The 72,089-nt window shown below is 41.3% G+C and overlaps 1 protein-coding gene across 1 annotated transcript; it reads right to left on the reverse strand.

Moving 5' to 3' along the window:
* Window positions 1-3,224: 3,224 nt before the first annotated feature.
* LHFPL1 (LHFPL tetraspan subfamily member 1) lies at window positions 3,225-33,734 on the reverse strand. The gene is made up of 4 exons (XM_089652494.1): window positions 33,676-33,734; window positions 19,429-20,149; window positions 8,106-8,204; window positions 3,225-5,205 (listed from the first exon to the last, which is right to left on the reverse strand). The coding sequence occupies exons 2-4, from the start codon at window positions 19,808-19,810 to the stop codon at window positions 5,087-5,089; spliced, it is 600 nt and encodes a 199-aa protein (XP_089508620.1). The 5' UTR covers window positions 19,811-20,149; window positions 33,676-33,734; the 3' UTR covers window positions 3,225-5,086.
* Between the last annotated feature and the right edge of the window lie 38,355 nt (window positions 33,735-72,089).

The raw sequence follows: 72,089 nt of genomic DNA on the forward strand, positions 1-72,089 counted from the left end.
GTACATATTTTTATTGCACCCTTTTGACCTTTTAGTAATAAATCTTTCCTTCTGAAAATGTTGAACTGTTTCTATAGCTCCTTATTGCAATTTACTGATTCCTGCCTCTAAAAGAGAGCTACTGTGTTTGTTTAACCCTCTGTATAACCGGCCTGCGGTGACCGTGTTATACAGACGATTACCTCAACCATTATTGTGCTATAGCTGATATCGATGAGTTTCCTCTTTCTCTGTACAAAAAGGAGGTGGTGGCAGTGTGAAGGGTTAATTGCGTAATTAACCTGACCCAGTAACAATTTCTCCCAGGCTGCCGGTACATAGATTGTGGTCCAATTAGCTGGAAAATCTTTGTGCAGGGTGCAGCTGGGCGTGGCATTGTTACACGCGTGACAGCTCGGTTTTAGATTGGCTAGTCCTTCGGTCACGAGTTTGGTGAGAAGGTCAGGGGTCTGACGCCGCGATCGTCACAACATGCACACCATTTTTTCTCTTTTTATTTTGGTGTGGGGTTCCCTAGAAGTGTGATCCACTTCCGGTGAGTGACGAAGGCTTTGGACAATGCGTGATAGATGCAGTGATCCAGCGTGCATGTGCAGTGTCTAGAGGATGCCATGACAGCTAGCCCGTTTTTATCATGTATTGCCCCTACTATCGCTCGGTGACAGTGTAAGTCTACAGATCACAGTGATCCTATCCTTGTCCATTATGGATGCATAGTTTCATTATTTCTGCACTGCTGCATGTGTTTTTTACTTATGGGGATTTGATCAGTCTATCTAGTTTGCATTTTTGGATTGTTACATTACAGTTACCAATTTGTTTTACCACAAGTCAATCAAATATTTTGACAGATCCCTTTTGGGGCATCACTTGCAGGACTCCACCCCTTCCGTTTGCACAGAGAGGGGGAGTGGTTGGGTTTTCATTATCACTTGGTCTCATATATAAGGATCATCAATATGCATTTTATCCATTGCTCTGAGGAAGGAAGTTCAACTCCCAAAACGTGTTAGCACTTGTCACCCAAGGACCTCCGCTGTCCACCATTTTCATTTTTGGCTCCTTGTCTCTGTGTTTATGACCTGTTTTGGTTTGTGAGTTCACAATAAATGTATTTTATATCATGGTAATGCACGAGGAGAGTGCACCCTGTTTTATTCTTTTTAGCTTAGTAAATGAGGTAAAGCTTCATTTTTCAAAAAATACGCAATCACGAGCAAAGAAACATTTTTAAAAAAGCATTTTTGCTTGCACATGATTGGAAGTCAGCAGAGCTTCTGCTCATTTACTAAGCTCTGGAGAAATGCTCTTGCAAAGTGCACAGTCTATTTGCCTTTAGTAAATCAACCCCATTGCCAAAAGGGTGCTTTTAGAACAGAACTGAGAGTCATTGGTGGATCGTGTACTCTGGAGGACAGCTTTGCAGAGAGGATGTACTGTCCCACCCAGCGTAGCAAGGCATTGGTGCTGAATTCAGTACAGGTGTATTTTTCACAGCCATCCATACATTCTAAGAAAGTAGTGGTGAAATTAAGGACGGGGGAAGGCTTGCCGTAATTCATTATCTACCAGGCTTAGGAAAGCCTTAGAGTATATTTCCTTTTAAATACTAAGAACAAACAGTACCGTAATCACTAACAGGTATATTGGATGACAGGAAAGTTGGGTTTGAAGGCATTAGCTCATTATTTTATCTGTGCTTCTAGATCTCACATGTATATATTTGTAATTTTCTATGTATAATAAATGTCACCAAATACAGTACCTCCTTATTCACTCACAGTGAAGGATATAAGAACTGTCCATTCTATTAATGACAACCAAGGAACAGCTTCTTGCTGTTGATCCTTATTTGAATGTCATACAAATATTGGCTCTATTGCTGGCAAATTCTCTTCAACTCACCTTCACCTATGGTATTGCTCTCTTGCTGCCTACACCAACAGTACATTGCTCCATACCATCTCCTTCACTAGCAATTGAGTTTCTGTATCTTTCAGTCAGTGAGGGAGCAGCAACCATAGAAAAGGTGGCAGTTGTATTTTGTTGATTTAGCTCCAGGTGGGATACCTGTGAGATGGGGAAACAGCTCTTATTGTTTAAACACTGTTTGTGTGCAGTAAATTATTGTGTGGAGTAAATTAAATGTTCGGGACTGACATTCTGTGGTTTAGCCACAAGATGTCACTGTTTTCCTAACAAAGCCTCAGACTGCATAGATATTTCTATATTCATGAAGAGGTGGGGTTTTCACACAGGGTTTAGAGGACAGGAAGGAGAGGGACAGCAGCCATGTTTAGAGGATGGTGAATGCAGGAGCCGTGTGAGCAGAGAATCTGATGGCATCCAGATGTGAGAGCATCCCCCAGTAACCAGGGCTGCAGCTGGGTGAAGCTGATCCGTGTCCAAGACCCTGATCCTGTTCAGAGAAAGGAAGATTGTTGCCAGGAATGCTGATGAAGAGCAGAGGAACAAAGCAACAAACACTGCGATACCGCATGCTTGTTGGAGGGACATTTGTTCTGTTCAGAGTCACCAGCGGATGCAAAGCAGACCCGGGTCGGTAAGATCGTGCACACACCTCATTTCAGTGTTGGCGCCTAGAGACTGAGTCGAGGCCTATACTTAGTTAGTTAGGGTCTCTGTTTGTGTCAGGTCACAAGTGTTATTACTGATCATTGGAAGGACTCCGTAACTTAAAGTGACATTTCACATTGGAGAGCTGATAACATCCCACAAACTCAAGCCAGACTGGCGTTTTGCTCAGAAGGAATACTCAGGCATGTGCTACAGGACCAGTTATGGGAGGGGGAATACTGTAGATTTGTGTAAGATTGTAAGCTGTTGTGCTGCACCGCAGGCTATCCCATACCGTACACTTATACACTGATTCCTGCTCTTTTAGGGTAATAACGGGTAAGGTGTGGCAGCTTAGTTGTGCCTGCCAGTAGGTAAATTACTAAACCTTCTACCTTCATCCATCAGGAGGCGCCGTGCTGTGCAGCACAAGGGTCTCAACCTTTGGGCTGAGTGTATGTAAATTTATTGTATGTTTCCAGCATTTGTGGTTGTGTTTATTTGCCACATCTAAGTAAAATTCTGTTGTGGAAAAAGCTGGTGTTGGGGTTGCTTTCCTCGTTCGTGACTTCACTGTATCTTGGAGAGCCCACCCCGGTACACGGCTTACATACCATCAGCAGCATAATCACCACTCGTGAAAAAGGTTACTTCGGAATATCTTTTAAGCTCCTATTTTACTGAATAAGTGGTACAAAGAATTTACAGTATGTTGGAAATTGTTATGATTTTATCAAAATTGTGTGATTTTTAGCTTAACTTCTGCCAGACAATCTCGAGTTGTGCCCAGATCTCAAGATTAGATCACATAATGCCAGAAGTGTATGAAATAGAACTGTTAGTATACTGCTGGAGCAATACATTGGGATAAATCCTAAGCTGCAATAAAATATCTGGAACCACTGGTGTATTTAGGTTTTGTGCCACCCTAGGCAACACAAAAATCGTCTGCCACCACAGACACTGACCAATACCAACCCCCTCCCATTTTCCCCCTCCCGTGGAGAGAGCCTGACATTGACCAATAACACCCCTGACCCCCACCTGGGAGAGCTTTCCGCTACTACCCCTGGTGATAAAGAGAAGGTCACTCATGTTCATCTCCAGACATCCCCGGGAATGAGAGTCAGGCTCTACATACACCCAGGGGTGTATTTACCACAAGGCAAACAAGGTGTTAGCCTAAGGCTGCATTTTTCAGGGGGGCAGCGCTGTCCTCCAAAAGAAGGAAAGGAAGACGGGACACACACAGCAAGGGGACTAGGTGGGATCTGAGAGAGGCTGTGTGCTGCTTGATGGTGTATGCAGAGCCTGACTCTTGTTTCCAGTGATGTCTGGAGCTGTGAAGGTGAGTGGGGCGGTGGTAGTGGAAGGTTCTCTCGGGTAGGGGTGGGGCATGCTGGGGTGCTGTTGGTCAATGGGGGGAGCCAATTTTTGTGTTGCCTAGGGCAGTAAGAAACCTAAATACACCACTGCATACACCATTAAGCAGCCCGCAGCCTCTCTTGGATCCCACGTGGTTCTCATGGAACACGTCTCTTCTTTCCTCCCTTCTTCTGGGGGCAGGTGCTGCCCCCCTAAAAAATGCTGCCCTAGGCAAGTGCCTTGTTTGCCTTGCGGTAAATACACCCCTGTCTGGAGCCAGTGAAGTAAAGGAGGAGCTGGTTTGCTTGCCACAAGGCAACAAGGAATTTAAGGTATATATAAAGACAAAACCTCATTTCTAGATTTGGATAGAGAAAGAAAGGTTAGAACCTCTAAAATTGTATCGCTGTTTGTGTCCCACTGGGGAGATTCAACCACATCAAGAAAAGATGGGAAGTACACAAATTTAAATTTCCCAGAATAGAGGATAGAGAAATAATCTTTCAATGGGGATAACTTTGTAGAGCTGGTCATACATGCTTCAGTTTTTTTTTCTTTCAGCCAGCAGACTGAATGAAAAAACTGAACCAATTCCCCCATCCACACATTCAAAGTAGATGAGGGGATCCTCCTTGCTGCACTATAGCAATCTGACAGCGGGGAGACTCCTCTGCTATCAGAACACACAGATCAGTGCTGCAGCCACTATTGAAGAGGCTTCTATCTGACATGGTGGTTAAATAGAAGTCAGTCAGTAGATCAACTTCTGTTAAACTGCTGTAGCCACTCATGGATTGAAATTGACCTGGTCCCTGCGGAACCAGCCAAGATATTCTCCATGTATGGCAATTTTAAGAGGGGAATTTCTCTTACATTTTAGATATTTTCTATCTCAGATTCTAGATACTTTCTGGCTCATCTTCATGACAGGATGTGAAGGTAAATCTCCAAAACAGGGGCCAGATAGCAAAATATACACTGAGAGGGATTTTTTTTTTAAAGTTGTGGGTATACATACACTTCAGTTGGAATACTATCATAAGTTAACTTAAATATCTAATGAATTTAGCTGGTAGGGGTAGAGATTAACAAGTAATTAAGTAATGTAAGTAATGACCAGCAATCCTCCAATCTCTGTATGTTGTCAGTATAGGGACGGCTTTTTCTTCTTTCCAGCAAAACATGACAGCCATGTGCAGATGAGCATAGCAACTGCTGCTCCACCTCCTGTACAATAATATGCCCAGCCAAGTTTGCAGGTACCTGGTACATAAGACAAAATAAATGTGTTACTATTTATATTAAAGCTATTTGCTCACTAATCAGTTATAGGTAGACAGACTTGACAGAATGCATGGGAAATGTAAGCTCATTGTCTCGGTTTTCACTTTGGTTTAAACCTGATATGTACAAAATTCAATAGCTCAAGCTAAAAATATACTAGTGCTTTCTGAATAAAAGTCACAAAGGGTCATACTCGTTGAAAAGTTTTGTCTGTGATTTGGTTTATCTCTATAGATAAATCTGAGATTGATTCTTGGCGTCTGAATGAGTTAATATTTCTAGATTTGTTTACCAGCTAACCTAAGGACTTTTGTATGGCCAAGGACAGTTTGAGCCTGGAATCACATTAATGTACCAGCCCTAAGGGAACCATTGACAGTGTCCAGGGTGTTCCAGACTCTTTGGTAATTATGCAGATGAAGTTTAATGTCTTACAGAGGACAGGAATAATGTACCCGGGTGGTAAATGCTAGAATTAATTTTTAATGTTGTGTAATAGCCTTCTGCTTTACCTAAGCTTCCCTGCTATTCCATTGCTTGCATATATTATAATATTTATGCACTCTACTCTGCATCATTTTTCTGTTGAATCGCCTATTCTTTTTTACTTTTTTTAAATAGGCAAAGGCAATGTACTATATATTCAGCCGAACAATTTTCATTTCATACATAATTTACATAGCAAATATTCTGTGATTTAAAATTCTACTCATAATGTACATAATTGGGGTTGATTTACCAAAGGCAAATAGGCTACTCACTTTTCAAGGAAGTTACACTTTGCAAAGGAAACTTTTCCCAGACTTTAGTTATCGTGGTCAATATTCACTATGCAAAGAATACCCAATACCCGCGTGCTTGAAAATAAAAAAGACAGCATTTTTGCTTGCACATGATCACTTGCAAATGATCGGATGATGGAAGCCAACAGAGCTTCACCTCATTCACCAACCTCTTGGAAAAGTTCCCCTGCAAAGCGCTACTTCCCTTCCAAAGTGAAAAACATATTTGCCTTTAGTCAATCAACCCCAATGTTTTTTATAATAGCATCACAAAACCAAGGCTAATTTTACTAATATGCAAAAGATAGACATCATGATATCACAAGTCTCTAGAGGATTTTTTCATTGAAATGTATAGGGCGGGCAATCTGGGAAAGGAGCTAAGTTCAAGTCACAACAAGCACTTCTCAAGGCAATTGTAGAAGATTTCCCAGCTACAGGCAACAAAAGAGACTTGGTGGTAGGTTGAACTCAGCATCTTTTCATCCAAAGTTTGAAATAAAAAATATCAAATTTCCCTTCATAATAATATAGAACTACATAATACAACAGATTTTCCAGGTACAGCTACTGAGAAGCTGTAGAAAATGTGCTAAGAGTCATATCAAAGCTAGATTGTGGTAGGCAATATTTTCCTCTCAACTACTTAGAAACTACAATTTCAAAGATGTAAAAGGACCATGTTGCATAGCGTGGGGACAATATTAGAATGGTCAAGGGGCTTTCAGAATTATTTTGTCAAAATTATAGTTTGGAAGATTAGAATGTGCCACCATGCTGTCTTTCTCTTTCAGCTTGCAAGAGATCCTTTATTTATGGTGGCCATCATTCTTCTCTAACTGAAAGAGTGCTAGCTTTCCCAATAATAAACAGCAAATTGGACAGTTTCTGGACAGATTTGGGAGCTTTGAGCTAGATAAGAATTGCTATTCCCCAGCTTTCTGTTTACACCCGACTACCTCCAATCTGCCTAGAGAATGGATCTCCTTCTGTTTGTTTTTCAGAGATAAGCAGGTGTAAACAGACATAAGTCCATTTACACCAGCCGGTCCATAGGGATGAATGGACTGTCCAATCAGGTCCACCTGGAAAACTGACAGACAGCCCTGATCAGAACCGTTGTGTGAAAGGGCCTTAAGAATTGGTAAGCTGCAAAAAATGGCTCTATCTGACTTGCTGCAGCTTCTAATGAACATTGTGAGAAGCTCAATGTGCAATGAAATCAAAATAACCAGTTTGATTGCAGGAAAGGAGCCTGTACAACTGCACAATAGTGAAGGTAAGACTGGGGTCAGCATTAAAGGAGAAGTACAGCTAAAGCTCGCTTGACTATAGTTCTCCTATGGATCACAGGAGGGCAGTTCGTTCTGCACTTCGGTGATTTGTTTTCAGTTGACAGCGGGCTAAAGTCCACTCTCAGCTGGTGTCACTCAGCCAGTCTAAGCTGGGGAAAGATCATGACAATATGGTCGGGATCCACCCAGGAGTCTGGAGCAGCTCCTGACTCAGCCTCTCAGCAATCCGCTGAGATCCTGAGCTAGCCATTCCCACCCCTTCCACAGACCAGCCCTCCAGTGAGCACTGGAAGGGCAGTGCAGACAGCAGTGACGGACAGTCACCGCTCTCTGCTTAGAGCTACAGGGAGAACTGAGCAATCAGTGGTGTCTGATCGCTCAGTTGTCATCCTCAGAGCCAGCGGTGGACAAAGGCAGCATTGGATAGATGCTGCATTCTCCTAGGTAGGTATGATTTAGAAAAAAACATACTTCTCTTTTAAGTACAGTGATTTACAGCCAAAACTCATACATTATCTAACAAAAACAATTGGATTGGATGCTATGGGATACTGCAATTTTAGCTACTGCATTGCTCCTGACACTGCAATACTAAAAAGTCTGTTAATGTTCAGCAGGGGATGAGTTAATTATACATTGAAGCCATGTAAATATCCTGTGTATCTTGTATTGTACAAATGGAAAGTCGGCTGTATTGATTTCAATCCCTCTCAGCTATAATGAGTTTTACTCTGATGCACAGCTAGTGCTCCTCGTACACACTTTCACAGACCATGATTGGTGATTGTGAGTCACTTGTTACCTAATTGGAACTGACTGGACGTGTTGCCACATGCCTGCTGGATTTCAGGACTGTTCCACCCCAGTGGGTACAGGGCACATCCGGAGCTAATGAGGAGTCCTACAGAGAATCACATAAGGAAGAAAGAACATGTTTGTTTACTCAGTGTGAGCCGCACAGCAATCTGCAATATTCATTACAACCAATTACACAGCTACATTTATGCACAGTGTTCTTTTTGGAGTATATTTGGTGCTTGAGAAATGACAAATATTTCATTGAAGTGGAAACAAAGCAAAAAAAAAAAAGCAAAACAATAAAAATTTTAAAATGTATCTTCCAAGAAATGCCATCTAATTGTAGAAGCAGAATACTAGGCAGGTTAATCAGGCCAAACAAAATCTCAAGCAGAGATTATTAGCTGCAAAGGACGCAGAACTGTGGCTTAGATTAGACAGAATTCTTCTATTTCACCTACAAACACATTTATATATATGGGCTAAAAAAATGTTTTTAAACTTATTAAGTTGTTTTAGGACTTCCACCAGTTTAGCCTAATTATGGAAACTTTCTGGCATTTAATTTTGATATAAAGCCATTTATAACTCTGCCCCAAATTACATCACCAATCTTGTCTCCAAATATCACCCAAACCGTCCTCTCCGCTCCTCGCACGACCTCCTGCTCTCTAGCTCCCTTGTCGCCTCCTCCCATGCTTGTCTCCAGGACTTCTCCAGAGCTTCCCCCATCCTCTGGAATTCTCTACCCCAATTTATCAGACTATCGCCTACTCTGCTCACTTTTAGGCGATCTCTGAAAACCTATCTCTTCAGGGAAGCCTATCCTACAGTCAGCTAATAATGGAATCTTCTACTCTTCCTACCAGTCCATCTCCCACAGTTACTACCTTTTGTACCACTAGCCCCTCCCTCCTAGATTGTAAGCTCCGAGGAGCAGGGCCCTCCTATCCCTCTTGTATTGAACTGTATTGTTGCTGTATTGTCTCCCATTATATTGTAAAGCACTGAGCAAACTGTTGGTGCTATATAAATCCTGTATAATAACAATAATGTTCAGCTTTTGTGTTTAGTACCTTTCATAGAAAAATGTTACTCCTTAAAGTCCAGTTTGAGCAAGAAAGCCTGTCCCCTGCCAGCAGCTGCAGAAAGCAGAGGTCTCGATGCAGAGCTCCAACACACCCCCTACTGAGCCAGATCCATAGCTCTGCAGTTAGCTCTTTTTCCCCGCTAATCAGAGAGCTTTTGCTCTGACTCAGCAGATGATGTTGTACCTCTGCCAAGAGATCATTTTTTTCCCTACAGACATCAAGGATCCCACCCTGCAGTATGCTGGCAGGACACATGCTTTTCTACTCAGGATGAAGAAAACTAAGAGTTTTTTAACTTTTTGTTTTTATGGAATACATTTAGCTAACTTAGTGAAAGTTTCAATGGTCTTTAAAGTATGTGATTTAGACCTAGCATGATAAATTTATTTTTAATGAATTGAGAATCAGTTGTGAATTTTTATAAACATTTTGGATCCTCCCATCTCAAAAGTCAATAGGCCTGGTGCAAAAGTCTGGTATATCTCTTTAAGGGTCCATTCATTTTATTGCCTTACATTAACATACTGCCATGTGCTGCAATGTAAAGCGTAACCAGAAATGCAGAAGGCACAATTTTAGATCAGCTGTGGTGCATTTGACAGCCTGGGGTTGTCCTAATGCAATGCACAGATGCATCACATGCACTGCAATAGATCACCTGAGTGTGAACGGACCCAAATGGAGAATACAATGCATTGTATTATAAGTTATTGTATATTTGATATAAATTCAATTATTTTTGGTTTGTGCCATGGCAATTCTTTAAAAGCAGTTTCTGGCATCCTAATTTATAGAAAAACAGTGCTTAAAACACACCTTTAACCACTTAAGGACCGCCCTATAGCAGATATACTGCTACAGGGTGGCAACTGTGCACAAAATCACATATAGCGTGATTTTACATTTCCGGGTAGGGGGTGCGCGCCCTACAAGCGCCGCCATTCGCACCCACGGATGTGTCAATCACTGGGTCCTGGACGGTAATTACCCACCGGCGCCCGGTGATTACCGACAATCACCAATGGGGAGGAGGACTGTTTTGTTTACAAACAGTCTTCCTCCCTGTCAGCTCGAGCACACTGCTCAGGATGGCTGTGCACAGTACAGCCATCCTGATCAGTGTGCTTACAGTAAAGCACACGCCCCCCAGTAAAACACTCCCAGCACATAGTTAATCCTTTAATCTCCGCTCACATTAACCCCTTCCTGCCCAGTGCCATTAGTACAGTGTCAGTGCTTTTTTTTAGCACTGATCACTGTATTATTGTCACTGGGGATGTCAGTGACACCAAGTCAGAATGTCCGCAGCAGTCCCGCAGTCACGCAGTCCCACTAAAAGTCACTGATTGCCACCATTACTAGTAGAAAAAAAAATCCCAGTAACGCAGCGCCATAACGCAAATAATGGCCTGGTCAGGAAGGGGAATAGATCCTCAGGAGATCAAGTGGTTAATGTCCAAGTTCTGATTCTCTGAAAAAGTTGGATTTAAATACAGGTTTATGAGGTATCCTAAGGTACAATGTACTGGGATTTTAAGCTGCCAGAGGTATGCGTGAATGCTATGTGGTGCCTGCTGTTATGCTACAAAACTCACTTTTACTACTTTTTAATTTTGCATAAAAAATGTGGGACTCATCTCATTCACACAGGCGTATCTAAGCTTACATCCATAGGATGCACAGATGTTTTGTGCATCTGTGTGCAGGCAGTCCCGTTCACCTCTATTGCAATGTAACGACTGCCCAGACACAGCTGCTGCTCCCAATTTGACAGCCGTAAAGGTGTGTGCCTCCAAACACACACTGTCTGCTTTTGTGAACACGCACTTGCACTTACAACGGCTGTCAAATTGGGAGCACTGACTGCGTCCATGCAGCCACTGCAACCCAAGTGACATGAATTGGACTGCCTGCATGTTGATGTACGGAACATTTGTGCATCCCGTGCAGGCAAACATGGCCCTTCGTACAGGGTAACCTGTGTGAACTAAGCTTTTTTTTTTTATGTGAACCTGTCACAATTCTGTCCTAATAATCTAAATGAAAAGGCAAAGCTTAAATACATACCCTTTGATTATGGCCTCATGCACATTGAAATTTAGAAGCTCAAACGTGGTTAAACGTAAAATTCTCATTGCTTTCCCGTGCCTCAGAAGCCACAAGTGGCATGTACAGCCAGCCGTAGAAGTGAATGTCTGAACGCAACTGTATTGGTGTAAACTCTGATGCTCCAGTGCATTTGGAAAATAGGGTATAAGCACATTCCCAGGTAGCATGTAAGGCTGCACAAGTATAACTGCCTTCCTTGTATGGCTGGCCGTGCACATCACCCGTGGCTCCACAGGCATTGGAATACACTGCTCAAAAAAATTAAAGGAACACTCTTTAATCAGAGTATAGCATCAAGTCAATTAAACTCCTGGGATATTGATCAGGTCAGTTAAGTAGCAGAGGGGGTTGTTAATCAGTTTCAGCTGCTTTGGTGTTAATGAAATTAACAACAGGTGCACTAGATGGGCAACAATGAGCCGACCCCCATATCAGGAATGGTTTTACAGATGTAGGCCACATTTTTTTCCCTACTCATCTTTTCTCTTTTTCACTAGTTTTGCATTTGTCTAGGGTCAGTGTCACTACTGGTAGCGTGAGGCGATACCTGAACCCTACAGACAGTCCAACTCTTCCAGGATGGCACATCAATACGTGCCATTGCCAGAGCATGTAGGAGAATCCAGGAGACAGGCAATTACTCTAGGAGAGCTGAACAGGGCCGTAGAAGGTCCTTAACCCATCAGCAGGACCGGTATCTGCTCCTTTGTGCAAGGAAGAACAGGATGAGCACTGCCAGAGCCCTACAAAATTACCTCCAGCAGGCCACTGGTATGAAAGTCTCTGACCAAACAATCAGAAAAATACTTCATGAAGGGGACCTGAGGGCCCAGCACCCTCTAGTGGGCCTGGCACCATAGAGCTCTACTGGCATTTGCCATTGAACGCCAGAATTGGCAAGTCCACAACTGGCGAACTGTGGTTTTCACAGATGAGAGCAGGTTCACCCTGAGCACATGTGACAGACATGAAAGGGTCTAGAGAAGCTGTGCAGAACGTTATGCTGCCTGTAACATCATTCAGCATGACTGTTTTGGTGGTGGGTCAGTGATGGTCTGGGGATGCATATTTATGGAGGGACGCACCGAACTCTACAGGCTAGACAATGGCACCCTGACTGCCATTAGATATCTGGACAAAATCCTTGGACCCACTGTCAAACCCTACGCTGGTGCAGTGGGTCCTGGGTTTCTCCTGGTTCACGACAATGCCCGGCCTCATGTGGTGAGAGTATGCAGGCAGTTCCTGGAGGATGAAGGAATTGATACCATTGAATCGCCCCCATTCTTGCCTGACCTAAAATCCAATAGAACACCTCTGGGATATCATGTTTCGGTCCATCCGACACCGCCAGGTTGCACCTCAGACTGTCCAGGAGCTCAGGGATGCCCTGGTCCAGATCTGGGAGGAAATACCCCAGAACACCATCTGTCATCTCATTAGGAGCATTCCCAGACATTGTCAAGCATGCATACAAGCACGTGGGGGCAATACAAACTACTGAATACCATTCTGAGTTGCTGCAATGGAATTTCAGCAAAATGGACTAGCCTGCTGCATCATATTTTCACTTTGATTTTCAGGGTGTCTTTTAATTCAGTCCTCTGTAGGTTGACAATTTTCATTTCCATCAAACAATGGGGCATCTTTATGTTCCTAACACATTACCCAGTCCATATCAGTGTAGATGATATTTTTCCCCATTGAGATCTGATGTGTTTTCAAAGTGTTCCTTTAATTTTTTTGAGCAGTGTATTATGTTTGAGGACTTTTAAGTATCCAAATATCCATGTGTATGAGGCCTAAATATATGTCAGCCTTGTAAAATTATACCTGTTTTTGTCAAGAAAATTAAACCATTCAGACATCTGAAGCTAATTACTAAAGAAAACTAATTTTCCGTCTTGTGAAATTACACTTTGTTTGCTCGCCAAACAAGTGAAGATGAAAATGAAAATATAAACTTCTATAAGATAAATGAATGTTGTAAATAAATAAAGATTCATTTTACCAAGAATAAAAAGTGACTCATTCAGTGAAAAACCCTTTTAGTAAATCATCAGCATTAGAGAGGATATTACCATTTAATGGTCTATCATTATTGACCGCACCCGGAACATTTGAACAGACAGTGGTTGTTCATTAATGTGAAATAGTCTTTGAAAACCTCACAAGAGGATTAAGCAGAGTTCTCTCAGCAAAAACAGATTGTTAATACCAATGCCTCACTCTTTATACACCCCCCCCTTATTTCTTGTGCAAGGAAAAGAAGTGATGGTATATCTCCCCCATGGAGTCACGTACAGAAATAAAACAAAAATACTAACCCTATAAAATTTTAAGAAATATTTATTGACTTTTCACTCTAAGAACAGCCCAACCAGTACTTCAATTGTGTTGCACTTAGGAGAAGGAAAATCCATATAATGTATTTCTTAGTTCTCTTAAATGTGCCAATACATGTGCAGATTATCTTCAGGAAAATGTCATTTTAGACCCTCTGACAATCGGCAAATCTAAAACCCAAAGGAAGCCTTCAATGCTAATATGGATTGGGTGGTGTATTTGTTTTCAGGCTTCATTGGAGTATGAATGTTACACTACTACAATGCTCTTATTGTCACCTGAATAATATATCAGACTTTTGGTAGTTTCTAGGAAAACCTCAACAAAATGGAGGCCATCTGCACACAGACACTGACTCCTTGTTGCATAAATAATGAATGAAAAAGGGTAAAAGATGGATTCAGTTTCTGTTCTCCACTTGTAGACAACTCCTCAGATGCGTTTTGCCCTTTTTGGGTCTTAATCGTAGAGGCAATCTGCAGAAAGGACAGCTGGTGATTATCTACTTGCCATCCGTCCACAGTAGTTATACTGCAGTTGAGTGGTACAGCCCCGCCAGATCACGTACCTGTACATCGGTGGGGCTCATCCAGGTTTGCAGGCACACATGCTCATGGCTGCTGCTCACCACACAGTGGTTAGACACGGCGCAATTTTGTCAGCAGTTCCCGACCAATGATTAATGGCTGAAACTTGCCAATTGGCTGTATCCAATCACAGCACAGTGCCCTGTGTTTACAAACACACAGAGCTCTGTACAATGATCAGCGATCTGGATCTTTCTTTTCTCTGCAAAGCAGAGAGATAAAACAGCCAGATAGAGGAATAAAAGCAGCACACATTACACATTGTTAGGCACATATTTAACCCCTTGATTGCCCCTAGATGTTAACCCCTTCCCAGCCAGTGTAATTAGTACAGTGTCAGTGCACAGTAATATCACTGATCACTTAGTGATGCTCCCAGATAGTGTCTGTTAGTGCCAGATTGTCCACCATAATCGTGGCAGCGCACGGGTCTGCGCATGCGCAGAACGCCGATGTGCTCTAACCGGCAGGCGCTAGGACCTAGGCAGCTGCGGCGGCCGTGCATGCACACTCGCGATCGCAGATGCGTGCCTGGCACCAATGAAAGTGCAGGTCGCACTATTTAAACCAGCCCTGCACAGACTCAAGTTGCTGTATGGTCTTTATTATCCTGTTCCTGCTCGTTGTTCCTGCTGATTGACCTTGTTGCTGACCCAGCTTGATCCTGACCTTTGCTGACCATCTTTTGCTCTGACCCCTGGCTCGTTTGACTACTCTCCTGCATACCCCTGGTTATCTGACCCCCTGTTGCTGAACCTGGCGTGTGACCTGACTACTCTCTGTCTGCTGCTCTGTACCGTGCTGTCTCCACTGTTACCGACCCGACCCGTCTGACTACACTACACTACCCTGCCATCCATCCATCCGGCACGGATCCGGTCACTGCTCAGGTATATCTGCCTCTTCACATCAGGCTCTCTTCCAGTACATACCTCCGGCGGTTCCCTCTACCACAGTCGGGTGCACTCAGGGGCCGCGACCTGGTCACTGTCTGCTCCAAATCCATCCCACCATCAGGGACCCTGGTAAACAAGCAGACTGGGACTTAGAACCCGCGACCTGGGGAATTCTGTCTTGTGGATTGTTAGAGATACCGTCAGGCGGTGCATGACACCATCCTATCACAGTCACCCTATAAGTCACTCATCACCGCCATTACAGTATAGCATCAATAGCTGCGAAAATTGCAGTATATATACCATCGTTTGTAGATGCTATAACCTTTACACAAACCAGTTAATAAACACTGACTGGATTTTCTTTTTACCAAAGGCATGTAGCAGAATACATCTTGGCTTAAATGTACAAATAAATTAGATTGTTTAATTTTTGTATTGAATATGTTTTATAACAGAAGAAAATATCGCTGTTTTTCAAAATTTTCTGTCTTTTTTTATATCGCAAAAAATAAAAACCCAGTGGTGATCAAATACCACCAAAAGAAAGCTTTATTTGCATGTAAAAAATTATAAAAATTTCATTTGCGTACAGTTTTGCATGGCTGCAAAATTGCCAGTTAAAGTAGCAAAGTGCTGAATGGCAAAAAATGCTCTGGTGATGAAGGGGATAAAACGTTCCACAGGCCAAGTGGTTATATAGCATCATGCGCCATAAAGGAGAAGAATACAGACAGATCGGTTGTGAGAACAGCAACTCCACCTGCTGCTTGGAGGACAAACCTGCAGGACTTGCACTAGTATACTAAATCAATAGAATGAACTACCAAAACAGTACATTAGTGGCACCACAAGCAAAGCAAACGGCTTGTTGATGACCTGCCATGGGAAAGTCCCGATGACGAAACGTCAGGATCTAGTGAAAGAAATATAGAGAAAATAAATGAAATAAAAACAAAAAGTTCCAGCCATTTGACCAGAACACTAGATCCAACTAAACACAATACTTATTAAAAACAATTAAAAACATGAACAAAATAAAAAATATTGAATAATCCAGATAAAATAGAACACAATGGAACACCAAAAAGCTATGGAGTAAATGTAAGTATAGATATAAATATACAAATATGCAGATAATATCATGGGTTCACAAAAAAATAAGTCATATTGTAGTATTAATATGTGGTGCGTGCAGGAAAATAATATTCTAGGCGCACATCCACATGATGTAACAGTAATGATGGTAAGGGAAAATAATAATGAAAGGAGGAGCAGAGAGAGTTTTTTTTATCCATCTGAATATTCTTAAAAAGCTGCCATCTATTGATATCTCCACTGAACATATTGATATGCTGTGTTTTAACCATGTATATGTGAGTGCACTTTTCATCGTCCAGTTTTTTTAATTGATTTTCCTAACGCTACTACTCCTAAACAGTGGCGCTCTCTCTCCCCAACCCTGTGTTCTGTTTTTACATGACCATTGACGGGAAATCTCCAGAACTTGCTTGAAGCAGAGACTGCTGACACTGCAACAGTGTATTTCCTCGATTGGATTCGTTATATTATATGGACCTTATTTTCATGAACATTATCCTGAGATTTATTGCCAATCGCCCCTTGTCCCTTTACCTCTGAGGGTTGTACACTGATCTTGCTCCTTTTGAGCGGAGTTTAAAGTATATCCCGTACTGGGGGCAAATTTGATATTGCTTTTCAGCTCCTTCGAGGGTAAGTGCTACAACTGCTTTTAGATATTTTCTCAGATATAAAATGGGATGTTATCTGTGTTGTAAAAAAAATGCAAACTGCAATTGCAGTCAGGTAAGACGGTGTCCATTACAGCTTTAAAGTGGAACTTTACCAATAACAATTTAATAAAAAATGTTCTGTAACAAGGAACATACATTCCACATTAATAATTATGCTGCCAAAATTAGTGTGTGCTGTAAATTGCCTCCAGCATTGTTCCTGTTTCTTCTTGCTGGAGGCTGCCATTTTGCTGAAGCACAGAGTCCTGAGCAGCAATAAATCTTTCGACTGACAGCAGATTAACCTCTACAAACTAGGCACATTGCCTAAAAATAGAGAGCAACTGAGCATGTGCAAAGCAGAGCAATACATATATATACTATAAAGTATATATATATACTATATTACTGAATTTTAAACAGTATAATAACTTACATAGTTAGACCTGTAAAAGGGGCCAGCAAGAAGTGATCTAGTGGAATTTAATTTTCTGACTAAAGTTCCTATTGCTTTATTTGGGAAAAATATATTCAAACATCAAAATCAGGGAACCTTAAGTTATTTCCTAATATCAGTAGATTCTTCAAGTTCAACCCCCCGCCACACACACTCATACACTCATCACACTGCCATTGCCAACACCTATAAATTTACTTAGAGTTACATGTTACAACATACAGTGTTGTATTTCCCGAGTCCCTCTGCTCTGTCCTCTCCTGTTCCAAAGCTTGGGGTGCCATTTAACGAAAATGCAACATTGGTGGCCATATTCAGCTTACATGTCCTCTGTGCTGGCCTACCCATGGCACCTGTGCCAGATTTCAAGTCAGGAGCCACTGCTTGTCCAAAAAGTAGCTTTTTTTCCCCTTTAATGTCACAAAACTTTTTGTAATCTCAGGGAAAAGGCCTTATTTTTGCAAAATCATGAGAATTTCCAGAAGGCAGTGGTGCTCCTTCCTGGGAAATAGACGTAAGGCACTAGCTACATTGTGCATTGCACTGCTGTGCGGTGGCATGCAGTGCCATCCAGTGCACTTCAGAGAAATGCTGACATGCTGCATTTTTCCACACTGCAAAGCACTGCACATCACACCATCATTGTAGTATGAGCAAGGAAATTAGCAAACAATTGGTTTCTAGGTGCCCTAGCAGTGACCTGTATTTATCCAGTGTAGAAAAATGCAGATCACTAAGCATAGCATGAAGCCCTTAAATTAGGTTCAAGCTGATATTTAGATCTTGTTTACCATATAGAACCAAAGAGCACAGCCAGTGAGTTGGAACACAAGATATTGTTTAATCCTTTTTACTATCCCATTGTTATTATGTTATTTAGTCAACATTAATTACTGGTCCAAAAAAACACAGACTGTGCCATTATTCTGCATGCTGTTGCAATTGCTTGAAAGGCTTCAGTGGGATGGGTGACACTAGAAGAGAGGGAGAGCTGTAGGGTAAGGTGGTGGGATAGGAGAGGTTAGGCAAGGTAAAGGAGGGGAGGAGGAAAAAGAAGGTAGAGCAGGTAATAACAGTAACACGTAAACTGCAGATTTGTTGGGTGAACTATGAATAAAATACTTCAGCAACAAACATCTCTTATTTTTCTTTGACTAAAAGGAAAGAAAATCTTTCCACACACGATCCCAAGGAGAAGCTGTAGTAGATCCAAGTATCCCCCACACCATATAATGTGTATTATTGATTATTGCAAGTGGCTACCCACTGTTTGGAATCCATAATGTTTGAGACCCCTTGATTCCACTCAGCCCTAGTAGAGATAAGTGTGACACATACCTGGTGGAGGGTCTCTGAGCATTCAGGAAATGCTGACTTTCTATGTGATCATGCAATAAAGTAGAGCTTTGAAACAAACTTGTTGGTGTACTAATAAATTATTTTTCACAGAAAATAACCTATGATTATGCATTGTTCATCATATGCTCAATTTCAAATGATGAAGTTTGTAGCAGGTTTGTTTTGAAGCGCACAAAAGTGCAAAACTTTCTTTTTTGTTTTAGATTAGGGTAGGGAAGGGTTAAAGCCTCTATCAGTGGTTTTTTTCCCTGGTTGCTGCTGGGGATTTTCCTTAATTTCTTCTCTTGGAGATGCAAAAAAGTAAAATAAGAGGAAATAGGAAATTTTGCCCATGTAATTGGCAATCCCATCTAAGACAGTTGTCATTGGAATGGTTGTCCCCATACGGAAGGTTTCCCCTCAGCTCTTGCCTTCGTGACAACTCTAATATTAAGATTTTTTTCTCATTTTCTCAGTGACAATGGTCATGAGGTCATGTATAAGAGTAAATCTCCCCATCAGAGACACAGACTGCAATAAAAATGTGACCGAGGGTTTAACCTTTCCATGCGCTATTCAAAACAAAAAAAGTTTTGCCTTTACATACACTTTAAATGTACTATCAAACAATCTTCTTTTCAACTATCATCAATTTATAGCAGTCAGAACAATGAAAAATAACTACATTACAGCTACAGGACAGACATTTTAATAGGCTTAAATTATACAAAACATTTCTCAAGTCTTACCTCCAATGAATTGTATAGCACCATAAAACCTTCCAGTCATCCTGGAAATAAGATCACCAAGACAGCAGCCTAAAACAGAAGCTATGGACACCAGCAGCAGTAAAGCACAGCCAATACCAGTCACCAGGGTGCAGATCTGCCAGGATAGGCTGGGGATGGCACCGAAGCTGGCATATCTTCCACACTCTTCCAGCATCACTGTGTTCTTTTCATCCATTTGAACTGGGTAGGTGCACCTTCGAAAAGTGCTGAATGAAACTGGTTTTCCCATTTGGAAGCCATAGAGCCAGTAGGGCATGAAAAAGCTTGTACAGCTTGTAGCTGCTGAGAGAAATGACAGCAGTGCCCAGAGGGTACCAAGTACAGTCAAGCTGCTTGACATTTTTTACACCTGTCCTTCACAACTAAATGATTTTACAAATAAACTCTACAAGGCTTTGCATTGTTATGCAACTCCATTAGCACTCATTTGTCTTTTCTTGCTCCTCTTGAGTCCTGAAGTAGCACAATGATCTTCTGCTGTGAGCTGGCTTAATATTTTTCTTTCTTGCCCTAATGTCAAGTGTTAAAGTATATGCACGTCTGCAGAGAAATCATCCTGAGGCATAATTGTCTTCATCCTCCACTGGCTGGCAGTTCTGCAGTCTCAGAGAATATTAGCATCTCTTCTTTCCAGCATTGTCCTATAAAACTCTTTTATTGTAACCACTAAAGCAGATTCCTGTTGAGGGGCAACATAAGGACACTGGGTTAAATTACTCCATTGCAATTCAAAGAAAATTCACTGCAGGTGCAGAGTCTATAGGATCAGTCAAAGAGATATACTCTATAGTCTTTCTTTAGAGCCCTAGAGAGAAAGGCCATACAAATGTCACCTGCCATTTTAACTATTTATTGCAAAGTGTGTTTTTTATAGCATTGAATAGGTTGGAATAAACTGCAAGAATTGATGGAATAAGACAAAAATGTTTGGTAAATTAAAGGGTCAAGCCACCCAATTACATGTTAAGCTTGTTTGGCTAAATTGCTTCTTTGCTTCTTTTTGGTTTGGATATTTCAATGTCAAGATCTCTGTGCCAAAATTTCTGACCCCCCACCTCATAATGGCTACAGCAGTAGTGGAGGACCGAACACCCCCCTGTTCAGTTCATGGTCGAACATTCAAAAGTTTGACTGCGAACTTCAAACAGGGACAATTCACTAAGCGACATCTCACCGCATCTGAGTATGTGGTAAGATACTGCACAGCTACTAAAATACCACGAGTTATATTATTAAGTCATGCAGTATTTTAGTAGTGAGAACATTCTTTAATGTTTCAGCTGTCAACGGGGTTCCTTGCTGATAGCTGAATGTAAAAAGAATTGCTGGCGTTGCTTGGAAATTAAAACAATAAAATAAAACAGCATTTGGTATGGATTTTGAGGGGAACCCCCCATGCCAACATTTAAAAAAAAAATGGTGTGGGGGTCCCCCCAAAATCCATAGCAGACCCTTTTCCGAGCATGCAGCTGGAAGAGTGAGTGCCCCCCCCCCCTTGGACCACACCAGGCCACATGCCCTCAACTTGGGGGGATGCTTTGGGCAGGGGGCTCCCCCCCCCAAAGCACCTTGTTCTCGTATTGATGGGGACAAGGGTCTCTTCCCCACAACTGTGGCCGGTGGTTGTGGGGGTCTGAGGCAGGGGGCTTATTTAACAAGGGGGCCCCCAGATCCTGGCCCTCCCCCATGTGAATGAGTATAGGGTACATGGTACTGCTACATATGTACACAAAAAAAGTCTAGTGTAAAAAATGACGGAAAACTGTGTTTGACAGGCAGGTGAACACATAAATGGCCAATGTTCGAGTTGAACTTATGCTCAACTCCAACATCAAGCCCAACCCTTTACAGCAGGTGTGCAGTCCTAGGAACTTAAAAGTACAGAGATTTCACTGACAGGGTACCCAAGTCATATAGTAACTCCAGAAAGCCTACATATAAAAAACAGCTCTCCCGGGTGGCAGCTTAGAAACCCAATTGCTCGACATACGGGGTACCACATCCCATATTGAAAATTGAAATAGCTATAATTCAATTGCACATGGATTTTATACACAACCCCAAGAATCACAATAAACTTAAATACAATATCTTTTTTAAATACTAATGATAAAAACATAACCTTAAAAAACAGATGTTCTGTCTTCATATTGTAATTGGAGGGAAGTAATAGGAACTTATCATGTAGTTGTATGCCTCCAGCATCTACCAAATAATAAAATATCCTTTTTAAGTGGACAGACCTTTTAAAAAGGACCTTCCTTTAAATGAAACATTGATCTCTCTAAAGCACACACACACATCCTCACAAGAAATTAGCTTTTTACCCAAAATGTGTGTTCTGTCCTCCATTTTGGCGAAGATCACTAGACAGTGTTGATGTAGAGGCATCGCCGAAATGGAAAATGAAGCACATGAATTAGGGACATTTTTGGTAAACTAAATAGCTTGCATTTGGAACTTCCACTAAGTTAGATTGCATATTATTTTTCACATTTATTTTCCATGGGATAGCTCAGTGGTGGGCAACCTTTTTTTTCAACTGAGCCAAATCTCGCCAAAACCACGATTGAAATTTATTTTGAGAGCCACATTTTTAAAACTGAAAATACATCCCCCATATAGTAATTCATCCCCCATATAGTAATTCATCCCCAATAGTAATTCATCCCCCATATAGTAATTCATCCCCCATAGTAATTCATCCCCCATATAGTAATTCATCCCCCATAGTAATTCATCCCCCATATAGTAATTCATCCCCCATATAGTAATTCATCCCCCATAGTAATTCATCCCCCATATAGTAATTCATCCCCCATAGTAATTCATCCCCCATATAGTAATTCATCCCCCATAGTAATTAATCCCCCATATAGTAATTCATCCCCCATAGTAATTCATCCCCCATATAGTAATTCATCCCCTATAGTAATTCATCCCCCATATAGTAATTCATCCCCCATATAGTAATTCATCCCCCATAGTAATTCATCCCCCCTATAGTAATTCATCCCCCATAGTAATTCATCCCCCATATAGTAATTCATCCCCCATAGTAATTCATCCCCCATAGTAATTCATCCCCCATAATAATTCATCCCCCATATAGTAATTCACCCCCCATAGTAATTCATCCCCCATAGTAATTCATCCCCCATAGTAATTCATCCCCCATATAGTAATTCACCCCCCATAGTAATTCATCCCCCATAGTAATTCATCCCCCATATAGTAATTCATCCCCCATAGTAATTCATCCCTCATAGTAATTCATCCCCCATATAGTAATTCATCCCCCATAGTAATTCATCCCCCATAGTAATTCATCCCCCCTATAGTAATTCATCCCCCTCATCCCCCATATAGTAATTCATCCCCCATATAGTAATTCATCCCCCCTATAGTAATTCATCCCCCTATAGTAATTCATTCCCCATATTGTGTCAATTCACTTACCTTTGCTCCGCGCGTTCCTCTCGCCGTGTTCCCACGCCGTTCCGGTCTTCAGGGCGGACTGTGAGAGGAGAGGAGTTCGTCACGCTGCCCCGTCTACATCCTGACAGCCAATGTTTGCCACGCTCCGCGGGCCGGATTAAAAGGTCCGCGTGGCCGTATGCGGGCCGTAGTTTGCCTGACTTTTGGGGCGGCCGCCCGAGAGGAGGGAGGGAAGCGGGAGCCCGGCACACAGAAGAGCCGCATTAAACTGTGTAAAGAGCCGCATGTGGCTCGCGAGCCGCGGCTTGCCGACCACTGGGATAGCTTATTCAAATGTAGAGATTTGATTACCTATAAGTTCTGGTAACTCTCAGAACATATAAGTTACATATGTTCTGAGGCATTAAAATGAGACAAATGAGAGGGGTAGGCAGGGCTAAGGAGATGGGAAGTAGAGCAACAAAAGTTTCTATTGACCCTGACACCTGATGCTGACTATTGACCCTGACTCCTGATGCTGACTATTGACCCTGACTCCTGATGCTGACCATTACACTGACATACTTTACTCTAACTGTTGACTCTGATTGCTGACCCCGACACCTGATGCTATTGACTCCTGACTCCAACTCCTGACAGATGATGCTGACTATAGACCTTGACACTGTCCATTGACTCTGACACTTTAATCTGACTGTTGACTTTGATTATTGACTCTGACGCCTGACACTGGCTATAGACTCCTGACTCTGACTTCTGACAGATGATGATGTTTATAGACCCTGACTCCTGATGCTGACCACGGACTCCGATAACTCATGCTGACTATTGGCTTTAGACTCTGCCACCTGACAGATGATGCTGACTATAGACCCTGATGCCTGATGCTGGCTATTGACTCTGATACTTTACACTGACTATTGACCTTGACTCCTGATGCTGACCATTGGCTTTGACACCTTACTCTGTTGACTCTGATTACTGACCCTGACACTGCCTGCACACTCTGACACCTTACTGGGATGACTGTCCCTGACACCTGACACTGCCTGCCCACTCTGACACCTTACTGTGATTACTGACCCTGACACTGACTATAGACTCTGACTATTTACTCTGACACCTGATGCTCAGCATTGAATCTGACTCTTGATGCTGACTCTTGACCCTAACTCCTGATGCTGAGTATTGACTGACAATTGATCCTGTCCCTAATACCTTACGCTGAGTATTAATTTATACTCCTGAATTTGATTATTTACTAGATATCACACTGCTCCAGTCACACCAGGATGTATTATCAAAGGGTATTGAGAGTCTATTTCATATCAAGTTCTTCTACTGTCCAACTGTGTAGACCACCAAACAAGAGAAATGAAAAATAGTTTCATGTGTCCAGAACTATAAGGAGCGCTATGGCCCTCTCAGAGTTCCCCACACACCTTACCCTATGTGTTGGATTTATTGACTTGAAAACCCTATGTCCACATGTATTATAAGGCATCTATCCACCATCTTGGTATACAGAAAGTCGATGAACTATTTTGTTTTCAGTATTCAGCTTCTTTCGTAGTTCAAATATGGTCTGCTTGTGTAAAACAAAAGTTCCTCCTTTTATGAACTCCTGAACCATTCATGTTTCATAAACTTCATGTGACATGACAATTGTTGCTGAATTTATTGCAATTGTTGCATGACAATTGTTGATGTCATTTTCAGACTAGAATTACATTTTTAGAATGCTATCAGACAATGCCAGGCTACTAAGAAATAGGTGTCAACGTATGACAATTTATGATAAATGGACAAATTGTATATTTCTTACTGATAATTGTATATTAATCTTGTACAATGAGTATTTTGTGTCTACCCAATGTGGGATGTAACTCCTTATTTAAGCCAATTTACTTGCCTTATAATCTCATGTACCTGCTGTAACAAGCCAGAACAATTTCCTCTTTTCAATTGTCATCATGCATGTGTTGATATAAAGCATTGATCAAGAATGACAAGGAGTCTTTTGTCCCTAGAAGAGAAGATTGTGGTTCACATTGCTAGGACACCTACAGTTCTCTGTCTGAATTTAGCCATATACTGTATGTCCACAGGTAAACCAGCAAGGAAAGAACAACAAAGAGTTCTCACAATTAAAATGTAAGCCTTAAACCAGTATTAAACCCAAAGGCAAACATTTATTATATTGCAACGTACCAATTCTTAGATGTGATGGCTGCATTTCTTTCTTTTATTTTCCCCTGGTGATCTGGCCAGCAAGTCTGTTGTTTATCAACAGAACAAGCTGTTTTGCAGCTATAGCAGTTACAGGGTTGTAAAACTTTCATCCCAAAAGCAACAAAACTGTTTGCTGTAACTGCTTATAAAGTGTTAGCTGGAATTTAGATGCAATATTGTAGTGTATGTAAATCTGCTAATACATCTAACACTCTCTTCCCCCAAGATTAACATTGCTGCTGTCCAAAGGTGCTCCTATGCTCCTTCAACCAGAGTGGAACCAGGTGAAAACAGAGGGGGAAAAGACTAAATATAAAACTAGTGCAGCCACCTCATCTAATAATTTAACCCCACTTTAATTCTGCCCCCTCTAACCCTGCTTCTTGGAATTGGTCCACCAGTGTCTTATAGTAAATACAAGACTGGTTAATTCTAGGGGTTAGGTTCACGTGAAGGGTTAATGTTGAGGTTACAGTGTAACTAAAGGCAAAACCTTTTTTGTTTTGACAGAGTGAGGAGGGATTAGAAGACCTGTCAGTTTTCATTGCTGTCTGTGCCCCCAATAGGGTTCACTCTATTTACTTATCCTGTTTACTGTTATCATCAAAAGTGAAGCAAAAGAAAATCCTAGATTTTGGATTGACATCAGAATACTATTAGATCGGAACTTTTCCAATGGGGACACTAGTTCTGGTGACCCTGGTGAAACACTGAGATTCCCTCATTTTGGAGGTATTTACTCCCACTTCTTGTTTTAGCTATGGGACAGGCAATGAAGGGAAATCTTTCCAATGGGACACAGATGGCAAAAAAGCTCACGGGGGTTATAACCCTCCCTTACTCTATAAAAATTAAAATTCCCTTTAGTTGCAATTTAAGGATAAAATTAAGTATTACATTTTGATTGCCTTCCTTATAAGGACTATTCTGGAGTGTGATACATTATTTTTTTCAGGACTAGGTGTAAAATATATGCATTATAAAAGTTATTTGTGCTGAAATTTGTTCTGAAATTACTAGCACCAAAACTAATGTCCTGAAAACTAACCCAGTGCTACCATAAAGTAGGGGATTGCAAAAGTACAGATTGCTAGGTTTTCTAGATTGATTGTATTGTACTGCAGATTATGCCACGTTGTGGGTGGGACCACCTAAGTCTGCTTGTAAAGTAGGGGATTGCAAAAATACAGATTGCTCCAGGATGCCAAAATCCAAACACTTTTAAACAGACTAGCCTGATGTTCATAGTACATTGTTCACACAAAACCAGATTCACAGAAGCTACTCATTTTGGACATGTCTTTCCATGTCCTGAGGAGCACCTTATGCTAACAAATTGTTTAGACAATGTTCAGACAATAAGGGGGAGATTTACTAAACTCTGGTGCAGCCCTGCAGAGAAACCAATCAGCTTTCAGGTTTTATTGTCAAAGCTTAACTGAACATGCTAAAGTTAGAAGCTGATTGGCTACCATGCACAGCTGCACCAGATTCTGAGTTCTCCAGTTTTAGTAAATTTCCCCCTATATTTCCAAAAGTACTCCTAGATTGATTGTATTGTACTGCAGATTATGCCACGTTGTGGGTGGGACCACCTAAGTCTGCTTGTGAGGATACCTCTTTGCATGTGTGTGCATCAATGCCCTGGACTAGGCGGAGCCGTGTTCATGTGGAAATCAACATTATGACGATACCTAAACGTAGAGATGAGCCATAAATTGTGTGTAGCTATGTGACCTACAGACTTCCTCTGTGAAGCATTACATCCCATGTCACTACACACTTTCCTCTTAGTATGAGGCATTTAGGAGGGACACCACTGAGCCTATGCCCTCTCCAGTGGTCCAGCATATCTCTGCCACCTCACCCCCGGTTACAGAATGGGGTCCATTCAACAAAAGTTCAGCGATGGTGGGTTCCTAGTCCAGGGAGAATCCCAGCAGGGTGACCCAGAAGGGGGCCTATATGCTCCAGTAATGCTTACATGTTGTAGCAGACCTTCCTCTGTAAATCCCATGTGGAAGAGAGAGAGAACTCTGAGCCCCTCATTTGTAATTATGTGGTCTACAGCAGGGGGCAGGAGTCAGAAAGCCCAGGAAAAGAGTCTAGACACAGCTAACCCCTTCCTATCCTGGGCAGCCTATATCCTATAACTACACAGTGCAATGAATACAACTGTAGAAATACATACAATGACATCCCGCAAACACCTGCTTACATGTATACTTTATCTAATTAGTCAAACAGGAAAGTCATAAGGACCATATGAATCAACACATTCTTACTAAGAACTACTGTCTCCCATTATAATGCACAACGCTGAGCAAACGGTTGGCGCTATATAAATACTGTATAATAATAATTTTCCCAGAGCCACCAATTAGATTCAAACTTTTAGGTCAGGTTTGATACCAGTTAGCACCTTATCTTAGTAAGAAATTATAAAAAGTAATATGGGCAACAACTGGTATTTGGTTGAATCAACAGACCAGATTTTATCTTTCTTTTATTTGACTACATTGGATGTCATTATAATGCCCATGTGATGCATTCTCATTGAAATAGTGAATGTAAAAACGTTCCAGCTACTGTGCTGACAAATGCATGTGCTGTTGTTGGCATCAATTTTGTCTATAGCAATATGACACTTCCATTATGCCAGATGTTTCAACACCAATATTTTTTTAGTGGACCTGTAATCCCATCACCATCCATTGTTCCCCAAAAACGTTGGTATTTCCACCAGGCCACAAGTACAGATACCAACAAAAAACACTTATCTTTTTTAAATATTTGCATAAGAAAAGAAGATGTGGGAACTAGCTGGTTGTATAATGCCACACCTGGGAAGGGCTTATGTTTTCCTCATCAAGCTAGGTGTGGTAAAATTCCAATATATTAACAAACAATCACTAACACAATGATACATGCTATGGACCTGTTCTACCTAAAATCTGTTTTATTTTTTTTACTACATCTGATTTTGCCATTTAATGACAGTCTAAAATAGGTGACCTGATTTAAATTTCTGTCCCTGTACAATAAAGTATTATAAGAGTTTGCTGTAGGTTGTATGCAGGTACTTCTGTATTTCTTTCTATTTTCTTTTTCGGACTGATCTTTTAAATATATAAGGAAAATGTTAAACATAAATAAAAAATACCTTTTCTAACAGCATGTGTCCAGAAAATCCATATCTAAAATAACTATACATCTCATTACCAGTATATTAGTGGCATTACAAACTCAGTTTCTCAGTATTACGCCATTACAGTTAATAAAATAATTATCTTACCAGGATACTTTACCGGGGGATTTTCCTTACATTCAGGACACAACTGGGAGTTCTAATGATATAAAACTATTAAAAGAAGATCTGACTGAATGAGCAGACATTAGTGGAACACTTAAACCACGTGTAGAACTCACCAGATTCCCACAAAATCATTTGTATTTAACCCAATTCTCTCCAATGCTTTGCTTAAATTGAGGTTTCCCTAAATATTTCACACATGTGATGGTCATAATCAGGGCTTTTTTTCAGCTGGAATGCAGGGGAACGCAGTTCTGGCACCTCCAGTACTGAATGTATGTAATGGCAAGGAGTGCTGGGGTGTGTTGAAGGGTCTATTGATGTTCTCTGCTGGGGGATCTATTGTTGCTAGTGGTAAATCTATTGTTGCTGTGTGTGCGTGTCAATTGTTACTGGGAGGGATATAATGTGGAGGGAGAAGTTTACGGATGCTGGGAAATCTGTTATTGCTGCTGGGCATCTATTATTGTTGGGTTGGATCCATTGTTGCTGAGCTGATATTTTGTTGCAAGGGTATCATTGTTGCTGTAGGGGTCTATTGTTGTGGGGAGATCTATTGTTGCTGGGGGTTATATTTTTGTTGCTGGGGGTCTATTGTTGCTGGAGATCTATTGTTGTGGGTGGATCTATTGTTGCTAGTGGGATTAGTGTTGATGGGGATCTATTGTTGTGGGGGGGGGTCTATTGCTGCTTGCTGCACAGGGGATCTATTTTACTGCTTTTTTTTGTTATCATTAAGAAATTCTATACAAATTACTTATCACCACAAAATGATATTCGCTAATATGGGTTATACTGGGAGGTGGTTAGGGGGTGGAACCAAGGAACAGTGCTCAGAGGTGGGTAGGAGGCGGAGACTAGGGGTGATTCAGAAAGGTGGAGTTCCTGTACGTAGTCTCTGAAACAAAAGCCCTGGTCATCATACTGTATTGAAGAGATTAGCTGACAATCAAGGGCTGATTTCCACTATTGTGCTGCTTTAGTGCACGTGCGTTAATGTTCAATATGCTGCACATTTACATGTAGTGCATTAAGGCAGCTGGTCATTTGGCCGGACTGAATAACATACCAAAAAGAAACTTAGCTTTTCTGGCAGCACGCTGAACCACAATTCTTGTTAGCCTGTTGCTCTGCACTAAAAATAATTAATATGATAGACCTTTCCAGTAACACAGGGGATAATGAACCTTATGTAATAAACTGCGTCATATCTGTCTAAAACATTATTAAAGTCGACGTATACTCTGCCCATAATGGGAAAAGTAACAGGTTCATTTAATGTAGAAATATGTATGACAAGAAAAATGTAAAAAAAAAAAAATCTCTACAATAATTGCACATCCCTACCTTAAAAGGCGCTGCATGTACAGAAAAATAGCTGTTAACCTAGTGTGCACCAAACTTCCCATTTGAGCTGACAGCACAGTTCACAGTAAGGCTGATTTATTAAATTATTTCAGAACCTTCACTCAAAAAAAAATCCTGCTTGCTGGAATACGGAACTCTGCCTATCCCTATCCTCCCTGTCCTCTTCCATATACATTGATTTTTGTACCAGCAAATATTGCTTGTGCCCTGACCCCCAAAAGCCTACCTACACATCATGTAGGGAAAGGGATCTTGGGAGATGTAGTTCAGTAGAGCATGCCGGTTTCAATAGTAGCTGACCTCCCAGTAACTACCCCTGCAAGGGTTTTACAAGCCTGGTAATGTCAAACGGAGTAATAAAAGTAGTTTCTCACTACAGGAACAAGACAAAAGGGAAAACAACTGTTGGATATGCTCTAGAGACAGAGAAGGCGATTTATGGCTAAAATTGGGTAATGCCTGTATTGTTTTACCTAATTGCATCCGGTCTGCAGGGCTGGATTTACATCTCATGAGCCTGTAGGCAGAGAATTTTGAAGTGCCCCCCCCCCCCCCTCAAAAAAAAAAAACAGTTAAACCAACTTTTTTTTTCTTAATTACATTTTTTTACATAAATATTTTTATGTGTAAAAAGAGGAATGTTGCAGACTTGGATGTAAAGGGGAACTCTGATATAAAGGGAGCCCCTTACACAAGGGTACCCAGAGTTCCCCATTGCTCAGAATCCTCAGAGTTCTCCTTTACATCAGAATATTCATGATTTCCCCTTACAATGCAAGGGGGACCTCTGCAAACCCTGATGTAAGGGGGACACTGTAGATCATGATGTAAAGGGGAACTCTGTTGTAAGGTGGTCTCTGGTCATCAAAGCCCCCTCCCCCTTATATCACAGTCAGCAGCATTCCCATTCACATCCCAGTCTGCAGTGTTCCTTCTTACATCAGAGTTTCCCTTTACATCAGGGTCAGCAGAGGTTCCCTTGCACTGTGAGGCACTAGTGTGAAAGGGGCCTAATTCATCATGGGCAACAACCAGGGCATTGTATTGGGGCAAGTCACACATACTTTGCTGAGTATCTCTTTTACTGACTTTTCTGAGAATTCTCTGCACACTTGACAAATGGAGGTTGGGTAGAGGATCCCTCACTAGGTGTAGTCCTATGCCTGTGTGTTCACTTCACACTGACAGCTGCCTCTGCCCACTGTGCTGATTATGTGATGTCTGCCATATGCCACCTTCCAACCTGCCACTGATTCCCTCTCAGCCGGCACTATCATTTTATCAGCAAATTCTCTCTCTCTCTCATATCTACAGTGCCTATTGGGAAATCTGGCCTTGCCCGTCTGTCCTGCTGTATTCAGGGTGCTCCAAAGTACTGTGTGAGATCCGATTTGGATGAATCCTACACCATTTGTGCACATTTCTGTGTGGTATTTTGCAAGCCATAGACTGTACCATTGAGATTTGGAAGTAGATCGATGCATTGATTGATGGTGACAAAGTGGAAGGCAAGTAAATCCCTTTAAAAATAAGTTCTAACAAGAAATAATAAATTAACATTTTTTTTTTGCAGATAAAAAATGTGCATTTACTATTTTTTGTTTCTGGTGCCTTTAAAGCATTGCACCAGCAATCAGCAGATCGCTGGTGCCATGCACGTCTCCTGCAAACCTGTCAGAGTATCTGTGTGCCCGTAAATCGTGTACGGGCAAGCAGATAAATTACTGACAGGAAAGTTCAATGAACAAAAGCTGTCGGAACTTGTAGTGTTTTAATTCACAAAATACTCTGAATGAGTGACGTGCCCAGGCAGGCGGAGCCCCGCACGACTGCATTTTTAAAAATTGTGACAGCTGGCAGGGGGGAGAAGATCTCCCACTAGCTGTCACAACGGTGATCAGGGGTGGGGGAGCGGGGGTGCCGGTCAATTTGTAACATGTTACACCCTGAATATGGGTGTAACATGTTACAAAAGGTGAACTCTCTCAAACACCACTGGCTACTTTTAATCCTTATGCTGCTAGCATTAGGAAAGAGATAGGAAATTACAGTATATCATAATTACTTATTTAAAACATTTTTTTAAATTTCTTCAGTTATTCTCTGCTTTCCAGGCCTAGGAACATGATGTCATACATCCCAGGAGTCTTGAGGACTCCCTAATGCATGTATGCCAGGGCTAAGGGCAGATGGATTCCAGGAAGTAAATTCTGCATGAATAATTTGCTCTTACTCCAGATGGGTGATTTTGATTTGATATTATGAATGAATGAATGAAATAGTTTTTTTCGGTTTGTGATGCTCAAATTCAGTGTAGTTCAGCTTTGAGGATCCATATTTTAAAATGAATCTGACCAATGATGATGAATGTTAGTTGACTTGGCAAATATGCAAATAAATGTCAAACATACTTCATAAACAGAGCAAATGTCCCCCCACTAAATTTACGTTGCATGTCTTAATAAATACGTCCTCTTGACACATCAGGTATTCTGTATTGGACTTATATATAGAGACAGACATATAGACATAAATGATATGATATAATATGATTACATAGACTGACAGACAAATAGATAGATAAATAGATAGATAGATAGATAGATAATAGACAGAGTGATAGATAGATAGATAGATAGATAATAGACAGAGTGATAGATAGATAGATAGATAGATAGATAGATCGATAGGTAATGGGTAGAGTGACAGATAGATAGATAGATAGATAGATAGATAGATAGATAATAGACAGATAGATAGATAGATAGATAGATAGATAGATAGATAGATAATAGATAGATAGATAGATAGATAGATAGATAGATAATAGACAGATAGATAGATAGATAGATAGATAGATAGATAGATAGATAGATAGAGTTCCTTAACCATTCAGAACGTTCAGTGAAATTGTCAAAATTTCTACAAAATAATGTCAAATGTGAAGCATTATCATAATGCTGGAGAACATTTTGATAGAGCATAAAAATAGTGTTCACATTCTTCATTCACACTGCTGATAAGTAATCAGAAGTGGATTGCTGCATGTCAATATTCCTACAGGAGCTGGAGATGTTCTTTAATAACTGCATTTTGCTGTCATTTAGACAGTAAGTGGTTTCCTGCAAATTGATCACACACATTTAGGGAGTGAGCGCAACAAAATCGAGCAACTTTTGGCCAGCAATCCCAGACTGGAGCACACTGTCATGTGCAAATGTGGCAGGCAGCATATTACCTGTGTCAGCTGTACTGAATGTGTGACATAAAATGAAAGGTACTTGATAAAGAGTTATCCTTAAAGGAAAACTGTACCAAAAGAAATATTGAGGCTGACTCCTTGCTGATCTGCATCCGAAACTGCTATTTACCTGGTTCTCATTCTCATCCATTGGCTTCAATACTTTGGGTTTTCTCTGAAACAAACATCCAGATAAGGAAAGTCTGAGGAAGTCAGAATGTCCTATTATCAAATTTTCTCCAGATGAATAGCTCAGAAGGTACTGAAGCCAGTGGATTAAAATTTCAACCAAGCAACTAGCATTTTCAACAGAAGAAGGCTGGAATAATAGACTCCATACTATCTCAATACTGTATATATTTCCTTGATATAATTAAAATGCATATTTAATCAAATTCATAATATAATACTAACATCTATCAGATTAATGAGACAAGGAAAAGGTATTATAACCAGTTAAATTATATAGATAAAAATAAAAGAAATCACAAAGCATTATTATTTATGTTATTGCAATTAATATAATAAACTAACACACTAGAGTAGCAATTATTACTCTTTCAGCGTGACTATATTTAAGGAAAATATTGCATTTACTAAAGAATGTTCTTACCAGAATGCCCTATCGCTCCTTTTGAATACTGGCTTTGTCCTCTGCAATTACTAGAGCACTCGGTTCACCTTGCAAAGAGAGGTGGAGTTTGTTACAAACAAAATCCAATAAATTACAATGATGATGAACCTAAGAGGTGCGTCTGACAGCCCTGGGAATCTGCCTTCTCCAGTATGTAAAGCAGAACAATAAGCAGGATTGATAGCTGCTCTGTATTAGGAGAACACATTTGTACAAGCTTACAAAAAGTTGAATCTTTTAAAACTTTGTGCTAATGTTTAAAATGTAATTTGCTGTTTAATCTCTAAAATCATTACAGGAAATTAATATTTTAAATAATAACTCTTCTTTTCCTGTGCTCTTGGTCTCCCAGGCATTAAAAAATGAAAAAAGTAGCTCTTACCCACACAAACTTTAAAATCTAATTGCTGACTACTAAGGCAGTCTGGTCCTCAAAGGTAACGCTACTTTTTACCCAAATTGCTAAATTAGTACAGATTAGGTCAAATGAGAGATTAACCCATCATCTAATTTTCATCACACCAAAAAAATGTGTGAGACGAACACTTGTTTTACAGCTCTGGGCCCTGGATTAAATTTCCACCAAGGACACTATTTGCAAGGAGCTTGTATGCTCTCCCCATGTCCTTCCAAAAATTGTTAGCTATACAGATATGTTAAATGGCTTCCACCCAAAATTTTGTATCTTCTTTTGTGAGATGCGGACTAAAGTGAATGTTTCCACATTCTCTGGAATGCATTGTGGGGAAAGCTTGAGTGAGTGTATGAGCAAAATAAAGTGTTGTAGACAGTGCTGGGACAAGGTCATCTATTGCCCAGGGCAAAAATGCCCCCCCCTCCTAAAAAAATGTATGAGCACTACGCATCAGCAAAAATATCCTCCCTCCCCCCAAAAAAATTAAAGCCTATAGGGGGGCTATAGAGGACTATAGGATTGCAACATCGGGGCACCGCATTAGAGATGTCACTGGCTGTCCGATTGCCACTGTGCAGTGTTTGCTTACCTATCCCAACCCACAGTATTTGCTGGAAGGAGATGGGGGAGGTGGCCATGTGGCAGTCCCGATCCAGGAGAGCTGCAGTGGCAGGAGGAGGAATTGGATGGGAGAGAAAACACAACTCCTCCCAGCTATCTCCTCCTCTTCAGATCTGGCTTGTCTCCTCCACTGCAAAGCAGACAGGAATAGTGAAGCTGCTGTCACTACTCCTGTCAGCTTGTAGGTAGGAACTCCATGCAGTGCCCCCCCACCTCAAATGATACCAACACGCCCCAGGGCATCCGTCCCTCCTGGCCACCCCTTGGCCTGGCCCTGGTTGTAGACGTACCTCCAAACTTTCTGACATGATAAAGGGGATACCCATCCTGAAATTAATAGATTGGTACTCCAGTAAAGATACAGTAGATCACACTAAGGGCTCATGTGCTGTGCAGCTGATCAGCTGTTCAGCATTTTTTTCAGCAGCCCCTGAACTCATCCTAATGTTTTCCTATGTATCCATGTACACATAGTTGTTTACAGTTGTTTACAGGCAGTTGAGTTTACAGTCGTTTTTTGACTGCAGAAAACTTGCGTTCAGGAGTAGATTTTATGAGCGTTTCAAATGCCAAATGCTTATAAACGTGTGTAAATGTGGTTAAACACGGGTAACCGCGTTTATGAGTGTTTGCGTTTGAAAAGATTTTTTAACTTTTCCATTTTCAGATGCTGTCCAGAGCCTTTTTTCATCATGAAAAATACATGCAAAGCCTTTTCCCGGTACTCAAATGGACCTGGTACACCATACTTTGAGGTTTCACATGAAAGAAAATATGTTAGACACCGCTGCAATAATTTCTGCACAGAAATGAGCTGCAACACATCCAAACACCACAAAGAAAAAGACAGCTAATCTCAACAAATACTGCTCTCTCTGCTTCTGCTCTCTCTATTTCTCTTAAAATGTCTGAAATAGTTAATTTTTTACTGTTTTTCAGGTCATTCTGGGAAATTTGGAAGGTCTCCTGAGGTTATCTTTAAAAAACGCTTTTAAACGCAAATGCTCAAAAACGCGCATAAACACAGTATGCAAACTCAGCTAAACAGATGTTTTTTAACTTATGGCTTCCAGCAGTCAGTTTCCATCATTCAGAAGTGTCCCGTGTACACGGAGCCAAGGGCGAGAATTATTCAAATTGGAGCACTCCAAATCTAGTGAAACTGTGCATGGTAGCCAATCAACTTCTAACTTCAGCTTGTTCAGTTAAGCTTTGACAAAAAACCTGGAAGCTGATTGGTTTCTATGCAGAATTGCACCAGATTTTGCACTCTCCAGGTTTAGTAAATCAACCCCTAACTGTTTTGTCCTCACTACACCTAGCCCTGTGAGTAGTTCAACATGCAGCTAAACCTTACTATCCTCCAAAAAAACAGACTGTGTGAACAATTTCTGAAGCTTTATTGAAATGAACAAGGGAGGTGAAACTGGGAACAAATAAAAGGAATCATACAGTAAGAATACATTAAATTTAACAATAGTGTCTTTTGTTACTTGTTCAGTTGAGCTTTGACAGTAAAATCTGGACGTTGATGGGTTTCTATGCAGAGCTGCACCAGATTTTGCACTCTCTATTTGTAGCAAATCTATTTTGCCTCTATCATGGAAAAAATCATTATAGGGCTTATAGTTACACTATTCTAATATGGGTAAAGACCAATAAAAGAATAAAACGTTCTGCATAAAAGAGATGATCCACGCAGTGGTAGGTTCCTATGAACACCAAATGCTATATGTCTACAGACACCGGTGATAAAAATTCGACTCTGTCCTTGGAAGATCGGTCTTTCAACCAGAACATGATGATAGTTTTGTGGGACATGTTTTTGTGCATGGGCATTCTAGCCAACACATAAACAAAGTTAACTGGTCTGGGCGGGAGCCTTTACAAAACCTATTAATATTTAGCACTGCACAAAGACTGAATAGGATGAACCTAAGGGCACTTTAATATGCTTGCACATAGTAATCTGTGCAGACTGTGCTTGTATTTCTCATGTATTGATTCTGCTAATGGCTGGGAATAAAGCAAGAAAGAAAAGCTATTTTGGCTCCAAGAGGACTACGGTCATAATTGCCGAGAAGTTTAAACAGGTTCTTAATATTTAATAAGATCTGAGAGGCTGAGGAGAAGATTTACACACGTCTTCAAAGTGATGGTGTAGCTTAGATGTTCTCTCATTATTTAATAATACAGTGCACAGAGCAATGAACTGCTGTAACCAATACTGACTTGATATTTGCTTTTGGTAATGTTAGTGTACTCGTTTAAGTAACAATGCTCTCTAGTAATGGGTTACTCCTAGAGATGTCACCCTACCACCAACCTTTCTGGAATAGCTCTGCCCATCTAAGGGAATGGGGCACTTTGGAGCTAATGTATCATAACTTGCCTATGTGTCAGGAAAGGTCTGCCCATAGTGCAGGCGAAGATCCATGGCGCACAAACATGCGCACAAATATGTGCATGTGCAGAGTTCTTATGAGCTGGGCAGATGTGTGGGTGCTTGGACAGCGCCAAAAGGGCTATTTAAACTGGCTGTAGTAGATGTCCCATACCTGCATGGTCTTATCTGTATTGTTTCTTAGATATACAGAATATAACTGGACACTAACATTTATAGGTAAAGTTGATCTAGGGAATATCCGATTGCCTCTCAGGGGATCAGGAAGGAATTTTTTCCCCTGCAGGAACAAATTGGATCATGCTTTGCTGGGGGTTTTTTTGCCTTCCTCTGGATCAACTGTGGGTATAGTATTATAACTTTTTTTTTCTATGGTTGAACTATATAACTATCCCTGCTCGTCTGAACCTGCATCCTCAGGTCCTCATCATTTCGGGTATCCATCCATATAGCACAACTGCATCGGAATCCTGCTTCCTGCCTCCGGCCCGCCCTGCAGCTGATCTGCTTATCAGCTATTACTGGACTGATCACAGGCACTCATACAACTCATGGGGCCCCCGGGCAATAGGGGATCATGGGGCCCCTGTGTCCTTGCCCAAACTCAAAAAAGCCTATGAAAAAGGTACCAGGGGCATCTCATGGGGCCCCCTACTGACCACGGGCCCTCGGTCAGTGCCCGAGTTTCCAAATGGTCAGTCCACCCCTGCTCATACCCCACCATGCCCCTGCGGCTGCTGTCTCACCATCAGCGGTCCTTGAGCCGGAGTTGTACAGGAGGCCTGCCTCTTCACATCAGGCTCACTATCCAGGTACGTGACACTAAGTATGAGTCCAATACTAGTTTTGGTGGAATGAATGTACACATTATTGTTATCACAGTTTCATCATACAAAGGTAGCAATTGTCGTGTATGTGTTAGTTGCACAAAAGGGGTGTAGAGATTAGACAAAAAGACTAGACATTAGAATAAATAATACATAAGGTGCATCTGATCCCAGCACAACCTATTGCCAGGTTTGGTTGTTAACATAATGAGGCTCTGACAGAAAGACAGACTGAAATGGAAACCCCAAGTGGAAAAGCACCATTTAAGCACACTCAATGTCTTACTGGCAGAGGCAGAGTGGTGTCTTTGTATTCATAAAAATAGTGGACTTTGCAGATCCCTGGTTCACACTGAGCTAAATAACAATGAGCCCCAACTGTACCCCCTCATAGGGCATGGACCTTCTTTCATATGCTGTTTTCTAGAAGTAACATATTGGATCAAATGCTGGCTGATGCATGTACAGTTTCAAACCCTTGATATTACTGGACTGTGGCAATGTTTGGTGTTTTTCTACTGTATGCACAGTTGTGTACATACAATAAAGAATGAAAAAAATATAAATTGGTTCAATAGGATAAGAATAAATAATACCCCTCATTTTAAAGCCCAATGAAGTCTGTCAAAAGCAAATCTACAGGCTGGAGTTTCTGACCTCCTTCTAGTAAGGCTATCTGCCTAGCTGTCATGATGATGCTCTGGCTTCAATACTTTCTGACTCAAGTTACTAAAGCTAAACAATCAGCATCAGCAGAAATGTGTTTCTCATCATAGTTTTCCTTTAAATCGTGGTCTAGAAATGTGCTTTTTTTTGTAACCACTACCCTACTCAGCCAATTCTGACATTTCTCTCCTATATATATTGTATACTGTGTATATATATATATATATATATATATATATATATATATATACAGTCAGGTCCATAAATATTGGGACATTGACACAATTCTAACATTTTTGGCTCTATACACCACCACAATGGATTTGAAATGAAATTAACAAGATGTGCTGTAATTGCAGACTGTCAGCTTTAATTTGAGGGTATTTGCATCCAAATCAGGTGAACGGTGTAGGAATTACAACAGTTTGCATATGTGCCTCCCACTTGTTAAGGGGCCAAAAGTAATGGGACAGAATAATAATCATAAATCAAACTTTCACTTTTTAATACTTGGTTGCAAATCCTTTGCAGTCAATTACAGCCTGAAGTCTGGAACGCATAGACATCACCAGACGCTGGGTTTCATTACTGGTGATGCTCTGCCAGGCCTCTACTGCAACTGTCTTCAGTTCCTGCTTGTTCTTGGGGCATTTTCCCTTCAGTTTTCTCTTCAGCAAGTGAAATGCATGCTCAATCGGATTCAGGTCAGGTGATTGACTTGGCCATTGCATAACATTCCACTTCTTTCCCTTAAACTCTTTGGTTGCTTTTGCAGTCTGCTTTGGGTCATTGTCCATCTGCACTGTGAAACGGCGTCCAATGAGTTCTGAAGCATTTGGCTGAATATGAGCAGATGATATTGCCTGAAACACTTCAGAATTCATCCTGCTGCTTTTGTCAGCAGTCACATCATCAATAAATACAAGAGAACCAGTTCCATTGGCAGCCATACATGCCCACGCCATGACACTACCACCACCATGCTTCACTGATGAGGTGGTATGCTTAGGATCATGAGCAGTTCCTTCTCCATACTCTTCTCTTCCCATCACTCTGGTACAAGTTGATCTTGGTCACATCTGTCCATAGGATGTTGTTCCAGAACTGTGAAGGATTTTTTAGATGTCGTTTGGCAAACTCTAATCTGGCCTTCCTGTTTTTGAGGCTCACCAATGGTTTAAATCTTGTGGTGAACCCTCTGTATTCACTCTGGTGAAGTCTTCTCTTGATTGTTGACTTTGAAACACATACACCTATCTCCTGGAGAGTGTTCTTGATCTGGCTAACTGTTGTGAAGGGTGTTTTCTTCACCAGGGAAAGAATTCTTCGGTCATCCACCACAGTTATTTTCCGTGGTCTTCTGGGTCTTTTGGTGTTGCTGAGCTCACCAGTGCGTTACTTCTTTTTAAGAATGTTCCAAACAGTTGTTTTGGCCACGCCTAATGTTTTTGCTATCTCTCTGATGGGTTTGTTTTGTTTTTACAGCCTAATGACAGCTTGCTTCACTGATAGTGACAGCTCTTTGGATCTCATCTTGAGAGTTGACAGCAACAGATTCCAAATGCAAATAGCACACTTGAAATGAACTCTGGACCTTTTATCTGCTCATTGTAATTGGGATAATGAGGGAATAACACACACCTGGCCATGGAACAGCTGAGAAGCCAACTGTCCCATTACTTTTGGTTCCTTAACAAGTGGGAGGCACATATGCAAACTGTTGTAATTCCTACACCGTTCACCTGATTTGGATGTAAATACCCTCAAATTAAAGCTGGCAGTCTGAAGTTAAAGCACATCTTGTTCTTTTCATTTCAAATCCATTGTGGTGGTGTATAGAGCCAAAAATGTTAGAATTGTGTCGATGTCCCAATATTTATGGACCTGACTGTATATATATACATACAGTGGGGCAAAAAAGTATTTAGTCAGCCACCAAATGTGCAAGTTCTCCCACTTAAAAAGATGAGAGAGGCCTGTAATTGGCCTCTTGTGATCATTTTGACCCCACGGGGTGAGATCTTGCGTGGAGCCCCAGATCGAGGGAGATTATCAGTGGTCTTGTATGTCTTCCATTTTCTAATTATTGCTCCCACAGTTGATTTGTTCACACCAAGCTGCTTGCCTATTGCAGATTCCGTCTTCCCAGCCTGGTGCAGATCTACAATTTTGTTTCTGGTGTCCTTCGACAGCTCTTTGGTCTTCACCATGGTGGAGTTTAGAGTGTGACTGTTTGAGGTTGTGGACAGGTGTCTTTTATACTGATAACAAATTCAAACAGGTGCCATTGATACAGGTAATGAGTGCAGGACAGAGGAGCCTCTTAAAGAAGAAGGTACAGGTCTGTGAGAGCCAGAAATCTTGCTTGTTTGTAGGTGACCAAATACTTATTTTCCACCATAATTTGCAAATAAATTCTTTCCAAATCAGCCAATGTGATTGTCTGGATTTGTTTTCTCATTTTGTCTCTCATAGTTGAGGTCTACCTATGATGCCAATTACAGGCCTCTCTAATCTTTTTAAGTGGGAGAACTTGCACAATTGGTGGCTGACTAAATACAGTACTTTTTTGCCCCACTGTATATATATATATATATATATATATATATATATATGTATATATGTATATATATAAACCAACTAAAAAATCCCAGCGCCAATCAAAGAAAGTATACAATTATGCAGCTGTGCACCAGTGAAAACCACCAATAATGAATAACACAAAAAACAGCGCAAAAATTAAATAAGTAAAAATAATCACAAATAAATAAATGTCCGTGCAAAATATATATATATATATATATATATAATATTTCAAACATAAGTCCTTATTTTCCCAAAAGGATTTTCAAGACAATGTTCCAAAATGTGCTTCCACCTAATCACCACGTGAAAAATAATATTGACCGCACTCACCAGATGGAGGTGAGTAATAAGCCTCATAGGATATAAGGGATCCTATAGCCCCTCAGGAGGAACTCAAATCGCCTTCTTTACCCTGCTTAGATACAGCAATCGACTCCACTCTACTTCTCCATGGAATCCTCAATAATGTGCAAGGAAAGAAAGGCGTTTCACCCCCCCCCCCCCCACAGGGCGTTCCCAAACGTTTGGGAACACCCTGTGGGTGGGGCGAAACGTGTTGACGCACTTCCGGTCTGCCGTCATCTTGGTCTACGCCACTTCCGGTATTTGGAACGCACGCCGACTTTTGCGGTTCAAGCGGCCATTTTAGAGGTGGAAAGCTGGTCATCTTCTACAGTGATTCTTAAAGCGTGAGATCCCTATATTTACAATTTGGAATCTTGTTCCTTTGAAGCCTTTGAGGCTATTAAACAAGGCCTGTTATTTTATTGAAACATGTGAGTGTCCTTATTCTATGGATTTATATGGTATTGAGTGGCAGTATTACATTATGTAGCCTTTCTTTCCTTGCACATTATTGAGGATTCCATGGAGAAGTAGAGTGGAGTCGATTGCTGTATCTAAGCAGGGTGAAGAAGGCGATTTGAGTTCCTCCTGAGGGGCTATAGGATCCCTTATATCCTATGAGGCTTATTACTCACCTCCATCTGGTGAGTGCGGTCAATATTATTTTTCACGTGGTGATTAGGTGGAAGCACATTTTGGAACATTGTCTTGAAAATCCTTTTGGGAAAATAAGGACTTATGTTTGAAATATTATATATATATATATTTTTTTTTTTTTTTTTTTGCACGGACATTTATTTATTTGTGATTATTTTTACTTATTTAATTTTTGCGCTGTTTTTTGTGTTATTTATATATATATATATATTGTTTAATAGAGGCCATAGAAAATGGGTTTATGTCACACAGTATTTGCACAGAGGTTTTTCAAATGTTAATTTAAAAAAAAATATACAATTTAATGAATTTTAGTGCACACAAACACAGTATAATACCCATTTTGGTAAAATATATAAGATAATGTTGTACCAAGGAAATAGATCCCTAACATGTCACACTTTAAAATTGCATACACCTGTAATACTGCACCAAACTACAATACCTAAAAATTACCAGTTTAAATTTATGCAGGAGGTCTAATGCTAGAATTATTGCTTTCACTATAATAGTCACGGCGATACGTCACATGTGTCGGTGAGATCAGAAGCTTTCCCAAGCCCAAAACGGCTTTGTTTACATCCCGCAAAACCCAAAGTGACAAAATACTGGTCTCTCCCAGTTTCTAATACCATAGAGATAATCAGGGAGGTTCCAGTCCCCTTTCAGCTCTATGGTAAGCTGGCCATAGCGCCGACTTCAGTCTTATGCTCCCTGATGTGATGGGAGAGCCCAACACTGGAGAAGAGTGGGGGGGGGGCTTGTAAAAGAGATCAGTGGCTAATTTGCAATTGGATTGCTTTTACATTACAGAGTATCACTGACCGCCCAAAAAAAGCTATCGGGATGATGTCTGTAGCTGCAGGCAACTTCCCAGTATCTCCACTCAAAGTATCTCCAGGATGCCATGATGTCCTATGGGCAGGAAATGGTTAATATATTTCAGTTGCTGGAGTAACCAGAGTCCTTATTGAGTGCTCTAGCTGGGTACAGAGGACATGAACAGGGGCGGACTGACAACTCATGGGGCTCCTGTGTACTCGTCCACACACAAACCACAGCCAAAAAAGCCTATGAAAGGTACCAGGGGCATCTCATGGGGCCCCCTACTGACCCCGGGCCCTCGGGCAGTGCCCGAGTTCCCAAATGGTCAGTCCCCCCTGGACATGAATCAGCCTGTGCCTGCCCATAACACCTTTTATTTTTTATTTACAGTATGCTCTACATGTGCCAGATTTAGATTTTAGGTTAATTATTTACTTATGTATTTGTAAAATGCAAGCCATAGACTATTGCTGACAGACATTAAAAATGATCCAGCATATTATATTATTCCTTACATTATATATGTCATATTTTTGTAAACATAAGATACATTAGTACAAGTAGCATACTATTTATTCATTATGGGCAGCACAGTGGCTAAATGGTTAGCACTTCCACCTGGCAGTACTAGGGTTGTTGGTTTGAATCCCAACCACAGCACCACCTGTTTGCATGTTCTCCCTGTGCGGGTTTCCTCTAGGTACTCCAGTTTCCTCCTGCACTCCAAAGACATGCTGGTAGGTTAATTGGAACCTGTCTAAAAATAATTGACCCTAGTATGTGTATGTATGAATGTGAGTTAGGGACCTTAGATTGTACACCCCTTTAGGGTTAGGGACGGATGTGAATGTACAATATATATGTAAAAGCACTGCATAAATTGATGGCACTATATAAGTACCTGTAATAAATAAATATTAAAAATAGAAGAAATCTTAGTTTACTCCTGTTTGGAAGAACAGGTCACATTTATTACCCATAGGTTCTTCCATACCGCACCCTTTGAAGTGAAAGTAAACCCTTTATTTTAACTCGTACCTACAGGTAAACTTATAATAAAGCTTATCTGCAGGTAAGATGAATATCTCCTAAACTTGCACCGTTTGGGGGATATTCGCTCTTTTTGAGAGCCCGCTCATGCGCTCTCAAAAAGAGAGGACCCGAGTACTGTGCTGTGGCCCCAGACTCCCACTCGCATGTGCCGGAGTGACATCATCACACCAGTCAGTCGGCCAGAGCTCGTGAACTCGGAAGGAAGACCAAGTGAAGACGGAAGCCTCTGCACCAGTGACAGTGCGCTGCTGGAGGGCTTCGTTTTAAGGTAAATCCTTCATAATGTGCTAATATGCGATGCCTACTAGCACATTAGGACATTACCTTGCAGGGAATTTTTTAATTTTTAATTAATTTGTTTTTTTATATACAGTTTACTACCACTTTTAGTTCATTAAATAGATCTTTATAGGAAAATTGATATCATGACCTAAGTAGATTTCTTTAGTCTCAGGCCAGCATTTAAAGTATTGTTCCCTGTAGCATTCATTCATAACTTTGCTTTGATTTTATCATCTTAATCCAGAAAATGTACAGCTAGGTATTTAAAGAAGCATTAGTGCTTTTAGGTGTTTTTGTTTTGTGAAATATTGAGACAGCAGGAAACCTGTTTTGGGAACTTAAGTACTGAGTGTTATGCCGGCCATAAACGGTTCGAAAATCGGCCGATTTTTCGCCTGAAATAAAAATCGGCTGACTTTCGCACTGTTAGTGGGTAATTGGTCAGCCATTTTTTGGGTTTTTTGTAATTTGAGATTATCGGTCATGTTGGAAAATTTGCGGCCGATTTGGACGATTGGCAGATTTTCCTAGCAATGATGGGCAAATCGGCCGATTGTTCTAACGCAGGGGCGGACTGACAACTCATGGGGCCCCCGGGCAATAGGGGATCATGGGGCCCCTGTGTCCTTGCCAAACTCAAAAAAGCCTATGAAAAAGGTACCAGGGGCATCTCATGGGGCCCCCTACTGACCCCGAGCCCTCGGGCAGTGCCCAAGTTTCCAAATGGTCAGTCCGCCTCTGTTCTAACGATAAAAAATCTGCGCATGAGGCGTGACCTGCAAGGGACAGAAGTTATGGGGTGAACTTTATGATTTAGTCGGCCGATTTTTTTAATCGTTGGTGGTAACGTCGGCTGAACGTTTATCGTTCGAAAAATCGGCCGATATTCGACCCGTCTGTGGCCTGCATAAGTATTATCTGCGGTTCACCAAGGTCATTTTATTGGCGGAACGGTGAAAGGTGTCTCTGTTACCCATCACAATGGTATGTTTAATAGGATGCCACATGTTTACAACTTGTCCCAAAAAAATAAAAATAAATGAAATAAAACAAATATAAAATACATTTGTATTGTGCTAAAACTACCACTGGAGGGAGACAAATAGTCACAAAACAGTACTATTCACTGTCTTACTCAGAATACAGCTTGTTTTTTGGGGGTTTTTGTTTTTTTTTATACATGTTCTTTATTATTTTCAGAAATAAAGAAGCAGGAACATTCCCAATCCGGTTTCCAGAAAAAGACAAAAATAAAAACAGCCTCTGTTATTTTATCACACTCAATCTATATATTTTATTTAGAAGAAAACAAATGCTACAACTAATTAGTATGGTGTTTAAGCAGGTAAACACATCTGTCTGAAAATGTCAGTTGCCTGTTTGTCATGCTGGTCTTCTAAGAAATAGTTCAGGTAAACTAGAAATGCCAGCTCTGGTCGCCTGTGCAGGTATCAGACCTGTGAGTGGGGCAGCCATTTCTTGTTTATGTAGACTAATTAATTTTGTCTGATTTTCATCCAGATCTCTGTGCGTTCAGCATTTCTAGTTCTGATGAAGAGGATCATTTGGAAATGTTCTAGATTTTAATCAGACACCCCAAACTATATCTGGACCTGCATATTAGTATGGTGTTTCTCTATACTATTGGCTTCATTGCTCACTATGGAATTTTGGACAGTTCCTTGGGAAGTTCATTCAGTGGGTGGCTCTGTTGCTCAACTGATAAAACAAAGGAGCTGGGCAGAAAATAGTTGTCCTGAAAATCATCTACTTTCAATCAGATGCAGCTATTGCTCAGCAGCAGCTGGAAATTCGTCCATTCGTATTTTTTATGTTCAACCTGCAGGATCAATGAAAAAAAGACAACCAGTGAATGGACAGCTTTACTCTCATGAGATTTCAGTAGATCTCAAAACTTTAAAAGGAATCCTGAAAACTCTTGTAGCAGGACCCCTGTAGTAGCCAGCAGTACTATAGGTCCCTGAGTCTTTTCCCCCGCCTCTAGGCATATATGCACATTTACTCCTTCGGCTCAAGAAACAGTCTCAGGGTTGTTTTTAATTAAGCGCTGAAATAGTGCGAAACACATTAGCTGTGTATGCTGTATACCCTCATAAAGATTTTTTTAATGAAGATTTCTTTTGGATGTGTGGACAACCTGATTATTTTCTTTTACTTGGTGTTTTTGATGTTTTAATAAGAGATTGAACTTAGACGGGGATGAGAAGAAGTAGGATACTCCAATAACTCTCTGGAACAAACTTGAGGACACTAAACTTGCTTCTTAGAACATTGAGTACAGTCCCTGATTGAGCAGATGATGGCCAGGCGCTGCTATAACAACACTGAGGAGGTTGAGCCTTCCTCAGTGGACAGTCCAAGCAACATTCTCTTCTCAGGGAATGAATAAACTATGCACTTCAGGACAAAACTTCTTTGCAAACACTCGGCTGACCTTCTAACACACAAGAGGGGTGGCAGCAGCACTCAGTGTCTAGGAACTCCAACTCTTTTCTGTGCTCACTGATGCCTCTGGACAGGTGGTTGCCTCCTACCAGTATCCTGAAGGCAATTTTTCTCCAGTAGTACAGACTAGATCCTCAGACAACAGCCCGTCAGTAAGCCTTCAGCAACCTTCAGTGGCTCCAGGCCATCCAGCCTCCCAGCTGGGGCCTCCACTTGAGAAGCACATGGCAGTAGTTCCCAGGGAGCACTAACGGCCCCCCAGGCTGTGATCTTTCCTTCTGGAGAAGACAAGACTGCTTTCAGCTTTGTGGCAGTTATGATTTCTCCCAGAATCATCTAGGCCAGGCCTCCCAGGGATTGGCTGGGACTCCATAAATAATAAACTGCTGATTGAAATCATCCTGACTCTATTACCTAAAGCTTCTCCAGATAAACAGTCAGAAGCAAATAATCATGCAGCCTCTGGAACACAGACCAGACCAAACCAATCAAAAGCAGCTCCACTGGTTACAGTGAGCAAGAACTAAATTTACCTACACAAACACGTATACTACAACCCAACAAACTCCAGCTTCACTGGGTTCAGTGAGCCAGAACTAAATTTACCTACACAAACACGTATATTACAACCCAACAAACTCCAGCTTCACTGGGTACAGTGAGCCAGAACTAAATTTACCTACACAAACACGTATACTATAACCCAACAAACTCCAGCTCCACTCTGTACAGTGAGCCAGAACTAAATTTACCTACACTAGCACGTATACTACAACCCAACAAACTCCAGCTCCACAGGGTACAGTGAACCAGAACTAAGTTCACCTACACTAACGCTTATACTACAACCCAACAAATTCCAGCTCCACTGGATACAGTGAGCGAACTAAATTTGCCTAAACAGAACAAACTAACCCCACTGACTACAAAGGTCGCAAACTAAATTTACCGTCCTAGCACCTAACTATGAGGGTGCTACACTCACAGGGTGCTCAATAACGGGAAAAAAGAATTATGCAACATAGGCTTTAAAGTGTGTGTAAAACCTAGCATTAAATGTTTCCTAGTTTCTCCCTGTGAAATACCCTATAAAAAGCATTTTGCTTAATCTGTTAAATGCAAAAAATACCTGTTGATCCTGGTAGAATCCTTGAGAGTTGATACATTTCTGTGCTCTCTGTCTCTGCTACACTGATATCAGTTAGCATTGTTTACTGCTCTTTCTCTGGAATACCGAACATCCCAACCCAAAAATGTTATGGTGATGAGGGGAGGTGGAGGTGTTCTGTAGTCCTAACATACATCCTGTCCTAGGGTGAGAACACTGTCTCTGTGTGTGAGCATTATTATCCAAAAAGAAGTGTGTTAGAGGTTGATTTACTAAAACTGGGGCACCCCGAATGTGGTGCAGCTGTGCATAGTAACCAATCAGCATCTAACTTCAGCTTGTTCTGTTAAGCTTTGACAATAAAACCTGGAAGCTGATTGGTTTCTATGTAGAGCTGCACCAGATTTTGCACTCTTCGGTTTTAGTGAATCAACCCCTTAGCATCATAATCACCAGGTGAAAATAAAGGGGAAAATTCCTGAAAATATTGCAGCCACTTTACATTACTTTTGGTTTTGATACACTTTACCTATATTACAATTTAAAGGTAAACTCTAGTCAAAGGTAAACGTTGATATGTACAGAGTGTGCACAGTCTACCTTCTGAGTAGTTTTATCTCCCAAGAATTGTTATACTGCACCAGTCCACTACACCCCCTTATGTTTGAAATCTGGTGATCCTGGAACATGCTTTCTCTTTCTGCCTGGAATTGCTGTTAGAGAAACAGATTATTTCAAGTCATAGTAACTTAGCTTGACCTTGATTAGGGCTCTACCTGTTAAAATATAATCTATATTGTGGCTGTAAAGTCATCCTGTTCAAACTGATTGGTCTAATGTTACATCTGCAGAGGAGTTTGTATTAAATTAACAGGTGGAAATTGCTGAAAAGTGCTAGCTCTGTATTTTTGAACTGTCGAGTGAATTCCCCTTTACTGACATTCAGTCATCTTTTAACCACGCAAAGTCCCATTTTCAATTAACAAAATTATACAAATTGAGATTGAAATAGATAGAAAATGCATATCCAAGTGGCATTGAGGTGAGTTTGGTTGATGACCCCCCCCCCCCCCCCACACACACACACACACACACACACACACACACACCTTTCCCCAGTCAATCCACTAGTTCTGTATTAAAAAGAGAGGAAGGAACCTAATGAGAACAGGGTAATGTAGTGGATGTAGGATGGCTTTAAACCTGATGGTTTTTGGAGAGAGGAAACAAAATCCATAGCAGAAATGATAGTAGAACATTGATACAGGAGTTTATTTAACCACCACTAGGGGTCAGGTTTTTCCTTGTTAAATTAAGTTGGGTAACATTTTCAAAGGGGAGGAAGGTAGGCCTAGTGAGATTTTTTTTTTTCACGCTACCCATGTAACTATGCCAACAGGTGTATACATTGTTTCCCTCGCTTCTATTAAAGGGAAAACTCCTTGCGTTCCTAGGAAGGATACTGTGTGTCATATCGACCTGATTCTCTACAACTGAAAGTTGCTGCATGTTGTGTTGCTTTGAGTGGAAGACCCAGTAATGGAGCTACATGATAATTCTGGGACTAGATCTTTATATTATGATGCCTCCCTATAATATAAGATTATATTCTGTAGTGTAGACTCTTTGATGCAAGCATGGTGAACTGGCTGAATTATGCTAAACCAAATAAAAGTAGGCTCTAGAACTTTGGTTGAAAGATAATTCCTTTACTAAAGGTCTACAAAAGACCATAAATTAATCAGCAAGCCCATGAATACACGATAAAAAAACTAAAAGTCTTCAACAGTAATATAAAAGTGCTTTTATCTTTTCAAGTTTCTTTGACCTTGGGTATTAAAGCACCAGTCCAACGTAGCACAGATAACAGAAAATGAAGTGGAGTTTGGGTAGCTAACGCTAGCTTAACTTTTTTTTATGTCAGCCACCATGCGGTCTGCACTGCTCTTGTTCCCCTTGAAGGGAGTCCACCATGGGGAGATATTGCATTGAATGCTTACAGTGCCTTGGGTTTGGCAAGCAACATTCAGGTCAGCATGGGGATACCCAAGGATTCTGGAAATGCCGTTTAGTTGGAGATGTGATCACACCAGTTTTGTGTCCAAGTGCACTCAAATTACCTACAAAGATTACAATCTTATTATACAATCTGTGTGCAATCTCCTGTTTACTGACAGCTATGAAGTGCTAGAACCTCTCTGAATACCCTACTTAATGTAAATCCAATCAGGTAAGATCTCATAGATATTGGTACATCTAAGGATAATGTCCAATCAAAATGTGTGCAGCTTTTCATAGAGGCCCTCATATTTCTGTTCAGTAAGTTGTATTCAGTCTACCTTTAGAGTCATATATAAAGTGTGGAAGGAAAACTATTGATGTGCCAAACACCCCCCTGTTCAGTTTGGAGTCAAACATTCGAGTCAAACATTGACCTGAGGTTAGGTGCATTGCTTTAGCCAATCACAATTAGAGCACAGTGCATTGCGGGGTGCAAACATATGAACAGTCAATGTTTCAGTCAAACTTAAGTTCAAATCGAACATCAAGGACATCACTAATGAAAACCTTGGTTATTCGATTCGCCTTGGAGCACCTATGCAGTACCTCGCTGATTCTAGCACCTTTCCTTATTGACTTGCCATCACAGAGGTATACAAGCCTAAAGGTTTTTGGAATTCTGATAAGGATCATCCAAAAAAGTCATCTGGGTAACCCATGTATCTGATCTCATCTTATCTTATCGTGTAGATTTTGCTGACCCAGTTAAAGTGTAAAATGTCCACATCTATTGAGACAGAGATTATCTTCCCGTGGTCTCTAATTGGTCTCATAAATATCTCACAGCTTATAGTGAAACTGAACTGTATCTGAACACCATAAACTGAAAATACTATTTAATTCATTTTTAAATTTCAAAGCAAATTCACCCATTTATCCATGTCCCCATGCTTTATTGAGCGATTACTTTGAAAAATACTCCCTATCATTTCTAGCCATCCTAAGTAAGGGCAGATGATTTATGTAGCATTTACTTCATGGAATCCATCTGCTCTTAGCTCAGGCATGCAGATACAGTGGGGCAAAAAAGTATTTAGTCAGCCACCAATTGTGCAAGTTCTCCCACTTAAAAAGATGAGAGAGGCCTGTAATTGGCATCATAGGTAAACCTCAACTATGAGAGACAAAATGAGAAAAAAATCCAGACAATCACATTGGCTGATTTGGAAAGAATTTATTTGCAAATTATGGTGGAAAATAAGTATTTGGTCACCTACATACAAGCAAGATTTTTGGCTCTCACAGACCTGTACCTTCTTCTTTAAGAGGCTCCTCTGTCCTGCACTCATTACCTGTATCAATGGCACCTGTTTGAACTTGTTATCAGTATAAAAGACACCTGTCCACAACCTCAAACAGACACACACCAAACTCCACTATGGTGAAGACCAAAGAGCTGTCGAAGGACACCAGAAACAAAATTGTAGACCTGCACCAGGCTGGGAAGACTGAATCTGCAATAGGCAAGCAGCTTGGTGTGAACAAATCAACTGTGGGAGCAATAATTAGAAAATGGAAGACATACAAGACCACTGATAATCTCCCTGGATCTGGGGCTCCACGCAAGATCTCACCCCGTGGGGTCAAAATGATCACAAGAACGGTGAGCAAAAATCCCAGGACCACACGGGGGGACCTAGTGAATGACCTGCAGAGAGCTGGAACCAACGTAACAAAGACTACCATCAGTAACACACTACGCCGCCAGGGACTCAGATCCTGCAGTGCCAGACGTGTCCCCCTGCTTAAGCCAGTACATGTCCGGGCCCGTCTGAAGTTTGCTAGAGAGCATTTGGATGATCCAGAAGAGGATTGGGAGAATGTCATATGGTCAGATGAAACCAAAATAGAACTGTTTGGTAGAAACACAACTCGTCGTGTTTGGAGGAGAGAGAATGCTGAGTTGCATCCAAAGAACACCATACCTACTGTGAAGCATGGGGGTGGCAACATCATGCTTTGGGGCTGTTTCTCCACAAAGGGACCAGGACGACTGATCCGTATACAGGACAGAATGAATGGGGCCATGTATCGTGAGAGCTTGAGTGCAAACCTCCTTCCATCAGCAAGGGCATTGAAGATGAAACGTGGCTGGGTCTTCCAACATGACAATGATCCCAAACATACCACCCGGGCAACGAAGGAGTGGCTTTGTAAGAAGCATTTCAAGGTCCTGGAGTGGTCTAGCCAGTCTCCAGATCTCAACCCCATAGAAACCCTTTGGAGGGAGTTGAAAGTCCGTGTTGCCCAACGACAGCCCCAAAACATCACTGCTCTAGAGGAGATCTGCATGGAGGAATGGGCCAACATACCAGCAACAGTGTGTGCCACCCTTGGAAGACTTACAGGAAACGTTTGACCTCTGTCATTGCCAACAAAGGATATATAACAAAGTATTGAGATGAACTTTTGATATTGACCAAATACTTGTTTTCCATCATAATTTGCAAATAAATTCTTTCCAAATCAGCCAATGTGATTGTCTGGATTTTTTTTCTCATTTTGTCTCTCATAGTTGAGGTCTACCTATGATGCCAATTACAGGCCTCTCTCATCTTTTTAAGTGGGAGAACTTGCACAATTGATGGCTGACTAAATACTTTTTTGCCCCACTGTATAAGGGTGTGCTTAGTTGAGAAATGTGCTCCCCCCCTTCCCCAGATGAAAGAAAAAAAAAAGCCAAAGAAGTCCTGGCTCTCTTCAACAGTTTTGATTAGTTTCTGAAATGTTTGTATATTTATGAATATGATACAAAAATAAATGATCTGTTAGATTAAAATAATCAGAATACACTATTCTTCCCAGTGTTAGCTAATGAAACTTGATTTCTCGTGGATTGTCTTGGCTTACTTTACATAACAAGTGCTCTTGTGCTATGTTATTATATAAGCCCATTAATACTATAATTCATTCTGCTAAACTCTTTTAAACACTTTGAGAAATGAAAGCTGAAGTTCTGGGATAAACAATAGCCACAATAAAAAGCACTACCCTTTTTGCAAGACACAATAGAAATCTCATTCGCTGAGCTTCGTGCCAGGTACTGTCGGACACTTCCCGATTATTTCTGCAGCTCCTGTTTACATTCCCTCTAGCCGGTATTCCATTCTAAACATCCTGTGGTGATTTCCATGTAATTATTTCAGCAGCTGAACTACACAGCATGTTCTCTTCTCTTCCCCCATCTCTTATGAGCCACATTATAGCTCATTACTATTGTCTTCTACATCTCCAACACTCTATAAAGACCTTTGGGAAATGATTCAGCTGGTCTTGTTCTGTAATGTTGAAGAAGTTTCACCACTTATCTTCCTCAGTTCAAATGAGTTGCCTGTGTTAGCTATACATGCTGGGATATGTTCTAAACACGCATTTGAATTGAAGAAGCCACTTGAATGAGTGTTGAAATGTGTTCAACATTATCGACAATGTTTAATTACATGTGATTATTACCAGTGCTATAAAACTTCTAAAAAAATAAATAAATAAATAACAGTGGAAAGAAGAAGTTAACACACCCTTGTAAAATGCAAGGTTTTTGAGGTGTAAAAAATCAAACCAAGATAAACTACTTCTGAGCTTTTTCCACCTGTGACTTGTAATCTGTGCAATTCAAAGAAAAACAAACTGAAATAGTTGTTTAGTGTAAAAAAAAAATGCGGTTGCATAGGTGTACACACCCTCTTATAATTAGGGACATGGCTGTGTTCCAAATTGGGGCAGCACAGTGGCTAAATGGTTAGCACTTCCACCTAGTAGTACTAGCGATTGTTGGTTCAAATCCCAACCGCAGCACCACCTGCCTGGAGTTTGCATGTTCTCCCTGTGCCTGTGTGGGTTTCTCCTAGGTACTTCAGTTTCCTCCCACACTCCAAAGACATGCTGGTAGGTTAATTGGAGCCTGTCTAAATTGGCCCTAGTATGTGTATGAATGAATGATAGGGACTTTAGATTGTACACCCCTTGACAGTTAGGGACTGATGTGAACGTACAATATATATGTAAAGCACTGTGTAAATTGACAGCACTATATAAGTACCTGTAATAAATAAAAATAAATTAACCAATCACATTCAGACTGATGTTAAATTGTAGTCAGTACACACCTGCCATCAATGAAAATGACTCTAAATAAGACCATATAAAACGTTGCTTTTCTAGGATTTTTCTAACATTTACTCAGTTACTTACAACAAAAGCCATGGTCCACAAAAAGCTTACAAAGGATCAAAAGGATCTAATGTTGGAAGGTATCAGTCAGGAGAAAGTACAAAAAGTCATCAATAACTGTATAAAATATGGCACAACAATAACTGGTCGTTCCTCCAAAATTGATAAAAAAAAACAAGAAGAAACCTGGTCTGGGAGGTTGTAAAGAGGCCTACAGCAAAGTTAAAGGAGCTGCAGGAATTTCTGACAGGTACTAGGGTTGCCACCTCATCGCTTTAAAACCAAACACATATTATTTACACAGGTTCTGTGGCTGATTAAAGTGGCAATTAAAGGATAAGTTCACCTTTTTGTAATATGTTACATACTCCACTTATATTCAGGGTGTAACACGTAGCATGTTACAAATAGACTGGCTTCTGCTCCCCCCCAATCCCCACCTTGATAGCTAGTGGGTGATTTTCTCCCCCCTGGCTACCTCAATAGCTGTCATATTTTTTAAAAACAGTCCTCTGTGAATGAAAGACTTAAAGTCCCCTCAGCCTTAGGGGCTGTCAGTTTGTAGTCCTCAATGAACTGCCATGTGGAGCGCCATGGTAGTTCATTCATTCTTCCTGTCAGAATATCTGCTTGCTCGTACAACCAAAATGGGCAAGCAGACATACTGACAGATCTGCAGGAGACCTGCATAGTACGAGCGATCTGCTGATCACTGGTCCAATGCTTTCCAGGCTCCTGCATACAAAAACACTAAATGCACATTTTTTTACCTGCAAAAAAAATTGTGCATTTATTATTTTTTACTGAAAGGTGAACTCATCCTTTAAACTCACTCCATGCCTTATCTGCAGTAAATTAGCCTCAGAACCTGTGTAATTAATATGTGTTCTGTTTTCAAGGGATGAGGTGGCAACACTTGCTGGTTCTGGTTTAGTACTTGTGACAACAATCTCCCATATTCTTCATATGTCTGGGCTGTGGGGCAGGGGGGCAAGACAAAAGTCTTCTCTTTCTGAAGTGATTTATCTTGGTCTGACTTTTTACATGTCAAAAACCTGGCATTTTTACAAGGGGTGTGTAGACGTCTTCGTTCCACTGTAGATTCTGACTGATTGTCATTAGGGATGAGTGAAGTGATTTCAGTGACCTCAATTGTGCAGTGAAAATAGCAATTTTGTGTTTGTCAAAAGTTTAAAAAAAATGTCATCATAATCTATTTTAGTTATGTTATCTACTTTGACAACAAAGACATATTCCATTCTTTTCATTTTATAAATGAGCCCAATGCAACAGAAACTTAGATTTCTGTTATTATGTAAGATAAGTTTAGTATAATGTGACATTTTGCAATTATATAGATAATTAGGATGGGTTAAAGTGACAGGTTTTCTATAATTGTATCAATATCCTGAAGTGTATGTGCAGAAACTAAAGAAAACTGAATAGAGATTGTACAATCAGACTGAATTATTTGTGATCAGCATAGTACTACTAAAGAAAAAAAGGCTTTATAATGTACCCAAACCTACCTACATAAAGAGTAAACACACATTAGTGAAACTCAAAAATATATCAAAATATAATATAAGTACAATGTACACCACTCAAGAAATATACACAAAAACACACATATGCAGGTTAAAGAATGGGGGAAAAAAGACCAGATAGTTAGGAGTAGTGAAAAAAGTAAAAACTAAATAAACTATATACAAAGTGTGTCTGCTCCCCTGTACTGCTCAGTTGTCAACAGTTGCACCTTCAGTGGTAGGATGTGCATGTAGGTCATGTCTACACAGAGAGAACCTTTTTCTGGTATATAGCTACTGGTCTAAGCAGGCCTGATGGACTACTAGGTTATAAACATGGTAAATGCATTGCTTAACATCCTCATCTTTTTCTGTTACCGGCCATACTAACCCTTTTCTAATCCAGTGATTCAAATTCTACAGGCCTCAGTTTCTTCTGGTGGGCAGATTTTATTGAGTTATTAGCATACTTGCTATAGAAATCTGGAAAAGGGCATAGTATGCACTAAAAGGACTTCCATAGTAGGGCAAGGAGGACTGCCTGTGGCGAACTGTGATTTGCCAAAAGGTTAGAGCAATAAATCTATCATATCATCCTACCCATCCTTCTATGAAAGTCTTTTGAATGCCTACTATGTATGAAAAATGCATATACTGTATCATTTTCCACTAATATCAACCCAAATTTTATCTGTCAATGCCTGAAAATCAGTTCAGCCAAACCAGTCATAAATATGGGGACTATTGATAAAGATCAGCTAACTCATTGCTTTTAGTTTTTGGACGCTTCATCTAATTTTGCAAAAATAACCTTGCCTTGTTTCCCCCATTATACAAACTCTGACAAGAGAAGGCTGAAATCATAGTGAAGTAAATATGCATATGTATAAGTAGAAGAAGAATAATTTAACAAAAGCATCCTACAGCTTCCCCCTACTGAAAAATATTGATATTAATAATAGGCTGAAGACTCCATAACTTTTCATACAAATTCATACCAAAAAAGAAAAAAAGGACAAGGCTTTTTAAATTAATGAAATTGCTGAATTACTTTCCTGTTGAAATATGAATACTGAAATTCCATAGAGCAGCTTCATAATTAGGTAAAACTGCGCCATGAAAAAACTCAAACTGTCATATTAACCTTTTGTAGCATTACCCCCTTAAGAGCTGCTGGGTTTTTGCTGGGTCCCTCTAAGCTCTTTACAGCCAGGCAGCATGCATTTTCCACACTTTCTCCTAGAGTCAGCAAAGCAGTCCTTGAGCTTGGTTTTGTTGTTTTATTAGGGGTTTACAAATTGGATGGGGTCTAGGGGTATATGGGATGCCCAAGGAACTGTAGAACATTAAGGACAAATTCTTAGCAAAAAATTTACAAAAATCAGCAATAGTCTTAGTAAGAAGCACTGAGTCCCGTTTGATGAACCTCTTCAGACCCCATATGAAACTCTCCTCATCCACCCAGCTGTCTTGAGGGTGTCCCTGGGCAAGGGATTCCAAGATCTACAGTGAAGTAGTCCCAGCGAGAACTAGTTGTGTATTGCACCTGATGGCCCTCTTCCTTCTTTGACCCAGGGGGTGTAGAAGTACTTACAGTGTCCTTTTCCTGTAGCTTAGTGGGTTGCAGCTGCTTTCAGGCCTTGCGCTTGGCTGGCTCCTTTCCTGCTGACAGGCTGTCTCTCCCAGTAGACTGTGGGACAGTGGAGATTCTTCTGTCCAGCTTCAGCCTGTAAGCAGCCCCCCTCCACTGGGTCATCCTCCCAAGCTCCACACCAGCACCTTCTTTCCCTCTATCTTCCACCTGGCCCCCAACAACTCCCCTGCTGCTAAGGCTCTCCTACTTTTAAGGGTTGTCCCAGCCACCATGCCAGGCCTCCTGTCTGGGGATTGGCCAGGTTCCCTCAAATATGAAAATCCAGGCATCTACCCCTCCTCTGCCCCTCTTTTAGAAAGTGCCAGAGCTTTCTAGAAGGGTGGGAGGGCTCCAGAATTCCTGACCTGTCAAGCCTCCCAGTCTGTCCTGAGGTAACCTCACTGCCTCACTCCCAGGCTGACTCATCCCAGGTTTCTAACAAGCCTCTGACTCACAGGCAAAAAAGAAAAAAATCCTATCTAACTAGAGGGTGCTACAATTTTATTTTAAAAAGCCCCCATAAAAACAACAAGCATGCAGCTGGTGAAGTGAAGTCAGAACTCCTGATCTGTGAATTTGTTTAGGTAAGATTAAGCAAATTGAAAATTGAAGGATATAAATTAAAGCTAGATAATAAGGGCTTTGTAGTGGATTCCTCAATATTTCCCCATAGGTAACATTCCAAGATACAGTACATTAAGAAAATGCAGATACTGTTCTCGAGAAGAAGCTGAGTTGCCTTCTTTCTTTAATATATTGCTGAATTCAGCTGTTGATGAGATCTTCCAAGGCCTCGCTGGAGGAATGCCGCACCTCGTCATGGTGGTCGTCAGGGCAGATAAGCCTGGAGGGAGTCCACCACTTACTGTTATCTCACATATATATTCTTATTATTATAGCCAAATTTACCACCCTAACTCCTCCCACAGTTTTTACACTACATAGACAGTAATATACCGAAACGTGCGGATTGTTCCCAATTGGTGTGCTATTACTTTGTGGAATGTTTCGCCAAATGGTTCACGAAATATCGGCGTTTTTTGTGGTGAAATTGGTCCCATAGGAATGAATGGCGGAATGTTCAAAACTAGAGTGGGAGCTGACAAAACCTTTTCACAGTTACTCCAGCCACTCCAACAGTTACTCAAGCCACTCCACCCAGTTACTTCGCCCACTCCAGTTGTAGACTACTGGTGGAGACAAGAAGACATCACACAATTTCCCTAGAAATTGTAGCTTTTCTAGTTATACATGCACTTCTACTATAGAGGCTTTCAAAATTTATAGAGATAGAACTGTAGAAAATACTGCGGTGCCGTGAAGAGGCTCTGCAGCTTACGCATGTATTTGCAAATGTATGCAAACCAAAACCCTGTTTTTAATCTGAACTGTTAGACAGGAAATTCTGTTGGCTCCAGGCTGGTTGGGAATTTTTCTCTGTTGTTCTTTGACATGCGTCACCCTTCCATGTGCTCCTTGTTGCAAAGGCCAGTTATAGATTGGGGCAGTTGCCATTTATTTGCACTTTAAAAACTTACTATGGACCAGCTTGAAAAAAGTAAATTGTCCACATGCCTTATCAGTATGGCCGCTAAGGATTCCACAATATACTGTAGTAGCATTTTCTACATACATTAAGCTGTGTGCAAGAGCACACAGCTTAATGTATGTAGAAAATGCTACTACAGTAGCAGTGGACTGACTTCTCCTCTACTGAGTTGCTGGCACCTTGGCCATTCATGAAGCTCATTATATTTTTATCATTGAATACAAGGCATTTTCTGATTGGCCAAAGTGGAGAGGCAGATGGATGTTGTAAAGAATATGATAGAGAATTTCCCCTACTACTAATTCAAAATTTAGGGCTTGGCATATAATTGATATCTTCAGTGTCACTAGAAGTGTCAATGGATAATTATGTTGAAGGAGTCCGATCCTCACATCCTGGGTGGGGTTTTTTTTTATTATTATTATTATTTAGGAGTTATATGTGCCAACAATTGCACATTTTAAAAAATAAGGGAGATAGTGGAGTTATAATACAATTTAATACATGACGGCTCAGAGAGCCCTGCTCATGACCGTTTACATTCTAAAATGCAGGGTCTAGTGATAAAAACGTAATAACCGTAAGGGATGAGCTGATGGAGAAAGTTAAAGTACAATTTATTAGTTGAGGTGGGATAGGCTTTTCTGAGGAAAATCATTTTTCAGGGATCGCCTAAGGTGGACAGAGTAGGAGATAGCCAGACCAGTTGGGGAAGGCAGTTCCAGAGGATGGAAGAGGCTCTGGAGAAGCACTGGAGGTGAGCATGGGAGGAGGTGAATAGAGAGCAGGAGGTCAAATATTTTATTACATGCACTATGTTAAGTTAATAAACAAGGTAATATATTTATCATATACAGTATGTGCTATGATTTGCTGTATGTTGTTATGTACAAACTTTCCCAATAATTGCTGTCATGTTACAGTCACCTTGACATAATATATGCAGTAAATATAGTGTGTGTTACAAATGTATACCTAGAAAATGGTTTTAAAGTAATTCTGTCCAAATTAATTTTTGTTTTTTTCCTTTAAATATCCCCTGCAAAAGAAAAACAAGAATATTTAAAAAAAACTGGCTGTGATTCTAGCTTTGCTTTCTTGAAAAGTTATGGTGCCTTCCTACTATGCTACACTCTGTTCCATCCAACAGCTCCTAAGCAACTACATGACACAGGAGTGACGTATAGGTATATTCAAGCTCATCAATGTCAACAGAATCCATGGAACATGAACAATCAGACAAAAATATAGTAATTGTAAGAAAAAAAAGCACCATCTTTATCATAGGAGAAGACTATAACCTCCTGGTTTTGTTCATCGGTGTTGGAGCCATCCAGTGATGATGACAAACCAATGGAATTTGTATCGCTTCGTTCTATGTAAGACAGGCTTCAATTTTCTGTGTCATAAGGCTGACAAGATGACAATTACAAAAGAGGTCTCATCCATATCATCTTCCTCAGAATTGAATCCATCAAGTGATGGTATTGTCTATCTCTAAGCCATCCAATATTGATATCACATTGCTGGATTCAACATACTGTAACTGGTAATCAGCAGACATGTTGAGCTTCTCTCCATTGTGTCCACACTGCTAGATATGTTGCCATCCTGGATGGATATTGATGACAGTTTCTCTTCACAACTTTCTCCAAATGTCCCAGATAACTGAGCTTCTTCATTGCGATCTCCCACCAAAAAAGATACAAACTTTTTGTGGCTGGAGCTACATGTGGATCAGACAGTGGCGTTCACTTGGCTTGTACAAAACAATGAAAGGCAGATAGTGATTGCAGCTGTCTGCCGGTGTTTGGATATAGTCGCATAGCCAGGTATTAGCTGCAGTTAGAGAGAGGTGATCACCCGTGGATGCAAGCAAGGACTTCTGTCTCAGTGATAGTTGTCAAATTACGAGCAGGAGTCAGCCCAACAGGGAAACACACAGCAAAGAAAAAAAAATTGGCTTTAGATGCACTCTAATTATTCAAGCCATATGTTTTTCTAATATGTTTTTAATTACTCTTTACAAAGAATATTCAGTCATTCATAAATTTCTATCTCCAAATGTATTTTTGCCCTTAAAGTGTACCTAAAGTCCTAACTTATTTTTGTATATTGTGTGAAATAATTAAATCCTTCATTTTAATTGCTGTCTGTACCCCTGATGCAGAGATTCACCTTCCTTATTGGTCTTGGTGACCATTTATTGAACAGAATGTGATGAGAAATCCAAAAATGAACAGTATGTCTCAGAAACTGGAGATAAAAGAAAATATATCAATGGCAAACCTGTTCATGTGACAACTGTCTAAGTAGGGAATTCCTCTGACTCTGAAAGCATATTTCCTCCTACTTCCTGTTGTGTCTCCAGTTTAGGAGGTGAAGGAAAATCACCTCAGGGGACACAGTAAACAAAAAAAACACGATTTAGGTATTAACCAATAGAATACTCCATGCAAAATGTAAAAAAAGTTTTGACTTTAGATATACTTTAATATAATATTATCAGAAAGTATGAATTGCATGACATTATCTACTTCCCCCTATTAACCTGTTTCAAAAACACAGTATATTATATTATGGTATATTATATGTCATTTGATTAACATCGAGTATAAGTAAAAAAGGAAAAACCTGCGCTACACCCAAAAAAAATGAATGACAATGAATAAATAAATATGTGAATAAATATGGTGAACTGCTGCTACTCTTTCTCTTTTCCTTGACTCTGCGGTGTCAGTGTCAGGGATCCCCTCGATCCCCGCCGCGTTGGTCCCGGCGCAGGCGCAGTATGCCGCCCGGCGCAGGGACTCGAGCACTGGGTCCGGGCCGGCCGCGGCGTTCGAGTTCGCGCATGCGCAGTAGAAGCCGCGGCCGCCCGCTGGGCACCAATGGCAGCGCAGGGCGGGATATTTAAACGACCCTGAGCTGTCATTCAGTGCCTTCTGGTCTTTCCTGCATCCTGTATCCTGTGAACCTGTACCCTGTAAGTTATTGACCCGGATTGTACCTGACCTTGCTGTTTTCTCCTATTCTGACCCTTGCTTTGCCTGACCTCTCTCCTGAATGCCCCCTATTGGATTTGACCTGCTGTTGCTGACCTGGCGTGTGACCCGACCATCCTATGCCCGCTGCCTTGTACCTTGCCGCCCTCTCTGTTACCGACCCGGCCCGTCTGACCTTGCTCATCCATCCATCCATCCCGTGCAGTAGGGTCTTCTGACCTCCTCACATCAGACTCTTCCCCGTGGGAGCCCCTTGCGCATACTACTACCACTGACGGGCGCACCCAGTAGCCACGACCTGGTCTCAGGGAGCTCCAAGTCCATCCCCACCATCAGGGGCCCTGGTGAACAAGCACCCTGGGACTTAGACTCCGTGCGCTGGGGACGCCTATTCAGTGGAGTGCTAGTAGTACCGCCGGGCGGTCCCTTACAGTCAGACTACCGGACGGAACGTGGTGACGTCACAGAAAGCTCCACCCTGTGACGTCACCACGTTCCAGCCGGTCGCCTGACACTGCAGGAATTTAAAATTTGTACACTGCCTTTATGCACCTTATCTATGTAAGTGCAATACTTTAATAAATATTTTCTTGTTTTATCAGGTCGCACTATGAAATTTTCTTCTTCTGTTTTAAACCTTTCCTTACATGGTGTGGAGAGCTGTTTGGTGTGATGAATTTGTCGAGGTGAACCTGCAGTTGTCCATTCATCTCCTTGATACTGCTAACATGGGTGTCAGTGTTAGATCTGAACACCGTCTGCTCGTTTGATCTCTTGATTGGAGATCAAAGTGTCTGGTAAGAGGCTGATTTTTCTGTTGTGTCAAGCACTTGTGGACACTTATACACCTTTGTTGGAAGATGTTTCAGCATACAGCACTGTGTCACTGGATTTGGGACATTTTTATTCATTCACTATTTGAATTTGGACGTTTTATAGCACTTTAGTAATATACTTTTTGTCATATCATCATTTTGTGGATATATTGTGTTTGGTCATTGTATCTGATTGTTTAGTGTACAGTGCATTCACTTTTCATATATTTGATTTACATTACTTCTGCTTTACAAGATAATATGACTATACTTTATTTATTGCAGGTACTTACCGGTATATACTTTATGGATGTAATAAAAAGTGGCGTGTTTAATTTTAATCAATAAGCAATTTTTTTCAGACAACACAGAAAAGTCCATCAGGGGAATGAAGATTTCAAAAGTTGTCCTTTTCATTTTGACAAAAAAAATTCACATTCTTTTTTCCACATGTACTTTTCCAGCCTGTCAGGAACAGATTGTGATCACAGCAGGCTGTAGCTGAGGCAGAATTTGGGTTTGGCACTTAATGTTCTTCCTCCATCTCTAGCCAAATACCTGCTGCTTCTGCGTATGAGGGAGCATATGATCTCCTCCCATGATACAGTGCCCAGTGCATGTAAATATAACTTGATGGAGGGGATCACATCATCATCTCATATAATCTCAGATATTGTGTGTTGAGGTGGTTGAGATGGAAGAAGATCAAAAGCTGAACATTACAATGATAAAAATAAGGAGGTTTAGGGGTGGGCTATAAAGAGACCTTGTTCATTTTCATTAACTGAGTAGGGTGACAGGTACTCTTTAATGCACCTTGACCTCTTCGGAAAAGTCAGTGAATGAAACGCTGCGTCGGGGTGCAGCTGCATGGCGATCAGGTTTGATGCTATAGACTAACCTGGAGGTGTTGCCACAAATCAGAAACATTCATGAGCCGGGTGAGAGCTGGAGTACTGGCACACTAATAGGGGACGTGTGGGACAGACCATTGTGCTGCCAAGTGATCAGCTGCGATATATGATATGCCTTTGACTATTTTTTGTTTGTGAGTAGTCTTGGATATTTAATACATTTTAACGTTTTTATGGTACTACAATGGGCGAGTTCCCTTTTATTTGCCAATATTTGAGGAACCACCAGATCGTCATTCATACCAATGTATGGGAAGACTCTTCAGAGGAAGTGGTGCACTCTGAGTGATTTGTGCCAAGTATGTATAAGTAAGGCATACCCATTTGGTGAGTGAGACTCACAGAGTGAACACAAGAAGTGATTGATCACAGAATGGAATAATCTCATCATCTTTCCTGCACGATTGGAACATGGCTATTTGGTTACTTATACTAGGTGTGGGACGTTTGCATGGACTTTTAAATGAACTTCAACGTCTTCCCTTATGGCCATTCTACATAGACGGTGGACGAGAAGCAGCACCGATGCAGGCTCACAGAGTGTGCACCTGAGAGCCCGGTGATTGGTATGTCGTCCGACCACAGTGGATCACATTACCGCTGTGTTTGGGCGATCACATGGTGTTTTATCATGTGACTGCTGTGACCAGGGGCGGACTGACCATTCAAGCACTCGGCCACTGCCCAAGGGCCCGGGGTCAGTAGGGGGCCCCATGAAATGCCCCTTGTACCTTTTATAGGCTTTTTTGGATGTGCTTTGAGTGTGGGCAAGGACACAGGGGCCCCATGATTCCCTATTGCCCGGGGGCCCCATGAGTTGTCAGTCCGCCCCTGGCTGTGACCAATCACAGCACTCACACAGCAAACACTAGAAACTGAAAGTAAAGATCTTTTCTCTCTGCTCTCAGTGTGAGAGCAAAGAGACGCAATCCTGCAGTGTGTGAGTGTACAGCAGCCCAGTGCCCCGGTTTAGTGACCCAGTGTCCCTGATCACTGCCCCACAATAACAAGAAATAATGCAAGGAGGCCCTGTCACATGTCCCAGTGCGCACAAAACACCCCCATACACCATACCAATGTTCTAATCACCGCCATACCAGTTCCCTGATCACCGCCATACTCCAAACCAACACCCTGATCACTATCATATGCCGTACCAGTGCTCTGATCACCTCCATACACCATACCAGCTCCCTGATCACTGCCATACACAATAACAGTGCCCCGATCAGCGCCTTACCCCATACCAGCATCCTGATCAGCGCCTTACTCCATACCAGCATTTTGATCAGTGCCTTACCCCAGACCAGCATCCTGATCACCGACATACACCATACCAGCATCCTGATCACTGTCATACCCCATACCAGCATCCTGATCAGCGCCTTACCCCATACCAGCATCCTGATCACTGTCATACCCCATACCAGAATCCTGATCATCGCCATACCCCATACCAGCATCCTGATCACCCCAATACCAGAATCCTATAACTGTCATACCCCATATCAGCATCCTGATCATCGCCATACCCCATACCAGCATCCTGATCACCGCCATACCAACATCCTGATCACCGTTATACCCCATACCAGCATCCTGATCACCACCATACCCGATACCAGCGTCCTGATCACCGCCATACCCCATACCAGCATTCTGATCACCGCCATACCCCATACCAGCATTCTGATCACTGTCATACCCCATACCAGCATCCTGATCATTGTCATACCCCATACCAGCATCCTGATCATCGCCATATCCCATACCAGCACCCTGATCACTGCCATTCCAGCATCCTGATCACTGCTATACCCCTTACCAGCGTCCTGATCACTGCCATACCCCATACCAGAGTCCTGATCACTGCCATACCCTATACCAGGGGTCCTCAAACTTTTCAAACGGGGCCAGTTCATGGACCTTTAGGGCAGGACTGTAGTTTGACATATGACATATGAACAAATTCCTATGCACACCACACATTTTATTTGTAGGGAAAAAAAATACACTATTTAAAATGCACTGTACACTGTAACGCACTGGACACCGCCATGCACTGTACACTGTAACGCACTTGGCACTGCAATGCACTGTATATTGTAACGCACTGGACACCACCATGCACTGTATACTATAATACACTGGACACGCCATGCACTGTAAACAGTAACGCACTTGGCACTGCTATGCATTGTACACTGTAATGCACTGGACACTGTAATGTACATGGCACTGCAATGCACTGTACGCTGTAACGCACTGGACACCTCAATGCACTTTAGCACTGGACAGCAACATGTACTGTACACTGTAACACACTGGACACTGCAATGCACTGCACTCTGTAACGCACTGGACACCACAATGCACTGTAACGCACTGGACACCACAATGCACTGTACACTGTAATGCACTGGACACCACAATGCACTGTACACTGTAACACACTGGACACTGCAATGTACTGCACTCTGTAACGCACTGGACACCGCAATGCACTGTACTCTGTAATGCACTGGACAACAAAATGCACTGTACTCTGTAATGCACTGGACAACAAAATGCACTGTACTCTGATACACTGGACACCACAATGCACTGTACCTAGTTTGCTTACTGTAGCATTTTCCGGCTGGTCCGACGGGCTGAATAAATGTCTTTGACGGGTCATATCCAGCCCGCGGGTCGTAGCTTGAGGACCCCTGCCCTATACTATCGCCCTGATCACCACCATACCCCATACCAGCATCCTGATCACAGCCATACCCCATACTAGCATCCTGATCACCCCCATACCTGCATCCTGGCTACTGCTATACTAGCGTTCTGACCACCGCCATATCCCATACCAGTGTCCTGATCACTGCCATATGCCATACCAGCGTCTGGCATTTTAAAATCTCAACTGATCAATTTTCAAATATATATCCCACAGTTTGTAGACTCTATAGCTTTAGCACAAACTAAATAATATAAACTGTTTTGGGTTTTTTTTTACCCCCCAAATGTATCAGAATACATTTTGGCCTAAATTTGTGAAGAGAAATGATCTATTTGCAAAATTTTATAACAAAAACTACACAAAAGATTTTTTTCACAATTTTCTGTATTTTTAAAAATTATATAGCAAAAAATAAAAAACCCAGTGGTGATCAAATACCACCAAAAGAAAGCTCTATCTGTCTCAAAAAAAGGATAAAACTTTCATGTGGGTACAGTGTTGCAAAGTGTGATAGTGCTGAAAGCTGAAAATTGGCCTGGACTGTAAGGGGGTGAAAGTGTCCGGACTTGAAGTTAATACTTTATGCTTTATATTTTTTAGTATAGCTATAGTAAAAAAAATTTTAGGTTGTCATCACAAAGCCTGTAAAAATTTGACATGTCAAGTTCAATTTGTCATGAAGCAAAGCATCACGGCCACAGCAATATGAATGGGCCTGTGTGGCTACCATGTGAATTTGCAAGTAGGCAAGTGGTGGGTGGTAAAAATGCAGATCAAACACCTATTTTTACTGCACCTTGACCATTTGTGTGAATTTAGAAATAGGGATTTGACCTCAATTCCTGTCCCTCTAATAGCCTGCAGGAGCTGAACAAGAAATGAGAGGGGTGGCTGTCACCGGCACAGGAAGTCACAAACAATAAAACAATAACCTGACTGAGTTTCTAATACATACCCATAGTGAAAAGTATATCTTATGGTGCCACTGCTATGGATGGAAGGAAAAGGATCACCCCACCGGCAAGTGAGAAGACGGGCGCATGAATCCAAGTGATTCCAGTGTCAGCCAATACAAATGAAGGAATGAACACTGCTCAACTTACCCCAGGAGTCCAATGTTGAGGAATGACTTCTGCCGCCATACTGGCCTTACCCTCTAACACTTTTCACCCCGCCCACTGGGGCTTGGTAACAGAGGTCATACATACCTATGTTACTGGAAAAAACGTGTTTTGTGGCAATCTGCATCCCTGTTGAAGGGATTCATCAGCATATATTGAACAGACAGAAAGTCGGGAAGAATCCCTTCAACACAGACCACAATAGGAACCTGACATGGTTTCTATTCCATCCCCACTCTGTCCCAAACTATAAAAGCTTTGGCTGGAGTTGGGCCTTAAGTGTGTATATGTCCCAACATAAGTGCAAGTTGAAATAATTACAGCCAAATGATTTGTTCAAATATTAATTGCAGTTCTGTCATGTCTATCTTTGGAATATTAAAAAAAGATATAAAAGGAAAGCCATCTGTCTGAATGTGACGTGCATTATTTTGGCAATGCAGCTATGCTGTATGTCTAGTAATTTTAATTATAAATCTAACTAATAATAAAAATAAACTTGATTCTGTTGGATTCGTTTTCTATCTCCATTGCTGTCTTGAAGTAGTATGATATAATAACTGACTTGTTAAATAAAGCAGCACAAAGAGCAATGATATCATGCAAAGTGTAGTAACTTCTAGAAACAAGTAGATTTCAGCATCCTGCAATGCCATTGGAGCAGGGTTTTTGCTGTGATATACTGCGTTTCATTGTGCTCTCTGCCTTATTAAATAAACTCACTAATGCTTTAGTTCTTTCTGTTATATTTTCCCAATTACCCTCCATCATAGACATAGTGATGCTGAGGAGGAGGTGACTGAGGAAATGCTTCCTCCTGCTTGCAGCTGACTGGTGACATAATTCTGCTAGATTGCCCCTCTCAAGCAGCACATAAAAAGGAAAATATGGCGCTCCCCATTGCCAACCTCTCTTTCTGAAATTGAGCATGCTTGCTGAAGGCTGGTGAATCACAAGGATTTAGACCACAGAGAGGAAGCTAGTATTTTCTGAAATAACCTCTATCTCTAGGTTTACTTTAAGAGACTGAGCCTAGGCACAAACAATGTATTGCAGCTCTTTTTTTTTGAAAGAGTAGGGAAAGGTTAGAGCCCCTGTCCATTTTTATTGCTGCATGTGTCCTTACTAGGGAGATTCGCCTGCTGTATTTGTCCTGGTGACCATTGTGTCCGACAATGAAAGTGAGGGGAAACAGGAAAAGCGTGGAAATCTCCCAAAAGGGCAAGGCTTTTTTCAGTGGGAACTTGGGGGAATGCAGTTCTGGCACCTCCAGCACTGAATGTATGTAATGACAAGGGGTGCTGGAAGATCTGTTGATGCTGGCTGCTGTCACTGGAGGAGATCTATTTTTGTATGGCGTTCTGTTGTTGCTGGGGAGGTCTGTTGTTTCTGGTGGGAGATTTATTGTTGCTGGGAAGTAAATTGTTGCTGGAAGGGATCCACTGTTGAGGGAGGGGGTAGGGGCGGACTGACCGTCTGGAAACTCGGGCACTGCCCGAGGGCCCGGGGTCAGAAGGGGGCCCCATGAGATGCCCCTGGTACTTTTTTTCATAGGCTTTTTTTTAGTTTGGGCAAGGACACAGGGGCCCCATGATCCCCTATTGCCCGGGGGCCCCATGAGTTGTCAGTCCACCCCTGGGAGGGGGTCTATTGTTGCTGGTTGCTGGAGAGCCTATTGATGCTGGCTGTTGGGGGATCTGTTGTTGCTGCTGGGGGTCTATTGTTGCTTGGAGTGGTATTTTGTTGCAGGGATCCATTGTTGGTGGGGGAATCAATTGTTGCTGGCTGCAGGGGATCTATTTTACTGATTTTCTTGTTATCATTAACAAATTCCATACAAATTACTTAGCACCACAAAATGATACTTAGTTCTGTGTTCTCCATAAGGAGCGGTACTGGGAGGTGGGTAGGAGGTGGAAGCAAAGAACTGTGCTTGGAGGTGGGTAGAGGGCCGAGATAAGAACTGACTCAGAAGGGGGAAGTTCCTGCACCTTTTCTCTGAGAAAAAAAAGCCATGAAAAGGGAACATTTGTTCTGGTGACAACTGTCTAGGAGAGGATTTCCCTCATATTAAAGTGGACATTCCCCCTCTTCTTTCCCTCCTTCAACCAACTTGATCACACTAGTGCGATTGGGGAAGTAAAACCAATAATAGTAATAATAAAAGGTTGTCTCTTCCTTGCACTTTAGTAGTGTCTGTGGTCTGTATTCCCCCTCCCCCACAGGTCACAACCCATGCCACTATTTAAAAAAGAAACGTCATTGGTGTCTGGCTTCTTCTCCCTTGCCAGCCCACCGATGATGCCTGCACCTCATCTTGCACATGAAAAATTTGAGATCAAATCTGTTTATACAATGGCATGGCAGCAACATGAGCAGCATCACGCCAACAAAAAAGCTCACATTAATGAATTTGGTGGCAATGTATAAACAATATAACAATATATACAATGGCAATGTATAAATAATATACGTTGTTATTACCTGCACTGCCTCTACCTTACACCTGCTGTAGTAAATCACAATATTTGTGACCAAGCTTACTAAATTCATCTATACAGTGCTTGACAACCACATATTCATTAGAAGTGCTCCAATATTTGCAATTATACTAGTCAATTTCATATACCTGTGTACCAACAATCGTGCAATTCTTGAATAAAATTCATACATCATTGTGTAAAAATATTGCGCATTTCATACTTACAGTATGTATAATATACAATTCTTAAACAAGGTGCATAGGCCAAAATGCCCCATAAAAGTGCTTTGTGCTCAAATCACAAAGTCCAGTATCAACATAGCATTTCACAATTTATCTGCTGTTTCTGTGTCACTTCACTCCTTAAAAATACTTTCACCACGTGGATACCTTCACCTACACTCCTCACTCACCAGATAATCCTGGGTCACTTTGCACTCAAAATACAGGTTAAGGTATTTCTACCACTCCAACGGAATATCCACCAAGCTACTCCACCACTAATCAGAATCCCCTGGGGCTGGCTACCTTTGGTGGTAAAGGGCTCCTCTCAATCAATCATGGAGGCCACGGGAAAGAATAATTAAAAAGCGCTGTTTATTATTAAGAATAATAAACAGTGCCATAGTATAAAACCTTTTTATTAAAAGAACACACATAAGTGTGAGCTTATAAAGTGGCAAGGCTGCATTAATAATAGATTTCCAGAATTGAGCTGTAGGAGGGTCAGGCTGCTTCCACTTAATAAGTATTGTTTTTCTCACATAAAAGGAAGTATAGAAAGAAATGTACTGGTGCAAAATGATAATGGTCTAGCTGGTTACTGGCATACCTATAGCTACCCTGATATCATACTGCTTGTCAGTGCTGACTGATGACTGATGTGCTCAGAAAAGGTCAAGTGACTATAACAAATGGTTTCATAGCCCATGGCAAGTGTATAAGGATACTCAATAACCAGTCTGTCCCAAAATTCCTGACATGCAGCATCAAAAGGGTCAATGATAGGTGTCTATTTCAAAGGAAATGTCTTTAAAATATCAGTGTTCTGAGATAAAGAAATGATTCTTATTTATTAAGTTATAATTAGAGATGAGCGAATTATTCAAAAATTCGATTCGGCTGATTCGCCGAATTCACGGAATAAATTCGATTCGAGGCGAATATATTCGCTGCGAATTTAACTTATAAAAAGGGTGTTTCTAGGCTTCAGAGAGCCTTTATATTAGTGCAGAACACTGTACCTTTAATTTAAATGCGCTTGGAGTCTGCTGGGGAAGAGAACTAATACTGTCAGTCAGTATGACATGCAGATGAGTGCCGTCGATCTTAGAATCACCGCACACTTCACTCATTTGGGCAGTCACGGGGCCAAAACCAGAGTGTGGAGCCACAGTGTGGCGGTGGAGGCAGCAGCAATGGGAGGCCATACAGCACCCTATGACAAAATGGAACCCACCAGCAGTGTGAGGAGACCTGAAAGTGGCACATGGCAGAGTGTGGCGATGGAGACAGCAGCAATGGGAGGCCGTACAGGGACCCATGACACACTCTGGACCTGGCAGCAGCATGAGGAGGCGGTACAGGGGCCCATGACAGATTACGGGCCTGGCAGCAGCAGTGGGCGGGCGGTGGATGCAGCAGTATTCGGAAGCCAAACACAGGCCTCGGTTAAAAAGCGGAAGCCGTCAGCAGCGTGAGCAGACGACAGAGGCACATGGCGCAGGGTGGCGGTGGAGGCAGCAGTATTCGGAAGCCATACACAGGCCTAGGTTAAAAAGCGGAAGCCGTCAGCAGCGTGAGCAGACGACAGAGGCACATGGCGCAGGGTGGCGGTGGAGGCAGCAGCAATGGAAGGCCATACAGCACCCTATCACAAAATGGAACCCACCAACAGTGTAAGGAGACCTGAAAGTGGCACATGGCAGAGTCTGGCGATGAAGTCAGCAGCAATGGGAGGCCGTACAGGGACCCATGACACACTCTGGACCTGGCAGCAGCAAGAGGAGGCGGTACAGGGGCCCATGGCAGAGTGGCGAAGCGTAAGCAGCTTAAATTGAAGGCCATACAGAGGCCTATGTTAAAAATAATAACATGTTTGGGGCATGATTCATGGCGGATTTAGTCAGTTGTG

This window comes from Staurois parvus, unplaced genomic scaffold (assembly GCF_062004578.1).
Source record: "Staurois parvus isolate SC_StPar_1 unplaced genomic scaffold, SC_StPar_1.0 ptg000684l, whole genome shotgun sequence".
Lineage (NCBI taxonomy): Eukaryota > Metazoa > Chordata > Amphibia > Anura > Ranidae > Staurois > Staurois parvus.

Excerpts from the sequence above, each read along its gene's own strand:
- LHFPL1 (XM_089652494.1), bottom strand. The coding sequence starts at position 19,810 with ATGTCAAGCAGCTTGACTGTACTTGGTACCCTCTGGGCACTGCTGTCA. Across the intron at positions 8,205-19,428 it reads TGCTATACAATTCATTGGAG|GACTCCTCATTAGCTCCGGA; the intron begins GTAAGACTTGAG and ends GATTCTCTGTAG. Across the intron at positions 5,206-8,105 it reads GTCCAGTCAGTTCCAATTAG|GTACCTGCAAACTTGGCTGG; the intron begins GTAACAAGTGAC and ends CTTATGTACCAG.